The 69,043-nt window shown below is 45.6% G+C and overlaps 1 protein-coding gene across 1 annotated transcript; it reads left to right on the forward strand.

The window, feature by feature from the left end:
* Nucleotides 1-13,375: 13,375 nt before the first annotated feature.
* On the forward strand, nucleotides 13,376-51,302 carry LOC140736629 (myeloid cell surface antigen CD33-like). The gene is made up of 8 exons (XM_073062460.1): nucleotides 13,376-13,456; nucleotides 18,567-18,646; nucleotides 27,669-28,034; nucleotides 29,112-29,405; nucleotides 46,403-46,696; nucleotides 49,114-49,228; nucleotides 49,446-49,553; nucleotides 50,392-51,302. The coding sequence occupies exons 2-7, from the start codon at nucleotides 18,592-18,594 to the stop codon at nucleotides 49,546-49,548; spliced, it is 1,227 nt and encodes a 408-aa protein (XP_072918561.1). The 5' UTR covers nucleotides 13,376-13,456; nucleotides 18,567-18,591; the 3' UTR covers nucleotides 49,549-49,553; nucleotides 50,392-51,302.
* The last annotated feature ends 17,741 nt before the right edge of the window (nucleotides 51,303-69,043 follow it).

Here is a 69,043-nt window from a genome sequence, read left to right on the forward strand (position 1 = left end):
CTTCTCAAATTGCAGATAAAAGCTTATCATATTGTGATCACTACCTCCTAATGGCTCCTTTACTGCGAGATCGCTTATCAAATCCTGTTCATTACATAACACTAAATCCAGAATAGTCTTGTCCCTGGTCGGCTCTCATACAAGTTGTTCCAAGAATGCATCCCGTAGGCACTCTACAAACTCCCTATCCTGTGCTCCAGCACCAACCTGATTCTCCCAGTTCACCTGCATGTTGAAATCCCCCATAACTACTGCGACATTACCTTTGCCACATGCCAATGTTAACTCCCTATTCAACTTGCACCCAATATCCACGCTATTGTTTGGTGGCCTGTAGACAACACCCATTTGGGTCCTTTTGCCCTTACTGTTCCTCAGTTCTATCCAAACAGACTCTACTTCTCCTAACCCTATGTCCCCCCTTGCAAAGGACTGAATCTCATTCCTCACCAACAGGGCCACCCCACCCCCTCTGCCCACATTTCTGTCCCTAGGATAGCACGTATACCCTTGTACATTCATTTCCCAGGTCTGATCTCCCTGCAGCCATGTCTCCGTTATCCCAACAACATCATAGTTACCAATTCGCACCTGGGCTTCAAGCTCATCCGCCTTATTCCTGACACTTCGTGCATTCAGATATAGAATTTTTAACCCATTTCTCCTCTCTCTGTTTGAATCGCTGCCTATTGTGCTTAACCCAGCTCCCCAAACTCCCATCGGGCTATACGCCCCTAGAATTTTGTTGTCCTTCCTAAATTTACTTATTCTTTCAACACATTTAACTCCATGTTCTGTCAGACCATCCCTCTGTACACGAGTCCTCCTTACCACTTGTTACGCCCCACCTTCCTCTACTACACACTTAATATTCCAGAATCGTGTAGTCCCCACCTGTCCTTTATTCTTCCTCTCGCTATCCTCTCTCACATTCTGGATCCCCGCCCCCTGCAAATTTAGTTTAAACCCCCCCCCCCAAGAAGCTCTAGCAAACTTCCCTGCCAGAATGTTAGTACCGCTCCAGTTCAGGTGTAAACCGTCCCTTCGGAACAGATCCCACCTTTTATTTACAAACCCAATTATCTACAAACCTGAAGCCCTCCCTCCTGCACCATCCTCTCAGCCACATATTAATCTTTATAATCCTCCTGTTCCTTGCCTCACTCGTATGTGGCACAGGTAGCAATCCTGAGATTGTTACCCTGGAGGTCCTGCTCTTCAGCTTCGCACCTAACTACCTGAACTCCCTACGCAGGACCCCCTCACTCATCCTACCCACGTCATTTGTCCCTACATGGACCACAACATCTGGACTCTTGCCCTCCCTCTCGAGAATAACCTGCACCCAATCTGAGATGTCTCAGACCCCAGCACCAGGGAGGCAACATACCATCCGAGACTCCCGATTGTATTGTAGAACGAAATTTGTAATAAACATATTACACCAAAATAAACCCCTCCCCCCCAAAAAAAATACGCGGCAGCCTAACACGCAGCGCGGTCAGTTTTTCCACCTGGGAGTGGAGGCGGGTGCGGTGAGTGGCCATGTCCCCAGTGGACGTTTATTTACGGGGGTGTCCTTCCCATGTACACCAGGGACCTGGGGTACAGGGTGCTCTATAGAGCTGTGCTCTGCAACAAGTTCATCACTTTCTACACGGATCTCCCAGCCACCTGCTGATTCCACAGGCTGGAAGAGACCGTGTACCACATAAACAGGGGGTGTGCGAGGCTGCAGCCCCTATTCAAACATCTCTGGGGCTGTTTCTCACTTTCTGGACGCATTTTACCCCAACCTCGTTAGCTTTGGTCATCCAGTAAAGAGGGGAGAAGGGAGGGAAGACGATGTGCTCGTTATTCTAATCCTGAAGTTGGCTAAGATACCTATCCATGAGTCTTGGAGACGCACAGTGGAGGTTTTGACCGGGCTGACTGCCTGGTGGAGAGGGAAGAGAGGAAAAATAGACAGACTGGAGTTGGATCGGAAGGGGAGTGGGTTCAGCTGAAAAGGGAAAGTCTAATTACTCATTCAATTGGAGTAGGCGGAATCAGACGTGTAATTCTCAGCGTTTCCTTTGTACAGAATCTACATGCCACTTCCGCTAAAGTCTCACTTCCCATCATCAACCACTCTCTCACCACCTCCCTTCCAATCACTTATGGGGAGGGTGCAATTTCCACCGCGGAAAGTAATTTTTATGTTCTCCCCGTAACCGTGTGGGCTTCCTCCGTGTGCTCCAGTTTTGCTCCAACATTCCAGTGACTCACGAGTTCGGGTTTGTAAGTTGTGGGCATTCTATGCTGACGCGAGAAGCATAGTGACTCTTGCGGGCTGCCCCAGTACATCCTCGGACGGTGTTACTCATTGACGGGAATGACGCATTTCACTGCATGTTCCAATGTACATTTGACAAATAAAGCCAATCTTCTTAACCACCTCTAGACCCGACCACCCCATTCACCCTGAGTACTCTCTCTCCGTCCACTCTGAGTTCTGATACAGGGTCTGGACGTGAGACATTGACCATTCCTTCCCCACCACACATGTTGCTGGACTCGCTAAATTCTCCAGCAGATGGCGAGCGCTCCATATCCCAGCGTCTGCCGTCTCTGGTATCTGAATATTGTCTGATCTTGCTCTGTGTACGAATGGACTGTTCGGTTCACTGCGGAGTTGCAATTGGGATTGGACAGAGTGTGTGTGAGGGTGGGGGTAGTCGTTGGGAAAGTGGGAGAATAGAATGGGGTCCTCGTGTATTGGTATTGGTTTACTATTGTCACATGTGCCGAGATACAGGGAAAAGCTTGTTGAAAAAGATTAAATTCTTACACAGTGCATCGAGGCAAAACAAGGTAAAACAATAACAATTCAGAATAAGGTGTAACAGCTGAGGAACTATTTAATCTTATTACAAAGGTGAGATAGGATCTGCCTTTGAAGCTTTTGATACTGTACGTGTTTAAGGCTTTCATCTCTCCCACCCAATGGAAGGGGCTATAAAAGAGTATGTCCAAGGAGGGTGGGGTCCTTGATTACTGAGTCAGTGGGAAGTGTAGACAGAATCCATGGAGGGAAACGTAGTTTCGGAGATGTGCTGAGCTACTGTATGTCCACAACTCTTGGCAGTTTCTTGTGATCATGGGCCAAACCATTGCCAACCCAAGCCATTAGAATGGTTTATCTGGTGCACCACTAAATTTTGTAGGGTTTGACAGGGACCTGCTAACTTTCTTACCTTGTCCAAATATGAAACAAGGTGTCTAGCTATTGGAATTTTTCTACCGTGAAATCACAGAGTACAGAATACAATCTGTGAAATCACAATAAAGAATTCAGTCTGTGAGATTGCAGTAAAGAGTACATAGCAAGATAGAAAACCTACAGCACAATACAGGCCCTTTGGTCCACAAAGCTGTGCCGAACTTGTCCTTACCTTAGAACTACCTAGGCTTACCCATAGCCCTCTATTTTTCTAAGCTTCATGTGCCCATCCAGAGTCTCGTAAAAGACCCTAATGTTTCCGCCTCCACCACGGCCGCTGGCAGCTCATTCCCATGCACTCACCATTCTCTACTTAAAAAATTTAACCCTGACATCTTTTCTATACCTACTTCCAAGCACCTTAAAACTATGCCCTCTCGTGCTAGCCAATTCAGCCCTGGGTAAAAGCCTCTGACTATCCATACAATCAATGCCTCTCATTATCTTGTACACTCATATCAGGTCACCTCTCATCCACTGTCACTCCAAGGAGAAAGGGCCGAGTTCACTCAACCGATTCTCATAAGGCATGCTCCCCAATCAAGGCAAATCTCCTTGTAAATCTCCTCTGCACTCATCCTATGGTTTCCATGTCCTTTCCGTAGTGAGGCAACTAGAATTGAGCACAGTACTCCAAGTGGGGTCCGACCAGGGCCCTATATAGCTGCAACATTACCTCCCGGCTCCTGAACTCAATCCCACGATTGAAGACCAATGCTCCATATGCCTTCTTAATGACAGAGTCAACCTGCGCAGCAGCTTTGAGTGTCCTATGGACTTGGACCCCTATATCCCTCTGATTCTCCACATTGCCAAGAATCTTACCATTAATACTATATTCGGACATCATATTTGAAAATGAACTACATTTATTTGGCTTGAACTCTATCTGTCACATCTCAGCCCAGTTTTGCATCATACCAATGTGACGCTGTAACCTCTGACAGCTCTCCACACTGTCCACAACACCCCCAACCTTTGTGTCATCACGAAATTTACTAACCCATCCCTCTACTTCCTCATCCAGGTCATTTATGAAAATCACAAAGAATAGGGGTCCCAGAACAGATTCCTAAGGTACACCACTGGTCACCAGCCTCCATGCAGAATATGACCCATCTACAAACACACTTTGCCTTCTGTGGGCAAGCCAGTTCTGGATCCACAAAGCAATGTCTCCTTGGATCCAAGGCCTCCTTGCTTTCTCAATAAGCCTTGCATGGTGTACCTTATCAAATGCCTTACTAAAATCCATATATGTACACTACATCTATGGCACTACCTTCATCAATGTGTTTAGACAGATCCTCAAATAAATCAATCGGCACGACCTGCCTTTGACAAAGCCATGCTGACCATTCCTGATCATATTATGCCTCCCCAAATGTTCATAAATCTTGCCTCTCAGGATCATCTCCATCAACTTACCAACCACTGAAGTAAGACTCACTGGTCTATGATTTCCTGGGCTATGTCTGCTCCCTTTCCTGAATAAGGGAGCAACATCTGCAACCCTCCCATCCTCCAGAACCTCCCCCATCTTCATTGATGATGCAACGATCAATGCCAGATGCTCAGCAAACTCCTCCCTCGCTTCCCACAGTAGCCTGGGGTACATCCCATCCAGACCTGGTGACTTATCCAACTTGGTGCTTTCTAAAACCTCCAGTGCATCCTCTTCCTTAATATCTACATGTTCAAGCTTTTCAGTCTGCTGCAAGTCATCCCAACAATCACCAAGATACTTTTCCTTAGTGAATACTGAAGGAAAGTATTCATTAAGTATCTCTGCTATCTCCTCTGGTTCCATACACACTTTTCCACTGTCACACTTGATTGGTCCGATTCTCTCACATCTTATCCTCTTGCTCTTCACATACTTGTAGAACGTCTTGGGGTTTTCCTTAATCCTATCCGCCAAGGCCTTCCAATGGCCCTTCAGGCTCTCCAATTTTCATTCTTAAGTCTGTGAGACCACAGTAAAGAATACAGTCTGTGAGATCACAGTAAAGAATACTGTCTGTGAGATCACAGTAAAGAATACAGTCTGTGAGATCGCAGTAAAGAATACAGTCTGTGAGATCACAGTAAAGAATACAGTCCGTGAGATCACAGTAGAGAATACAGTCTCTGAGGTCACAGTAAAGAATACAGTCTGTGAGATCGCAGTAAAGAATACAGTCTGTGAGATCACAGTAAAGAATACTGTCTGTGAGATTGCAATAAAGAATACAGTCTGTGAGATCACAGTAAAGAATATAGTCTGTGAGATCACAGTAAAGGATACAGTCTGTGAGACCACAGTAAAGAATACAGACTGTGAGATCACAGTAAAGTATACAGTCTGTGAGATCGCAGTAAAGAATACAGTCTGTGAGATCGCAGTAAAGAATACAGTCCGTGAGATCGCAGTAAAGAATACAGTCCGTGAGATCGCAATAAAGAATACAGTCTGTGAGATCACAGTAAAGAATATAGACTGTGAGATCACAGCTTTCAAGTGTAAACAACACTTATGTAGGCAAGCATGAGGAAATCTGCAGATGCTGGAAATTCAACCAACACACACAAAATGCTGGCGAGACACAGCAGGCCAGGCAGCATCTATAAGGAGAAGCACTGTTGATGTTTCGGGCCGAGGTCCTGATGAAGTGTCTCAGCCCGAAACGTCGACAATGCTTCTCCTTATAGTTGCTGCCTGGCCTGCTGTGTTCCACCAGCATTTTGTGTGACTTATGTAGGCATCCGTTAGTCTCGAGATACTATGGATTTGCAACTTGGACAGTTTCCAAGCAGGGTTGTATGGGAAACCGGCAGCTGCCCATGCTGCAGATCTCCCTTCTCCATGCCACCGATGTTGTCCAAGGGAAGGGCAAGGGCCGATACAGCTTGTGATCGGGTTCATTGCAATGTGTGGTTCAATTCAAATGTGATCGAAGTGACTTTGACCGTGGAATGATTGTTGGTGCCAGATGGGGTGGTTTGAGTATCAGAATCTGCTGCTCTCTTGGGATATTGATATACAACAGACTCTCCAGTTTACAGAGAAGATGTGAAAAACAAAACAAAAAAATTCAGTGAGTGGCCGTTCTGTGGGTAAAATGTCTTCTTAATGAGAGAAATTACAACTGTGGCTTGGGGAAGAGCATCTCTGAATGCACGACATATAAAACCTTGTGTGTATGGGCTACAGCAGCAGAAGATGATGAACATACACTCAGTGGTCACTCTATTTGATACAGGAGGTACCCCGAGTGTATTTCTGACCAATCAGAGCACAGGGAAATAGAGGCCACTGAAATCAATTGGGTCCACAATCGCCGATGTGTTCTCTTCTTATTCGGTATGTGGGTTCTGACCTAACAGGAAGGTAGAGTTGTCCCACTACTTTGAACTGCTGTCGTTCATGTGGTGACTGAGGTGTGTGCACATTGGCTTCATTGGTTCCCAGTGACTAAACATCGAGCATTCGTCATTGGCTGTCAGGTTTTGGGGGCATCCCCAGGTAGTGGAAAGTGATGGAGAAGCGATTGCCTTCTTTGTATCCTCCTTTTCATACTTCCCATTCCACACCGACATGTCTGTCCATGGCTCGAGGACAAATTCAGGTTGCAGGAGCAACACCTCATATTCCAATCTGATGGCTTGAGCATAACTTTCTCAAAATGAAGATTATTTGTCACTTGTACATCAAAACATCAAAATATTCCATTGTGTCAATGACCAACACAGTCCAAGGATTGTGCTGGGGGCAGCCCGCGAGTGTCACCAACATCACATGCCCACAACTTACTCACCCTCACCTGAACGTCTTTGTGGGAGGAAACCAGAGCACTCAGAGGAAACCCATGAGGTCACAGAGTGGACGTACAGACTCCTTACAGACAGCAGCACGGACTGACCCCCAGGTACTGGTGCTGTAATATGCTATGCTGACACTATGATACCGTGTTGCCCTTCTCTAACTTCTGGTAACCATTCCCCTCTGTCACCCCCCACCTCTGCTTTTTAGTTGTATTCCTCATTACACATACTGGTGGCCCTCTAAGCCACTTCTCTTTCGCTGCCCCACCCACATGACCTGTCCAATACCTCGCTATCGTTCCCCACCACCTTTCCTTTCTTCCGTGGCCCACTCTGTTCTATTAGATTCCACCTTTTTCCCTTCATCTCTTCCACCTATCACGTCCCAGATTCTTTCTTCATTCACCCTTCCCCACTCACCCATCTACCCCCTCACTTGGACTTGCCTATCACCTGCCAGATTGTAAACCTCTCCCCCAGCTTCTCAACCCTTCCTTTACAGTCCTAATTAAGGGTCTTGCCTGAAATGTTTATTCATTTCCACAGATGCTGTCTGACCTGCTGAGTTCCCACAGTATTTTGTGTGAGTAGCTTAGATCTTCCTTGGTGTCTGATATCCCGTGTTCGAGAGCCACCCACCTCAGAGAGCCATATTAATCCATGGAGAATTACATTATGGAAGCTTGGCTACAATGACAATATTTTCAAATTGCAAGAAGCAGCAAATGATGGAATATTTGTGACCAGGCAAAGGTCACGGAATTGTCCATCACATTGGGCGGAGAGCTCTATAGTTCCCTGTTTTATCTCTCCCTCCTTAGAGAGTGAGATGATTTTTGCCTCATGACAATCCATGGGAAGAGTTGTGAAGGCAGAGGATAACTGGAGTTTTCACTTTCTTCTCAGCTCCCTCACACAGAGCTCTGAGATGTTGATGAACAGAAATACTTCAATAGGAGTTTGAGGAGAGTTGGAGTGTCACCAACCACTCGAGCAAGTTTCTACAGATGTACCGTGGAGAACATTCTGACTGGTTGCATCACCGTCTGGTATGCAGAAAGTTGTAAAAAGCTGCAGAGGGTTCTAGACTCAGCCAGCTCCATCACAGGCACAACCATCCCCACTATCGAGAACATCTTCAAAAGGTGATGCCTCAAGAGGGCAGCATCCATCATGAGGGAACCTCACCATTCAGGACATGCCCTCTTCTCATTGCTGCCTTTGAGGAGGAGGTACAGGAGACTGAATAGACCCACATTCAACGTTTTAGTCAGAGCCTCTTCTCCTTTGATGTCAGGTTTCTGAATAGTCCATGAACCCATGAACACTACCCCACCATATTTGTTAATTTTTACTATATTTCTTCTGTTTTACACAGTACTGTTGCACAAAACAACACATCTGGTGATATATGTCAGTGATAATAATCCTGATTCAGATTCAGATTTGAACTTGGATATTTACCCTTCACTCTCAGAGGAAAATGCTGCCCTTTACTCTTGTTATGGACCTTCTAAAAGCCTTCCACATACCAGTCAACCCCAGCTAGATCCTGCCTGATGCTCTCCTAGTCAAACCTACTCCAGTTTCAGATTTAAGCCTGTGGTCCTGCACTGTCTTTATCCATAACTATTTAAAAACTAACATTGGTACTGAAATCAGTGTATTATTGTCTCATATACCAACACACTGAAAAGTTTGTGTTGCATACTGTTTCTACAGATCAGATTATTACACAGTGCATTGAAGTAGAACAAGATAAAGCAATAACAGAATGCAGAATGCAGAATAAGCAAGCAGGTTGGACAAAGGAGAATCAGTTGATATTGTGCACTTAGATTTTCAGAAGGCCTTTAACAAGGAGCCACACATGAAGCTTCTTAAAAAGCTATGAATCCATGGTATTGCAGGAAAGATTGGAGATGGATAAAGCAGTGATTGATTGGCCGGAGGCAAAGACTAGGAATAAAGGAACCTTTCCTGGTTGGCTGCTGCTTCAAGTGGTCTTCCATTAGGGTTTGTGTTGGGACCGATGCTTTTTACATTATATGTCAAACATTTGAATGATGGATTTGATAGAGTTCTTGCAAAGTTTGCAGGTGATGTGATGATAGGTGGAGGATCAGGTAATTTTGAGGAAGTCGAGAGGCTACAGAAGGCATTAGACAGATTAGGAGAATTGGCAAGAAAGTTTCAAATGAAATACAATGTTGGAAAATGTATGGTCATGTACATTGGTAGTAGAAATGAATGTACAGTCTATTTTCTAAACTTGGACAAAATCCAAAACCTGAGATGCCAAGTAAATTGGGAATCCTTGTGTAGAATACCCACAGGTTTACTTGCAGGTAGAGTTGGTGGTGAGGAAGGCAAATGCAATGTTCACATTCATTTCAAGACGTCTCGAACATAAGAGCAGGGATGTGATGCTGAGGCTTTATAGGGCACCGGTGAGACCTCACCTTCAGTACTGTGAACAGTTTTGTGCTCCTGATCTGAGAAAAGATGTGCCAGCATTAGAGAGGGTTTGGAGGAGGTTCGCAAGTATGATTCTATGAATGAAAGGGTTATAGTACAAGGAACATTTGACAGCTCTGGGTCTGTACTCATTAAAATTTAGAAGGATGAAAGGGCATCACTTAGAAACCTTTTGAACTTTGAAAGGCCTAGGCAGAGTAGCTGCGGAAAGGATGTTTCCTATGGTGAGGTAGTCGAGGACAAGAAGGCACAGCACCAGGATAGAGGGAAGTCCATTTGAAACAGAGATGTGGAGAAATTTCTTTAGCCAGATGGTGGTGAATGATTAGACTTTGTTACCACAGGCAGCTGTGGAGACCTGGTTGACGGGTGTATTTCAGGCAGAGTTTAATAGGTTCTCGATTGGACACGACATCAGTGGTTACAGGGAGAGCATCAGGGAGTGGGGCTGAGGAGGGGAAAAAAGAATCAGCCATGATTGATTGGTGGAGCAGATTTGCTGGGCCAAAAGGCCTAATACTACTCCTGTAACTTATGGTCTGTGGTTTCATGGAATTCTGAGGATTACAAGCCACAAGTCTACACTCTGCATCAGTGACCAGGACACCTCACTCCCCGACAGGCTGAATATCTTTTACACCCAGGTTGATGCACAGAGGAAAGTGCAGGTGAGGAAGGCACCCTCCCACCAGTGGAACAGACACTCCATCTGGCAGAAGCTGAGGTGAGGAAGACCCTGGCCAAGTCAACTCACGCAAAGCTGCCGGGCCCCATAATAGACCAGGTCAGGTTCCAAATGACTGCACAGCCCAGATAACTGAGGTGCTGATGAATATATTCAACATCTCTCTGGAAATGTTTATTGTCCCCTCAGTTTTCAGGATGGCAACGTTCAGTCCAGTTCTAAAGAAGGTGACGGTAACCTGTCAAAGTGACCATTGTCCGGTGCCTTTAACATCAGCCATTATGAAATGCTTGGAGTGGCTGGTCATGAAACGCATTAAAGCCTTAATCCCGGCCACATTGGACCCTTTCCAGTTTGCCTTTCCCTTGAATTGATCCACTGATGATCAGTGACCTCTGCTCTCCACTCTGTGCTGCCCCGATTGGAAAATGGGGTCTCCTATGTCAGGCTGCTGTTATAGAATTCATTTTGGCATTTAACACCATCGTATCTCAGGAAATATCGGGGAAGCTATTTTCACCATGTCTTAACTCCTTCCTCAGTAACTGGATCCTGGACTTCTTAACAGAAAGGCCACATTCAGTCCATGTAGGTAGCAATGTCTCTGGGCCCATTACTCTGAGCTCGGGTACTCTCCAGGGCTGTGTGCCCAGTCCACTGGAATTCACAGTCCTGACCCGTGACTTAAACTGTGTCCTCTGGTTTGCAGATGAGACAACATTGGTTGGCATCATCAACAGCGATGATGATGTGGAGTACAGAGAGGCTTCTGAACTCCCTGCCGTATCGCATTCAATGTGTCACCGGCAAATCTGTCTGAGCCTTATAATATTTAATTTATAAAATTTACTTTGTTTATTTATACTTAATTCGTCTGTAGATTTTAACCTTTAAGTTATTGTGCATGTATGTTATGAGTACTACTGTGCTTTACACCTTGGTCCAGAGAAACATCGGATCGTTTGATGGTAAATATGTATATAATGAAATGACAATAAATTTGACTTGATGGGAGAGGGGAGAGGTGAGAGTGTCCGGGGTGTGTGGGGTTTTTGACAATGCTGGCTGCTTTACTCAGGCAGCAGGAAGTGTAGGCAGAGGCCATGGAGGGGAGGCTTGTTTCTGTGATGTGAAGTTTCTTGCAGTCACAGGCAGAGCGGTTATTGTACCAAGCCGTGATGCATCCGGTCAACATGCTTTCTATGATTCGAATAGAGAAGGAAGTTCATGATGAAACTGAACCCAAAGCTGTGAAGGTTAAAATTATTGCTTGTCCCTGTGGACGTGTAACCAGTGGTTTGATGTATGAGTGTGCTGGAGCGTGTGCAGTTATCCACTGAGGATAGTTGAGCCTTGTGTCTAGTTCTTTGCATTTTTTTCACTTCTCCACCCTCATCACGAGAGACCCTCAGAATCGTTCTCCACTCAACCCAAAGAACTGAGCTCCCTCAATCTGGAATAATTTCAGTTTATCTTGACCACACACACTGACATTTCCCCAAAATGTGATGACCAGACTAAACACTGGGGTCTGTGGACCCTTGGTTAATGGTCGGGGTCCATGGCATAAAAAGGTTTGCAACCCCTGTACTAGGTTTTCAGAATGTTTCACTGTGACCATAAGTCCATAAGACAGAGAAGCAGAAATAGACCATTCGGCCCATTGAGTCTGCTCCGCCATTCCATCCTGTCTGATTTATTATCTCTCTCAACCCCCATTCTCCTGCCTTCTTCCCGTAACCATTGACACCCTGACTAATCAAGATCCTAACAACCTCTGCTTTGAATATATTCTATGACTTCGACCCCATCTGGAGCAATGAATTGCTCAGATTCACCACCCTCTCATTAAAGCCATCTCTCATTTCTGCCACAATACAAAACATTTCTCTGACCACTTCTTCACCTGTCTTGCCCCCTGTGATGATGTACGCACATTTTCTCCGAATCTTTCCCCTTTCTAGCACGGCTTGCAGAATTGCATCCTCTTTTCTTTCTTCCTCCCTGCATTTAGCACTTCTCTTTTCTCAGTAAAAGCTTACACTTGTTCCTTCTCTGCTACCTCCCCATACTATAATTATCTCCTTGAATTCTCCCACAATCCTCCTCTCGATCCACCACTTCTCCAAGTTCGCTTCACCTGTCAGCTTGGAAACTCTGTCCAGTGCAAAATTTTCAGTCATTAACATATGTTCATAAAGAGAATGCACTTCAAAAGGGCAAAACTAAAATAAATTTATTATCAAAGTATATATGTGTCACCATATGCAACCCTGAGATTGAATTTCTTCAGGGCATACACAGTTAATCCAACAAGCACAATAGAATCAATGAAAGATCACACCCAAAAGGATGGACAGTCAACTCGTGTGCAAAGAGAACAAACTGTGCAAATAGAAAAGAGAAAAAAAACAATAAATATCGAGAACATGAGATGAAAAGTCCTTGAAAGTGAGTCTATAGGTTGTGGGAACAGTTCAGTGATCTGATCCACTCTGTACTTCCATTCATTCTGAAAGATAACATTTTCAGATTTAATTCTTTCCTGTTGCTCAACAAACTCTCAGTCCAGTCTGTTTACAGTTCCGTATCTCCTTAGGACGTTGGAGACATTTGGCCCATCGAGTCTAAATCTGACAGTTTACGGGGTGATCCCAACACCCACAATCTATTCGTAAATTCCTGTCAGTTCCTCTCAGACTGTACTGAATAGCTGTTCAGTTGGAATGGTTTAAAATGGCCAATTAACCTATCTGGGCTGCACCTTCAATCCTGATGTGGTCTCGCATCACTTGCCTTTTCAAAACTATCAGCTGGATTGTCCTCATCATCCCTATTTATTGATCAAGGCACTCTAAAATTTGGACGAGACAACTGGTCCAGAGGGGGTTGGGTTGCAGAGACAGGGAGGGGTGTGTGGTCCAGAGTGGGGTTACAGAGAGAGGGAGGGGTGTGTGGTCCAGAGTGGGGTTACAGAGAGAGGGAGGGCTCTGCCTGAGAGTCCTATCCCACAGTGCAGCAGACCCTAGGCTAAGCAAAAATAATGTCACTGTTGGATTGAATGGGTTAATCATTTGTGAATACTTCCTCATTTTGTTTCCCTTTCCTGATTAAAAGTGTTCTCTTCAACAATTTTATCCACACAGTGAAGCTGCTGCAGGAGAGGGCAGTGACCCCTGAAGTGTCTGTCTGATTAACTCTGGAGACGAGCAGTGGACTGATCCTGGGTATGTAATTCCATGCTTGTAGCCAACTCTGGCAAGAACTGGTGATGTGAGACATTGTACAGAGTCTGATCATTGGTGGACTTCGTGAGGTTCTACATTGTGTTTATTGGTGGACTTGGTTGTGGATCTCAATTCTCGGCTTTATCCGGGAATAGATCCACCACGCCACCACATTCCTGCCATCCCCTCTGCCCTTTTGCCCGCTTTATCCTTCTGTTCCTGCCCATTCTAGTGTCTGTTCAAATGCCTCTTAAACATACTGAATGTATCTGCCTGGAACCCCTTTGGCAATGCATTCAGTAATCAACAGGCAGAAAATAATTTCCCCTCAGACCCCCTTTAAAACCCCTCGTTGGCACCTGCACCCAGCATCCTCTTGTTGCTGACACCTCACCATGACAAAAATACATTCTAGTGATCAACCCTCTCTGTGCCTCTCCTAGCATTCTATTCCTATCAGGTAACCCCTTGTCCTCCTTCACCCCAGAGGGGGGGGGGAGAGGGGAGAGGGAGAGAGGGGATGGAGAGGTGTGAGATAGAGAGAGAGAGAGAGGAGGAGAGTGAGGGGGAGAAAAGAAAATGGATCCCCTCCAAACCAGGAGGAGGCATTTTGGTGAATCCCCACTGAGTTCTCTGCAGCACAATAACTTCCTCTGTATAGTGTGATGACTGTAACTGCACGCAGTTCTCCGAGTGCAGTCTGACCAGTGACTTGTAACATTGCAACATATCATCCCAACTCTGATATTGTGCACACTGACACATGAAGGGAAGTATACTGTAGCCTCTTTCACCATGTATGAGGAAGCTGAACAGAATGTACAAACTTCTTACAGAGAGCAGTGGGAATGGAACCCTGGTCACTGGTACTGTAAAGTGTTGTGCTAACCACGATGCCACCGTACCTCAGTGGACTGTGTCGCACATCAGACAAACCACCGCAGAGTCAGTGCTCAAAGAGTGTCACACTGTCGAACGATGGTCGAGTCAAACAGCACAGGAACAGGCCCTTCAGCCCATCCAATGCATGTCGACTAAGCCAGCCCATTTGTTAGCATTTTCCCATAAGTGCATTTTAAGTGTAATTGTACTGCCTCATGAAGTTTCACTGGTAGCTTGTTCCAGGGTCAGAACACCGACTGAGTGAAAAACTTGTCTCTTCAGGTTCCATTAAATCTCTGCCCTCTTACCTAAAACAGGAGCCTTCTGGTTCTTAATTTAGTGGACCTGGTAAAAGACTGGGCTTATTCATCCTATCTCTGCCCCTCATGAATTTATGTACCTCTAGAAAATATCCCGCATTTCCCTAGGCTCCAGTGAATATAACCCAAAATACACAACCTCTCTGCATAACTCAGTGCCTCGAGTCAGAACAACACACTCCTTAATCTACGCTGCACTCTGTCCATGTAAAGAGCTTTGTACTTCGAAAGACCAGTGAGAAGGAACAGGAAAAATCATTCAAGCGACAGCAAAGGGGCAGTGTCACACTGTCAGAGGGACAGTACTGAGGGAGTGTCACACTGTCAGAGGGACAGTACTGAGGGAGTGTCACACAGTCAGAGGGACAGTACTGAGGGAGTGTCACACTGTCAGAGGGACAGTACTGAGGGAATGTCACACTGTCAGAGGGACAGTACTGAGGGAGTGTCACACTGTCAGAGGGACAGTACTGAGGGAGTGTCACACTGTCAGAGGGATAATACTGAGGGAATGTCACACTGTCAGAGGGACAGTACTGAGGGAGTGTCACACTGTCAGAGGGACAGTACTGAGGGAGTGTCACACTGTCAGAGGGACAGTACTGAGGGAGTGTCACACTGTCAGAGGGACGGTACTGAGGGAGTGTCACACTGTCAGTGGGTCAGTACTGTGGGAGTGTCACACAGTCAGAGGGACAGTACTGAGGGAGTGTCACACTGTCAGAGGGATAGTACTGAGGGAATGTCACACTGTCAGAGGGACAGTACTGAGGGAGTGGCACACTGTCAGAGGGATAATACTGAGGGAATGTCACACTGTCAGAGGGACAGTACTGAGGGAGTGTCACACTGTCAGAGGGACAGTACTGAGGGAGTGTCACACTGTCAGAGGGATAATACTGAGGGAGTGTCACACTGTCAGAGGGAAAGAACTGAGGAAGTGTCACACTGTCAGAGGGACGGTACTGAGGGAGTGTCACACTGTCAGACGGATGGTACTGAGGGAGTGTCACACTGTCAGAGGAACAGCACTGAGAGAGTGTCACACTGTCACAGGGACGGTACTGAGGGAGGGTCACACTGTCACAGGGACAGTACTGAGGGAGTGTCACACTGTCAGAGGGATAATACTGAGGGAGTGTCACACTGTCAGAGCGACGGTACTGAGGGAGTGTCACACTGTCAGACGGATGGTACTGAGGGAGTGTCACACTGTCAGACGGATGGTACTGAGGGAGTGTCACACTGTCAGAGGAACAGCACTGAGAGAGTGTCACACTGTCACAGGGACAGTACTGAGGGAGTGTCACACTGTCAGAGGGATAATACTGAGGGAGTGACACACTGTCAGGGGGACAGTCATGAGGGAGTGTCACACTGTCAGAGGGAAAGAACTGAGGAAGTGTCACACTGTCAGAGGGACGGTACTGAGGGAGTGTCACACTGTCAGACGGATGGTACTGAGGGAGTGTCACACTGTCAGAGGAACAGCACTGAGAGAGTGTCACACTGTCACAGGGACGGTACTGAGGGATTGTCACACTGTCACAAGGACAGTATTGAGGGAATGTCATAGTGTCAGAGGGACAGTACTGAGGGAGTGCCGCACTGTCAGACGGACAGTACTGAAGGAGTATCACACTGTCAGAGGGACAGTACTGAGGGAGTGTCACACTGTCAGGGGGACAGTACTGAGGGAGTGTCACACTGTCAGAGGGACAGTACTGAGGGAGTGTCACACTGTCAGAGGGACGGTACTGAGGGAGTGTCACACTGTCAGTGGGTCAGTACTGTGGGAGTGTCACACAGTCAGAGGGACAGTACTGAGGGAGTGTCACACTGTCAGAGGGATAGTACTGAGGGAATGTCACACTGTCAGAGGGACAGTACTGAGGGAGTGGCACACTGTCAGAGGGATAATACTGAGGGAATGTCACACTGTCAGAGGGACAGTACTGAGGGAGTGTCACACTGTCAGAGGGACAGTACTGAGGGAGTGTCACACTGTCAGAGGGATAATACTGAGGGAGTGTCACACTGTCAGAGGGAAAGAACTGAGGAAGTGTCACACTGTCAGAGGGACGGTACTGAGGGAGTGTCACACTGTCAGACGGATGGTACTGAGGGAGTGTCACACTGTCAGAGGAACAGCACTGAGAGAGTGTCACACTGTCACAGGGACGGTACTGAGGGAGGGTCACACTGTCACAGGGACAGTACTGAGGGAGTGTCACACTGTCAGAGGGATAATACTGAGGGAGTGTCACACTGTCAGAGCGACGGTACTGAGGGAGTGTCACACTGTCAGACGGATGGTACTGAGGGAGTGTCACACTGTCAGACGGATGGTACTGAGGGAGTGTCACACTGTCAGAGGAACAGCACTGAGAGAGTGTCACACCGTCACAGGGACAGTACTGAGGGAGTGTCACACTGTCAGAGGGATAATACTGAGGGAGTGACACACTGTCAGGGGGACAGTCATGAGGGAGTGTCACACTGTCAGAGGGAAAGAACTGAGGAAGTGTCACACTGTCAGAGGGACGGTACTGAGGGAGTGTCACACTGTCAGACGGATGGTACTGAGGGAGTGTCACACTGTCAGAGGAACAGCACTGAGAGAGTGTCACACTGTCACAGGGACGGTACTGAGGGATTGTCACACTGTCACAAGGACAGTATTGAGGGAATGTCATAGTGTCAGAGGGACAGTACTGAGGGAGTGCCGCACTGTCAGACGGACAGTACTGAAGGAGTATCACACTGTCAGAGGGACAGTACTGAGGGAGTGTCACACTGTCAGGGGGACAGTACTGAGGGAGTGTCAGACTGTCAGAGGGACAGTACTGAGGAAGTGTCACACTGTCAGAGGGACAGTACTGAGGAAGTGTCACACTGTCAGGGGGACAGTACTGAGGAAGTGTCACACTGTCAGAGGGACAGTACTGAGGGAGTGTCACACTGTCAGAGGGACAGTACTGAGGGAGTGTCAGACTGTCAGAGGGACAGTACTGAGGGAGTGTCACACTGTCAGAAGGTCAGTACTGAGGAAGTGTCAGACTGTCAGAGGGACAGTATTGAGGGAGTGTCACACTTTCAGGTGGACAGTACTGTGAGAGTGTCACACTGTCAGAGGGACAGTACTGAGGGAGTGTCAGACTGTTGGAGGGACAGTACTGAGGGAGTGTCACTGTCAGAGGGACAGGCCTGAGGGAGTATCACACAGTCAGAGGGACAGTACTGAGGGAGTGTCACACTGTCAAAGGGACAGTACTGAGGGAGTGTCACACTGTCAGTTAGGCAGTTCATGAGTAGAATACCCCAGTGTTATGTCTGCATCCCTCTCAATTAAAGCTTGGACCAAGATCCTCAGCTGAGCCTGAAATCTTTCCCCTCATGGATTTTAATCATTAATAACCTCTCCCATTTTGGGGAAAACTGTCCCAGCCAGTCCAGTCTCTCCTTCTAACTCAAACACTCTAATGTTGGTAATGTCTTTCCTGCATTCCCTCCAGTTTAATGACATCCTTCCTGTAGCTTGGTGACCAGAACAGCACAAAATGCTCCAAGTGCAATCTACCAACACATCGAACAGTTTTAAGAAAACATTCTAACTTTAGTTCTCACTGTCCTGACCAATACATGCAATGTGTCAAACGCTCCCTTCACCACTTTTTGTCAGTTTCCTGTTCCCTTCTGGTTCACTGGAACCCAGTTCCTCTTACATGTGTCCTTGTTTTCAAAGCTCCCTTTAAAATGCTCAGTACAACATTAAAACTGAATGAATTAGTAGTGTGTGGGATTACTAATGGGAATAGTGTGGTACAGACTGGGAATCTTGTCCCTCACACTGATGTTGGAATCACAGCAGTTTGCTGGAGATTCATTGTAACTACTTTCTTTTTCAGTCTAAGGGTGGAAAACTGACAGAATATGCTGGATCTGAGAACAATCGGAAAGGTGTACTTCCTCCTGCCACTTCTTCAAGGTAAATCAGCAGCAGCTCGGGCAGCAAATCCCTGATTTTCCTCTAGTCTGGCTGGTGTGACACTAACCAGGGTACTCAGGGCTCAGTAGGGGGCTGGGCTGTGTGTCTGGCTGGTTAGCTGAAAGAGCCAGAGTCGTACAACTCATAAAGAGGCCCTGCAGCCCAAATTGTTCCTGCCGACAAAGATTCTCATCTAAATTATTCACAAATGGAAAAATTTTCTACAGGTGTAGGAAATTTTGAGCAACACACACAAAATGCTGAAGGAATACAGCAGGTCAGCAAGCATCTCTGGAGGGGAATAAACATTTTGGGTGGAGACCCTTCATCTCGACATTTGGCCACCTCTGCCCCATATCCTTCTAAACATCTCCACTCCAAGTTCCTGTCCATATGTTGTTAATCTACCTGCCTCAACAACTTCCTCTGGCAACTTGTTCCTCATAGAGTGGTGTTTCCTATCGTGGCAGAGTCTCAGACTAGACGCCACTATCTCTGAACAGAATCTTCCCTTTAGAACAGAGAAGAGGAGGATATTCTTCAGCCAGAGTGTGGTGAATCTGTAGAATGACTTGCCACAGACAACTGTGGAGGCCAATTCATTCGGTTTATTTAAAAGCAGAGGCTGATAGTTTCTTGATTAGAAAGGACCTCAAAGGTGACAAGGAGAAGGCAGGAGAATGGGGTTGAGAATTCCATTGTGTGAGTATGGTGGAACAACTCGATGAGCTGAATGGCCTAATTCTACTTCTGTGTGTTATAGTTTTATGGTCTTCTATATTGTTCACTTTCTGGGAGAAGAAATTGCTCCTCGATTCCCTATTAAATCTCTCCCCCATCACTTTAAACCTGTGCCTCTGTGGTCTTGATTTCCCAACGCTGGGAAAAAGACTTTGAACATTTACCCTGTCTCTGTCCGTTATGATTTTATACACCTCAATATGATCACCCTGTATGATACACTACGATGAAGAGTGTCCCAACCAGTTCAACCTCTCTCCGTTACTCAGTCTCTCATCAGGGTAGTGGAAGCAGCTTTAACAAGATTAACCGGTGGGAATTGGATCATTCGGGGATGGAACGTGTGGGGCAGTGGGGCGAGAGCCCGGCTGATTGGTGAACAGCTTCACAGAGACATCACTGGCTCGATAAGAATAGTCAGTGACAACTCAACAGTGTAAGTTCAGTCTTGCTGACGGTGGAAATGTGTGAAACCACGGGTGTGACGGTGGAGTTGATGTTGGTGCTTGTGAAGTTGGTTATTATTTCTAACACCCACCCCCAATATCCCTGGTACGACCCTCCTCCCCAGCTGCGCTCTCCTGGTGCGGTGAAATACAACCCCAGTGTGGTACAGGACACCTCTGCAGGGGTTTGATCACCTTTTCTCATTTCAGCGCCGCTTGCTGATGCAAATGGAACGGGGTGGGGATGCAGATGGGGGCTTTCAGGTGCAATTTGAGGGGCATTATTATAGTAACACGACGACGTGCCTGTAAAGACTTTGGACATACTCGAAGGGCCGCTAACCACTTCAGAGGCAGAGGACAGCACTGCGGAGCCTTCCCGAGCTGCCCCTACTCCTGCTGATCCCCCTCCAGTCAAACTCCCGCACCCACCCCCCACCCACCAGTGGTGGTGAAAGTCAGGGATGGGCGCGGCGTGGATGACACTGAGGGGTGGGTTCAGGTGACTGAAGGGAACGTGAAGAAAAAGAACAACCATCTCGGCCTCTCCCCCGGAGGAGAGGGGCAGGAGGTTCCTCCTGAACCCGACCCGAAGGGCCCTGTGGTGTCTGAGATTCAGCAAAGGCCTGGGGAGGCCGGGGTACGGAAAGTAGTGCCTGAGTCTGAGGGAGCCTCCGATACGGAGGGAGTCCGGACCCGGTGCATGAGGGGAACCGGAGTATTCCCAGATCACCATTCTGCTCAGTTATTCAGAAGGAGGGAGTCTCAACAGGCGAGGAGGGAGGGGCTCTGATAATGTTGTTACCGGGGAGGGTGACAAATGTGTAGAGATGAACATTTCCCGGACGGCTCCTGTTCTCTGATCAAACTCCAGGAGGATCAGTGGGGTGTCTGCTCTGAGATCGGATTATACGGTACTGGGTGGTGGCAGTGAGTGGGAGACTTGCCCTGTCCCGCCTCAGGACCTGTCTCGGGGAGGGATTCTGGATCCTGGGGTGGTGGCCTTTCCTCTGTCACTGATCATGAAGATAGGGTGGTACCCACGGTGCGAAGCTCACAGTCCCTTTTCGTGATGCACCCAGGCTGTTCTTGTAAGAGCGACATTTCACTTCCTTGCCTTCAATTGTGGATGAGACATGCCTTGGCGGTCTGTTTTTACCCCCCAGCGGGGTTGTTCAGGTTTTGTTTGCACTTCAGCCCTGTGCTCCTGATATACAGGCACCCAGTACGGAAGGGGCAGGTCCTTTCGGAGGATCCACTGGTGGGCTTGGCCAAGTTGGCCATTCCTATGTCCGGGCGGAAGACAGTCAAGGGGTCTGCTCGGCCCAGGCCGACTCTCTGCCCCTCCCTGTTACGGGGATATGTTCATGCCTGGCTGTCCTTGGAGAGAGAGCATGTGTTACTCTGGGTACACTCAGGGATTTCCGGGAACGGTTTCCCTCCCACCCCAGGGATTTGGCTGATTAACATATTTTAATTGGAACTTGTTCACCGTCTTGAACGTTTGTATTTGGTGTATTTTTGTGTGAATAAACTTGTAAAAGAAAAAGGGTGGTGCAGAAGGAACACTGCACTGTAGATATTGGAGTGTCACACATTCAGAGTCACGTGTGTTAAAGTGGAGTTTATCATCAGACGCTCAAGTCCATGTCTGCACGTGTAATGAAAAACTTCCTTGCAGCAGCATCACAGGTACATTAACACGAGATGCACAACATTCAGAGGAACAACAAATTATAACACAAGTTTACAAGAAAAAACACAACTGAAACAAAAGAAGCCCATTGTAATGTGAAGTGGTCATGGTGTTGCGATACTGAGGATGTGGTTGTGTTTGATCAAGATCAGGATGTTTGAAGGGAAGGAGCTGTTCCTGAACCTGGTGATGTGGGCCTTCAGGCTTCTGCCCCTCCTGCCCAATGGGAGCTGTGAGAACAGGACACAGTCCGGATAGTGGGAATGTTTGACGATGGGCGTTGCCTTCTTGAGGTGGCGCCTATTGTAGATAGTCCCAATAGTCGGGAGGAATGTATCGTGATGTGTAAAGGGGATTTCTTCTTTTTCTTTGTTACTGTGTATGTAATCAAAATGGCTTCTTTGTTTTGTTAAAAGTAGAAATGCTTCTTTGTTGCGAGAGAGTGCTGGAAGCTTGTTTGGGTTAAAATTTACTGATAACAAGAATTGTATTCCTTTGTAAACCAATTGGGATTAATGTTGTTCTTTCTTCTGAGTCTGTAAGCTATTGTTGGCGGGCTTTTGGGGAGATCGGCGTGAGGGGGTGAGAAAGAGAGGACGCGATACTGTAAACGGGGTGAGGAACGGACCCCAAGGGGGTGGTGTCCGAGGCCAGGAGGTACCCCGAGGAGAGGAGACGAAGATAGATGTGCTTGGTTGACCACTTCGGGTGGTCCTGAGCTGCGAGTCGAGGAGTTCGGAGGGGATCAAATGGTGGCCAGAAGACTTCAGTAATTGAGCTCCAACGGTTGCGCACGAAGTGGTTTGGATTTTGATAAGTTTGGCGCCTTTTCTTTATTTTTTTTCCTTCATATATACTGTATCATTATTAATCACTTAGTTATAGTAACCTTTATAAATTGTACTCATTTAATCGCATATGGTGTACTGTCTGTTTTTGGGCGAGGCGGGGACATCACACAGCATCCACACCAGCTGATTACCCAGTTTGGCGGGGCCGAAGGCTGCTCCCCCTAGACGAGAACGAGCTTATCGAGCCTGAGGCGACCCAGGGGGTTACATTGTGGGGTGCTCGTCCGGGATTGATTTCTGTGGAAGCTGTGTGATCGCCCTCTTTAAATTAGATAGATAGATAGATAGATAGATAGATAGATAGATAGATACTTTATTCATCCCCATGGGGAAATTCAACTTTTTTCCAATGTCCCATACACTTGTTGTAGCAAAACTAATTACATACAATACTTAACTCAGTAAAAAAATATGATATGCATCTAAATCACTATCTCAAAAAGCATTAATACTAGCTTTTAAAAAGTTCTTAAGTCCTGGCGGTAGAATTGTAAAGCCTAATGGCATTGGGGAGTATTGACCTCTTCATCCTGTCTGAGGAGCATTGCATCAATAGTAACCTGTCGCTGAAACTGCTCCTCTGTCTCTGGATGGTGCTATGTAGAGGATGTTCAGAGTTATCCATAATTGACCGTAGCCTACTCAGCGCCCTTCGCTCAGCTACCGATGTTAAACTCTCCAGTACTTTGCCCACGACAGAGCCCGCCTTCCTTACCAGCTTATTAAGACGTGAGGCGTCCCTCTTCTTAATGCTTCCTCCCCAACACGCCACCACAAAGAAGAGGGCGCTCTCCACAACTGACCTATAGAACATCTTCAGCATCTCACTACAGACATTGAATGACGCCAACCTTCTTAGGAAGTACAGTCGACTCTGTGCCTTCCTGCACAAGGCATCTGTGTTGGCAGTCCAGTCTAGCTTCTCGTCTAACTGTACTCCCAGATACTTGTAGGTCTTAACCTGCTCCACACATTCTCCATTAATGATCACTGGCTCCATATGAGGCCTAGATCTCCTAAAGTCCACCACCATCTCCTTGGTCTTGGTGATATTGAGACGCAGGTAGTTTGAGTTGCACCATATCACAAAGTCCTGTAACAGTTTCCTATACTCCTCCTCCTGTCCATTCCTGACACACCCCACTATGGCCGTGTCATCAGCGAACTTTTGCACATGGCAGGACTCCGAGTTATATTGGAAGGCGAAGAGCTGGTGTGCCTTTGTGGGTGTGCGATTGCTGGTTATCGCTGCACGTGTGTTGGGTGGGGTGGCTGCTGTTGGTAGCCCGGAGGGCGTTGTTCGAGTTCCGACCAACGCTGACGAAATGGTGGTGGGACCATGGGTTGTCCGTACTGTTCGGAGAGTGAGGAGAGACAGGTTGGGATGTTTCAGCAGTGGTGGGCTCCGCCCAGTTGTTGGCATAATGTCCAGCCCTAAAGGGCCGGAGACGTGGGCGGAGCGGACCTCTCAGTTGTTGGGTGAGTGGCAGTGCTTGGCTGAGGGAAAGCGACAGGAATTGGTTGGAAGTTTGAGTAGGCGGGCTGGTGGCGTTGTTAGAACTGTCGGGTACAATTACCTCGGGGTGACAGCTGTCAGTTATGTGAAAGTGTGGGAAAATGCGTGTGGTTTGACTGGAAGTCAAATGCCGCAGCTGGGGGGCTTATCATATCCGTGGCAGGAGATTGGTGGAAAGTTTTTAGGGTATCCCTTTTGGCTAGGGGGGCAGATAAATTGCTTGGGGTGCCAGGGGATCAGCTCCTCCCTCAGTTGTTCAGTTGATCCGACAGGTGTCGGGAAACATAGAGGAGGCCCTGTGGGAGAACGGCTTGGTGTCTCTGTGGGAGCACGTTCCCAGCAATGTACCAAGGAACTCCCGCAAGGAACAGACCCTATTCCTGAAGGCTTAGAGGGACCACGCAGTCAGGTGTTGTTACGGATGGATGGAAGTCAAGTTAAAGCCATCCTCAACACCAGGGCGCCGGTTAAGTTGCTGTACAATTTGTTTTATAACCGTTATTGGAAGCATTTACCCTTGACGACATTGAGGGCACTGGAGATTTGGGGTACAAGTGCCGGTGATTATCTAGACGACGGTTGTTGGTCAGTGAAAACGGAATTCTTAGAGGCAAATGTGGAGGTGACTGAGGTTCGTGAATCGTTAATGCTGATGTGTCCGGACCCTGTTGAGACGGGCAGCGTTTCGGTTCTGGAGAGAACCAATATCCTGCTGGTGCGCTTGGGGGCCTGCCCGGAGGAGGCGGGTGAGCGTTGTTTGGAGACATTGTCGATGCACCCAGAGTTTCGAGCTGCTTGTGCGGACGTGTGTAGCAGCATTGGGCCAGTACCGAATTGAAACAAGAGCCGGTGGTGGTACGGCCTGGGGGAAGTATCTGAGGGTGAGACCCTCTTAGTGGACGCTGCGAAATACCACGAGGGAGGGGAGTTGACCGCTGAAGACACCTCGGTGAGAGAGAGGTTGCGGCGACTGGCCCCTGAAGCCGTGGAAGACGTAGGCAGCGTGTGTGTGGATTATATTGCGCTGAAGAGCCGCACTGTCAGTGACCAGAATATGGCCCTAAGGGCCGAAGAGGCGATGGCCTGTCTGAGTGGTGCGAAGAGGTTTAAGGTGCTGGATCTGAGGAGTGGATGTTGCCAGATCCCGATGAGTGAGGCCGACAAGGAGAAGACGGCCGTTATAAGTTCCCTAGGATTCTTCCGGTCCGAAAAGATGCCACAGGGTATCTCCGGAGCCCTTGCAACCTTCCTGCAGGGCTTATGGAAGACCATGGGGGATGTGGAGATGTTTGGAGTTTTGGCAGATGTGGATGATCTCTTGGTATTTGGATTTGCCTCAGGAGAATATGAAGTGAAGAGATCGCAGGAGCAATGGAGGCCACGTGTTTCCGTTTGGAGAAGATCAAACAGCAGCTACCGATCGCAGAAATGAGGAAGAATACAGATTCGTTAGATAATGTGCTGGATGTGTGGTGCATGCTGCCTTTTGCTGACTTTCCCTCGATTGAGGAAGAGACCTTTGGCCCTTCTCCCACTGAGTCAGGTGTAGTGGGGAGAGTGTAAAGGGGGTTTCTTCTTTTTCTTTGTTACTGTGTATGTAATCAAAATGGCGTCTTTGTTTTGTTAAAAGTAGGAATGCTTCTTTGTTATGATAAGTGCTGGAAGTTTGTTTGGGTTAAAATTACTGATATCGTGAATTGTATTTGTTTGTTAACCAATTGGGATTAATGTTATTCTTTCTTGTGGGTCTGTAAACTGATTGTTGGCGGACATTTTGGGGAGTCGGCGCGAGGGAGTGAGAGAGAGAGGACGCGATGCTGGAAACTGGGCGACGGAACGGACCCCGAGCGGGGGTCCGAGGCCCAAGGTTTTCGGTGAGGAGAGGAGAGGAGACGAAGACAGATTTGTGTGGAGCATCTGGTCGACCACCGTGGTTGGTCCCAGGCGGCGGGTCGAGGAGTTCGGAGGGGATCGAATGGTGGCCAGAAGACTTCAGTAATTGAGCTCCAACGGTTGTGATCAAAGTGGTTTGAACTTTGATAAGTGTGGCGCCTTTTCTTTATTTTTTTCCCTTCATATTTACTATCGTTATTAATCACTTAGTTATAGTAAACTTTATAGATTGTACTCATTTAATCGCATATGGTGTACTGTCTGTTTTTTGGGCGAGGCGGGGACATCACACAGCATCCACACCAGCTGATTACCCAGTTTGGCGGGGCCGAAGGCTGCTCCCCCTAGACGAGAACGAGCTGAGCGAGCCTGAGGCAACCCAGGGAGTTACATTGAGCACCTCCAACAGATTCATATCCCCCACAGTTCTCTCCATAACTTCTTCGCTCAGCTCGTTCTCGTCTAGGGGGAGCCGCCTTCAGCCCGCCAAACTGGGTAATCAGCTGGTGTGGATGCTGTGTGATGTCCCCGCCTCGCCCAGAAACACACAGTACACCATATGCAACTAAATGAGTACAATTTATAAAGGTTACTATAACTAAGTGATTAATAATGATACAGTGTATATGAAGGGAAAAAAAATAAAGAAAAGGCGCCAAACGTATCAAAGTCCAAACCACTTCGTGCACAACCGTTGGAGCTCAATTACTGAAGTCTTCTGGCCACCATTCGATCCCCTCCGAACTCCTCGACTTGCAGCTCAGGACCACCTGAAGTGGTCAACCAAGCACATCTATCTTCGTCTCCTCTCCTCGGGGTACCTCCTGGCCTTGGACACCCCCCCCCCCCGTCCATTCCTCACCCCGTTTACAGCATCGCGTCCTCTCTCTCTCACCCCCTCGCGCCGATCTCCCCAAAAGCCCGCCAACAATAGCTTACAGACTCAGAAGAAAGAACAACATTAATCCCAATTGGTTTACAAAGGAATACAATTCTCGTTATCAGTAAATTTTAACCCGAACAAGCTTCCAGCACTCTCTCGCAACAAAGAAGCATTCCTACTTTTAAGAAAACAAAGAAGCCATTTTGATTACATACACAGTAACAAAGAAAAAGAAGAAATCCCCTTTACAGATGTATTTTGCTAAATCCATTACTCATGGCAGATTATGTTCCAGCAGATTCACATCGCCGCAGTGTGATGTACTGTGATGTTACACGTTGACTGGGTTGCAGTACGAGCAGGACAGTGTGAAGGATTGCTGCATTGTTGACTGGGACAGGTTGTGAGAAAGCTGCACTGTTAGTGTGGGAACTGTCAGAACAGGCCCCTACTGCAGTCTGTCTGTCACCAGCATCTGTGGTACTCAGTCACAGGCACGTCAGCATCCTTGTACCTGTGGGAGTCCCACAGGGATCCCTTACATAATAATGATCCACATTCATTCCTAGATCCATAAGATCTGATAGATCCAATGTAGTAGATGGATGGAAGGAGCAGAGACAGTGACACATTAAAGAGCAAACAGGAAGTGATTCCCAACAGAGGAACGCAGACCAGTTTTGGCCACTCCATTTCTTCCTGCACTGTTAGATGACACCTCTATCGTTGATTCTTCCTGACAGTGAGAGACCAACTTTTTTGTTCCTGAGCCAATGAGGCAAAACAAAATGAACCTGCACCACTCATCCTCCCCCCCTCCCCCCGACTAACAGGTCCCGTCCAACCATGAGGAGGCCTGGTGGGTTTCCTTGTGTCTCTCACACTTAGTACGCACCATGTCCACAGACACAGTGCAGGAGTGATACAGGGAATGGTTATCAAGTCCGATGTGCTCACAAGCCATCCATTACCAAAGATTGTTCATTCTCTCCTCAGGCACAGTGTCGAATGAGTGGACAGCTGACAGACCATTACATGTGACAGCACAGAGAGGTTTGTGTGCTCAGATTCCATGCCACTACCATTATCCATCAAATCTGCATGAGGAGCCGAGGACTGGTATCTGGTATAACAGTGAAAAAGCGGAATATCATCGTATAGCCTTTCACTCCAGAGATCACAGTCGGGAGATGCAGAAGTTTCAGCATCGGACCCGTCTGTCTGGAGACTTGAATGATGATGACTGTTCCCTGGTTATCGACAACATCACACAGGAAGATGAAGGGCCATACTTTTTCAGGATTGAGTTTACCGGAAGTGATCGTTACACCTATCACCCTGTCACGCAGCTCCGTGTTTCTGGTAGGTGTTCTGTGTGATCACTCAACAGCAGACATTCAGCAGTCAGTGGGGAATAATATAAACTTGTGCTGGGTCCATATTCACTTCGCCACAGCTCCCAGTTTTCAGGAAACTTCACATTCATTCCTGAAGCAACCTCTGTACCTTCAGCGTACCGACTGTTACTATGTCATGAAAGCCAGTTTATGTTCCCAAACATATTGAAGTACCACTGTCATGGACACAAGAGGTTCTCAGAGTTACATGCAGTTTCTTTCCAAACTAGGTACCTCTCATGTGGCAGAGTTTGGCTTCCCCGCGACCCTCCACTCCTTCTCCATCCCGACCATCTGCACTTCCTTCCATTCCTTCGTCCATTGTGTATTTATCCATCATCCAGGCCATGCCCTGATGTCACTACTAATATCGGGCAGGAGGTACAGAAACCTTGTGTCCCATACCACCCAGTTCCAGAACAGTTATTACCCTTTAAACACCAGTCTCCTGGAATGGTGTGAATAACTTCAAACACCTCTACTCTGAGCTGATTCTATGTCCTACAGGCTCACTTTCAGGGACTCTTTACAACTCACGTTTTCAGTACTGTATTTTTTTGAATTTGCAATTTGTCTTTTTATTGTCAGTCTTTTTCTGTTTGTGTAGATTTTTATATATTTGACTTGATTTCTTTTTTCCTGCAAATGCCTGCAAGAAAATGAATCTCACGGTATCACAGTACATTGTAACAACCTGTATATGTACTTTGCTAATAAATTTAATTTGAACTTTTTGAACATCTCCCCCATGACCAAGTCCACTTGGCCCATGTCTCACTGTTTGGGGAAGAACGTACCCCACTGAATGTATCAGTGACTGTGTGATATTGTGGCTCTCAGTGGAGGACTCTGTTTCCCATTTCCCCTCTCAACAGCTTTCAGAACAGTAATGAACCCCACACTGTTCAACTTTCCCTCACACTCTACCCTCATTGTTCAGGGATCATCCTGTAAACACCTTTCCTGTTGTGGGGCTGGGATTTCTATCTGAACTGATGCATCTGGTGATATTGAACTAAAATGATTCATTTCTCTCTGTTAGACTTCACAGATAAACCCATGATATTCGCTGCTGAACTTGTTGAAGGAAAGTTTGTGGACATAACCTGCATCTTCAACACCACATGTAATGGAACTTCACCCACCTTAACCTGGGTCACCCCCACGGATGTACCACCATCCGTCTCAAGCAGTGTAACTCGGTGGCACAACACTCTGACATATACTTCTGTCCTGACCATGACCCCAGCGCTCAAACACCACGGGCAAAATCTCACCTGCAGAGTCAGATACCCATCTGTTTCATCGGAGCAGACCCTCACACTAACTGTGCAGTGTAAGTATGGGGATCAGTTATCATACAGGTATGGCAATACTCTGGAGAGTACACAGAAATAGTCTGCAAATTTCAGCAGGAGGATAACTAAATCATTTATTTAGTAACAAGTGTTGCCCTGAATATCCATGAGAAGATGATAAAACATAGGAGCAGAATTAGGCCAATTGGTCCATCAAATCTGCTTAAACATTCAGTTATGGCTGATCCATTTCCCCCCTCCTCAGCCCCACACCCCGGCCTCTTCCCCATAAACTTTGATGCCATGGCCACTCAAGAACCTATCAATGTCTGCCTTAAATACACCCAATGACCTGGCTTCCACAGTTGTCCGTAACAAATTCCAGAAATTCACCAACATCTGGCTGAAGAAATTTCTCCACATTTTTGTATGAAATGGATGTTCCTCTGAGGCCCTGTTCGCCTGTCCTAGACTCCCCCACCATGGGAAACATCCTTTCCACATCTACTCTGTCCAGGCCTTTCAACATTCAAAAGATTTCAATGAGATCCCCCCCTCCTCATCCTTCTAAATTCCAGCAATCACAGGCCCAGAGCCATCAAACATTCCTCTTATGATAAACCTTTCATTCCCAGAATCATCCTGTGAACCTCATCTGAACCCTCTCCAATGCCAGCACATCTTTTCTTAGACAAGGAGCCCAAAACTGTTCACAATGCTCAAGGTGAGGCCTCACCAGTGCCTTATAAAGCCTCAAGATTACATCCCTGCTCTTATATTCTGGCCTCTTTGAAATTAATGCAAACATGACATTTGCCTTCCTCACCACCAACTCAACCTGCAAGTTAACTTTCAGGGTGTTCTGCACAAGGATTCCCAAGTTCCTCTGCATCTCATTTTCTCCCCATTTAGAAAATAATCCACACATTTATTTCTACTACTAAAGTGCATGACCATGCATTTTCCAACATTGCATTTCATTTGCCATTTTCTTGCCCATTCTCCTAGTCTGTCCAAGTCCTTCTGCATCCTACACACACAAAATGCTGGTGAAACACAGCAGGCCAGGCAGCATCTATAGGGAGAAGCGCTGTCGACGTTTCGGGCCGAGACCCTTCGTCAGGACTAACCGAAAGGAGAGATACTAAGAGATTTGATAGTGGGGGGAGGGGGAAGTGCAAAATGATAGGAGAAGACCGGAGGGGGTGGGATGAAGCTAAGAGCTGGAAAGGTGATTGGTGAAAGTGATACAGAGCTGGAGAAGGGAAAGGATCATGGGACGGGAGGCCTCGGGAGAAAGAAAGGGGGAGGGGGGAGCACCAGAGGGAGATGGAGAACAGGCAGGGTGATGGGCAGAGAGAGAGAGAGAAAAAAAACAACTAAATATGTCAGGGATGGGGTAAGAAGGGGAGGAGGGGCATTAACGGAAGTTAGAGAAGTCAATGTTCATGCCATTAGCATGGTGGCTACCCAGCCGGTATATAAGGTGTTGTTCCTCCAACCTGAGTGTAGATTCATCTTGACAGTAGAGGAGGCCATGGACATTCTGATATGTCTATCCATGGCCTCCTCTACTCTCAAGATGTTTAACAGGAACTGCCCGCCCCTTCGCAGTGGTAGAAGCCTCGGTGTGTTTCTAGTTTCTCTTTGCCTTCCTACCTCAACCCACTCCTTCACCCGTGCCGCGCCCATCACCGACCTCCGTCGCCACAGGCACGGGGAAAGGGGGAGGTGTGTGCCGACGGGAGGAACAGAAAGAGGGAGCAGCGGGGGGAGGCCCAGCGACGTCGGCTTCAAAGCGTCATTCCTACTGACTCAAGTTGGTTCTGTACGTTGTACAGCATCTTTCAGAGCCATTAATTTGAAAGGGTGACTCACTTCGCGGGATGTAATTCCAGAGCCCGCAGTCTCCGCATACGACTGCGATGCCGACATGTTGGAGATGCACTCTGTCATGGCAGTCACTACTCAGTCCGAAATCCGACAACTACAGAACGCTAAACACAGCGAGACCCCAGCAAATAATCTCTCAAAAGGAAACAGTTCAGAGAGGGGAGGGAGATGGGAGTTATCCGTGGATAGGCTGGATGTCCGTCTGGTTGAAAAACCTCAGCGCCATCCGTGCTGCTGCAAAAACGAAGGTGTCTCCCAGGTCAGTCCGCTCTTCCTCCGGCCGCTCCGAAGTCTTCCCAATCGCCCTGGGCTCGGCAATCTAAACGGGAGGGGTTTCCGCTGTTTCAAAACGGATTTAATCCGTTCCCGCTCCCGACAAAGTTAAAGACTCGAACTTTGGCAATCCGTCAGCTGCAGCCACTGCTCAGCGCTCGAGAAACACGGACCGAAAACTTCAAAAACCGGGTCCTTGCAGGAAAGAAACCGCTCTAGTCCACTGTCAATATGACACCCCACACTCCCAAAACCTTCTGGAGGTCTCTAAACCCGTTCTTTTAGAATTTGGCCGCTATTTTCAACTTTAGGAGAGAGATCTCACACTGTATCACCCCTCCCACAGTTTGACTCTTCCTCAGAATTACCCCTCCCACACTGTCACTCACGATCGCCCCCCCCCCACAGTGCGGCGCTCCCTCAGTGTGACAACAATATTCATTGATGATGCTCAGCATTGTCTCTGCGATATCACACTGTCCCTCGTTTATGCCCTTCAGACTGGACAACACCTTCTCCGTAAGAGTGCCGGGCTGTCCTTGGTAGTGAGCTTGCGGCGACTGTGGCGGCTGCAATTACCGGCCGCACCACCAAGCGGGCATATCAAGTGTCCTGTAGCCGCCCATCCTCCTGATAATCTGGCAAACGGCTGAGCTTCTGCTTCTTCTTATTTTGTTGTATGACGGTTGCCAAACCAGCTTTAAGGTGCATTACCGCCACCTGCTAGACTGGAGTGTGGATCGTTTGATAAACAGGAGGAATGAAAAGAAATGCATTCCCTAAATTCTATACAATAAAACAGAGTCTTTCAGATACTCCATGATATAGGTCCGTATTTCTCTTGAACTCCCAAAATGTCTTCTATACCCACAGCAGTTTTATTTTTGTTCATCTTAAGCGCTCCTATCATCTTCACCCTTTCTCTTTCATACTTCTTACATTTAATCAATACATGTTCAACTGTTTCTGGTTGATTGCAGTTTTCACACAACCCAGTTGGACATTTCCCTATTTTATATAATGTGTAATTAAGACTTGTGTGTCCAATTCTTGAACGACTGATGATCACTTCTGTCTTTCTATGCCCACCTGATATTCTTTGGTATCTGACTTGTCCTTGTATTTTGTACAGTTGTCTCCCTGTTTCACTCTCATCCCAATGCTTCTGCCATGTCTCCTCAATATGTGTTTTTATAATGCTTTTGACTTCCGCTTTGCTTAGAGGGATCTGGACCTGTATTATAGATGATTTGAGAGATTGTTTAGCTATAATGTCAACTTTTTCATTACCCTCCACACACAATGAGCAGGAACCCAAAGGAAGCTTACTTCTACCCCATTTTGGTCAGTGTATATAACTTGCATAGAACCTCCAATAAAATATCCTGTCTACTTTCTGATTTTCTTGATTTGATAGAGGTTAATGCAGACAAACTGTCTGAACAGATTACAGCCTTTCTGACATTATTTTCTTCTAACTAAGATAATTCACTCAATATTGCCATTAATTCTGTTGTATACACTGATAAATGGTTTGATGTTCTTTTCCTGATACTAGTTTTGCACAGAGGAATGTAGACTGCAATACCTGTGTGGCCAGAGCTAGGGTCTTTGGAGCCATCCGTAAATATTACTAATTTGTTTCTAAAATGCAGGTCTATATATTCTTGTACTATCAATTTGATTCCACAGTTAGACTACTTTTTTAAAAAGTTGTTGCAGGTTTGTATCCACTGTATGTATTGTAAAGAGCCATGGAGGAACATCGGGTAATGGAACTGTAGGGCTATATTCCATTTTGTGCAGACCATATTTTTGTGCTGCTGCATCCCCGATCCATCCAAAGCTATTATAATTTGGATTATTATGTTCCCAGCAGTCTTTTAATATAGCTTTAGCTGGATGTGAGTAGTTATGCCCCATGATGTTAACCCAGTAATGTAGCATTAACTTTATTCTTCTAAGTCTTAAAGGCATTTCCCCTGTTTTGACTTGAAGGGCTGATACAGCTGATGCACCACTACATATCCTGAGGGCCTGAGCTCGCTCAACATCCAGCATTTTTAAATTACTTTCAGCAGCTGACATGTATACTGCACATCCATAATCCAATGTAGCCCTTATTAGAGCTTGATAAATATTTAATAACGATATCCTGCTTGTACTCCAATCCTGTCCAGCAAGACACCTCAATAAGTTGTTTATTTTGTTACATTTGTTCGTAATTTTCTCAATTTGCTTTTTCCATGTAAGGTTCTCATCAAATAACAAACCGAGGAATGGAATTATCTTTATCTGCTCTAATTTTTGTTCATTTGATTTCACGCAAACTGGTTCGTGATTTCTTGAGAAACATATCACTTGCGACTTACTTAGAGACAATTTGAAACCCCATTTATTTGCCCACTCCTCCACTTTATTAATTGCGTCTTACATTTTCCTTTGTATATGAATTAAATTTCTTCCCCTCACCCATAAAGCCCCAGCATCTGCACATAGGGATTTCCCCACACTATGTTCAACTTGCGCAAATATGTCATTTATCATTATGGTAAATAGTAATGGAGTGCAGGCACTACCTTGTGGTGTTCCATTTTCAACTGAATATGTCCTGGAGTACTCTTCTTCCACCTTGACTTGAATTGTTTGATCAAAAAGTAAGTCTAGAACCCAGTTATATAATTTTCCTTCCACCCCTAATTCTTTCAATTTAATTAACACTCCCTCTTTCTAGAGCATATCATATGCCTTTTCTCTGTTGAAGAATACTGCCAGGACCATTTCTTTAATTGTTTGAGCCTTTCTAATTTCAGATTCCAAGCTAAGTATTGAATCTACAGTAGTTCTTCCTTTGTGAAAACTGCTTTGGTAGGGAGAAATAAAAATTCTTTTTTCTAGAAAGTATGTAAGCCTATCAATTATTATTCATTCCGTAAGTTTACCTAGCTGTGAAGTTAATGCAATTGGTCTATAGTTTGTTGGGTCTGATGAATCTTTACCAGGTTTTAATATTGGAACAATAGCAGAATGTTTCCATGCAGATGGTATTTTACCTCTTCCCCGTATATCATTAAACAGTCTCTGCAGAACTAGAAGTGCACTTCCTGATAAGTGCTACAGCATTATATTCCAGACTTGGTCCTTCCCAGGAGAAGTTGGCCGCGTATTCATAATAGCCCTTTCTATTTCTGTTTTGCTAATAGGTGTCTACAGCACTTCTTCTGATGTTGCTGTTTTGTCCGTAATTCCTGAATTTTGCTTAAGCCTCTCCTCCCTTTGCTGTCTAGCCACAACTGTCAAATTTTCCAAGCTATGTATGCTAACAAAAGTTTTCGCCAATATTTCTGCTTTTTCTACATTGTTAATTGCAATTTTGTCCTTGCTTTCTAGCACAGGAATCTCTTTGCTACTTCTTATACCATTCATTTTCCTTATCATGCCCCGTATTTCAGACGGTTGAGTTTCTTTTCCAATTTTGTTACAATATTGTCTCCAGTGTGCTCGCTTTGCTTGTCTGATTATTTTCCAAACTTCTGCTTGTGCTCTCTTTTATATTGTATTAATGTTTCTACCAAATGTTGTCTTTTTAACACTTTAACTGCTTTTTTTCTTACTTTTATACTTCTACTACATTCACAATTCCACCATGGAACACTTTAACTCTTTCCTCTACCTTTAAGTTTTGGAATTGTTTCTTCTGCTGAATTTTTAACTGCTGCTGTGACTAATTTATCATTCATTTCTTCTATATCCAATATATTTTCATCTAAAATCTTTATTCATCTTACTTCACTTCTTCTTTGAAATATCTCCCAATCTGCCTTATTTAGTTTCCACCTTGACACTCTAGGTCCTTTATTTTGTTCTATTTTAATCTGAATCTTTGTGAGTATGGGATAGTGATCACTTCCTAATGTAGTTTGTTTTAATACATTCCAAGTACTGATCCCTGTTAATTCTCTACTTACAAATGTTAAGTCTATTGTGGATTCTGTGTTTTGGGAAATGTTAAATCTCATACTTTGTCCATTATTTATACATGCCAATTTTTCATCATCTATAAATTCTTGTATCACTAATCCGTTTTCATCAATATTTTTACATCCCCATAATTTACTGTGTCCATTGAAATCCCCACACCATATTATTTTCCCTTTCATCCCACTACCCACTGTGTTTACTGCATCTTTGCTTAATCTTCTACATGGATTATAATAATTTATTATTACCAAACTTTCTCTGCCTATCCAAATTTTGATTGTTATTGATACATATTTCTGCCCTATGTTGATTATATTATACCTCATCCCACTGGTTATAAATATTGCTACTCCTCCAACATTGTCATTACTTCTATCCTTCCTAATAGCTGTAAAACAAAATCTAATTGTGGTTTCAACCATGTTTCTTGTATACATAAAATCTGAGGTTTTTTCCTTAAGCTCTGATACATATTTCTTAAATTCTTGACTATTTGTGATAAGACTCCTTGCATTCTGTTGTAAAATATATATACTGCCATTAAGATCCCGCCTCCCCTGCCTTCGAACTGTTTGATCCTCCATTCAACGTTTCTTTAGCTACTTCCCACCCAAGCCCTGTAATACCAAGATATTTTTCTGCAGACTTGACTATAATTTTAGCTTTCTCGGTTCTCTTGTCCGTTAACACTAAACAGTTAATTACATCTACCATGAACAGTACGAAATCCTTTCTACTCATTATTAGTGTATCCTTATTTATCACATTACAGCCCTCACAGTTCACTGGTTTATTATTCCCTATCTTTGTTCACTTGATAGCCTTCTCTTTTTCAGCAATTCCTTTCACTGCCTCTGTATAGCTAATCTCTTGTTACTTTAACATATTGTATCTCAGCTGTCTTCTTGCTATTAATGCCCCCTCGATAAGCTGCACCGTGTTCCCCGCCATAATTGCAGCATTTCAGCCTAGCTTCCGCCTCGCATTTCCCATATTCATGTTCTCCAGCGCATCTCCCACATTTTTGTTTCCCTCTGCAGACCGCCGCGATATGCCCGAATTTCTGACATTTAAAGCATTTTAAAGGCGGTGGTATATGTATTCTGACCTCATAACACATATACCCGAAATAAAATTTTGTCGGCAATTTTTCTTCATCGAAATTAATCATATCTGATAAACTATCACAATTGTTTCTTTTTCTTGTAACTTTCAAACGTTTGGCCTCAATTTTTGCTCCTTTTATGTTCTGTTTAATCTCAACCATAGTAACCTCTGTTGGTATTCCTGAAATAACTCCTCTAGTCCACTTTCTATTGTTGGGTATTGAACATTGTACTTTTCTGCTGTCTATTCTATTTAATCTTATCACTTTGCCTTGCTGAGCACTATCCCGACAAATCACTAACTTCGATCCATTTCGTAATACCTTTGCTCTTTTGACCTCGCCAGTAAGTTTGTTGATCATCTTCATCAAATGAATCAGGTTCCATTCACCAAAAGGCTCAGTTTTATAACTGCTTTAATCTCATCTTCTTTCCATTGTTTTGCTATCCTACAGCATTAGGAGGTAGTGACCAGAATATGATAACTTTTAATCTACAATTTGAGAGGGAGAAGGGAAAATCGGAAGTGTCAGTATTCCAGTTGAACAAAGGGGACTATGGAGCCATGAGGGAGGAACTGGCCAAAGTTGACAGGAAGGATACCCTAGCAGGGATGACAGTGGAACAACAATGGCAGGTATTTCTGGGAATAATACAGAAGGTACATGATCAGTTCTTCCCAAAGATGAAGAAAGATTCTAAGGGGAGTAGGGAGTGACCGTGGCTAACAAGGGAAGTCAAGGACAGTTTAAAAATAAAAGAGAAATATAACATAGCAAAAATGAACGGGAAGCCAGAGGATTGGGAATCCTTTAAAGAGCAACAGAAGATAACTAAAAAGGCAATATGGGGAGAAAAATGAACTACGAAGGTAAGCTAGCCAAGAATATAAAGGAGGATAGTAAAAGCTTCTTTATGTATGTGAAGAGGAAAAAATTAGTTAAGACCAAAGTTGGGCCCTTGAAGGCAGAAATGGGTGAATTTATTATGGGGAACAAGGACATGGCAGACGAGTTGAACAGGTACTTTGGATCTGTCTTCACTACGGAAGACACAAACAATCTCCCAGATGTAATACTGGCCAGAGGACCTAGGGTAATGGAGGAACTGAAGGAAGTTCACATTAGGCAGAAAATGGTGTTGGGTAGACTGATGGGACTGAAGGCTGATAAATCCCCAGCGCCTGATGGTCTGCATCCCATGGTACTTAAGGAGGTGGCTCTGGAAATCGTGGATGCACTGGTAATCATTTTCCAATGCTGTATAGATCCAGGATCAGTTCCTGAAGATTGGAGGGTAGCTAATGTTATCCCAATTTTTAAGAAAGGAGGGAGAAAGAAAACAGGGAATTATAGACCAGTTAGCCTGACATCAGTAGTGGGAAAGATGCTGGAGTCAAATATAAAAGATGAAATAGCGGCACATTTGGATAGCAGTAACAGGACCAGTCCAAGTCAGCATGGATTTACAAAGGGGAAATCATGCTTGACTAATCTTCTGGAATTTTTTGAGGATGTAACTATGAAAATTGACAAGGGAGAGCCTGTGGATGTTGTGTACCTGGCCCTTCAGAAAGCCTTTGATAAGGTCCCATGTAGGAGATTAGTGGGCAAAATTAGAGCACATGGTATTGGGGGTAGGGTACTAAAACGGATAGAAAATTGGTTGGCAGAGAGGAAACAAAGAGTATGGATTAACGGGTCCTTTTCAGAATGGCAGGCAGTGACTAGTGGGGTACCACAAGGCTCGGTGCTGGGACCACAGCTATTTACAATATACATTAATGATTTAGATGAAGGGATTAAAAGTAAAATTAGCAAATTTGCAGATGACACAAAGCTGGGTAGTAGAGTGAAATATGAGGAGGATGTTAGGAGAATGCAGGGTGACTCGGACAGGTTGGGTGAATGGGCAGATGCAGTATAATGTAGATAAATGTGAGCTTATCCACTTTGGTGGCAAAACAGGAAGGCAGATTACTATCTGAATGGTGTCAAGTTAGGAAAAGGGGAAGTACAATGTGTTCTTGTACATCAGTCACTGAAAATCAGCATGCAGGTATGGCAGGCATTGAAGAAAGCTAATGGCATGTTGGCCTTCATAACAAGGGGAGTTGAGTATAGCAGCAAAGAGGTCCTTCTGCAGTTGTACGGGGCCCTGGTGAGACCACACCTGCAGTATTGTGTTCAGTTTTGGTCTCCAAATTTGAGGAGGAATATTCTTGCTATTGAGGGAGCGCAGCATAGGTTTACGAGGTTGATTCCTGGGATGGCGGGACTGTCATATGTTGAAAGATGGCAGCGACTGGGCTTGTATACACTGGAATTTAGAAGGATGAGAGGGGATCTGATTGAAACATATAAGATTATTAAGGGATTGGACACGCTAGAGGCAGGAAACATGTTCCTGATGTTGGGGAAGTCCAGAACCAGAGACCACAGTTTAAGAATAAGGGGTAGGCCATTTAGAACAGAGTTCAGGAAAAACTTTTTCACCCAGAGAGTTGTGGATCTATGGAATCCCCTGCCTCAGAAGGCAGTGGAGGCCAATTCTCTGGATGCTTTCAAGAAAGAGTTAGATAGAGCTCTTAAAGATAGTGGAGTCAAGGGATACGGGGAGAAGGCAGGAACAGGATACTGATTGTGGATGATCAGACATGATCACATTAAATGGCGGTGCTGGCTCGAAGGGCTGAATGGCCTACTCCTGCACCTATTGTCTATTGTCTGCTTCAGTCATCCCCTGACTCCTCAGACATTGACATCTCATACCTCTGTTTTCTTTTCTTGCTTTTTCCACTCCATTCCTCTTTCCCGCCAACCTCCATCTCTAACTCACTTCCCAAATCATCAGTTCCCCCGCCATCCTCCGTCCATTCACAATCTAGTTGTTTAGTCAACTGCCGTCCTTCCTCCACTCCCAACCACCCGATTCACCGAGTTGTCAGCAGTTCAACCTTCCAGATCAAACGACTGAGCTGTTGCATTACACCGGCTGAAGTAGGGAGGACTGGATAATTGAATTGTGCCATTCTGCTACAGCCAGAGGGTTCTCTGGAGCTGCTTCATTTATGTTTTCTCACCCCTGCTATTTACTATGCACTGGCCAGCATTGAACATAAACCCACAGTCAGGAGATGATGGTGTCACTTGGTCTGAGGAGTATTTATTATGTTGTAACCAAGTTCTGTTCTGTTTAGCTGATTCAAGATTGGCACCTAGAACAGTTCTGTTGAGTTTGTAAATATTTTGGGTAAATAAAACCTATTTTTTTCACCTTTACCTACTCTGCCAGTTTTATGCTTACCCTGGTCCTTCACAGATGTGGGGTCAGCAGTAGGAGGTGCAGGAAAGGTGTTTTGAATTTTTTTTTCAATCGAGCCAATCGAGAGCAGCAGCTGGAGTTGGGGGAGCAGTCTGAAGCTGAAGTGGAGGTAGGGCCTTCCGGGGCATTCTGGGGCCTCAGAAATAGAGAAACCCCGGGAGCCCACTATTATCGACCTGGCCAATATTCTTCACACGTATATGGGGCAGCAGCAGGTACGAGATGCCCAGTTGGTGAGGCCAAGAGCAGCGATTTAAAGCACTGCAGCCCCAGTTCAATCTGCTCCAGTCAGAGGTGCTGGCCCACACCCCTCCAACATTTGATCAACCTTCTGGTAAGACAGATACTGTGGGGGCAGATGTTGTGGGTTCAGACACAGGCCCCCCTCCTGCCCAGGTAAACTTTGGGGTCTCCCATGAGGATGGCTCTACAGCAGTACACTTGAGATCTACTCAGGAGCCAAAGCTTCAGCAGCTGACTGCTACTGATGATATTGAACATTTTCTTGTCACTTTTGAGAGAATAGCAACAGCATGCAGATGGCCAATTGGAGATTGGGCCTTTAGGCTCATTCCATTATTGACAGGCAAAGCTAGGAATGCCTATGTTCATATGGACATTGATGATGCTGCAGACTATGAGGAAGTTAGAAGGGCTATTACAAAAAAATGATATAGATCCAGAAACCTACAGACAGAGATATCGCAGCCTTGAGATTGAACCAGATGAAGGCCCAAAAGAACTATATGTCAGGTGAAAGGTGTTTTATGGGAAGTGGGTTCACCTGAAGAGGAAGACAGTGAATGAAATTGGAGAAGTTACTGTCCTGGAACAATATCTGAGAATGCTTTCCCCTGAGTTACAGGTCTGGATTAAGGAGCACAACCCTGCAACGGCCGTAGAAGCAGCTGGCCGAGCTGATGTGTTTGTTGCTGCCCGACGGAAGAAGCAGCCGTGGAGCTTCACTGCCTGGAAGTTAACTAAGGATCACAAATGGCCAGGTGTCTCCCGGTCAGTACAAAGGGTGGATTCAGTGGGGGGTAAGGCTCCTGTAAAGGTGAAATCTACAGAGGTTAACTCATTTTCTAGATCTTCCAAGAGACTTATTGGTTACATGTGTGGTGTAGAGGGGCACACTAAATTTGTCTGCCCCAATAATTCTCTGAAACCAATCCAGGTGTGCTACGTGCCCAGAGGTGATCTGAAGTCAAAGAGGGAGCCACGACAATCGCAGAGAGAGATCATGGTGGAGGTGAATGGCTGTGACTTAAAGGCACTTATTGACAGTGGCAGTGACCAGACCCTTGTTCATAGACAGTTCATTCCTCCTCATAGTGCGTGTATGACTGAGACTGTGCCCATCTGTTGTGTACACGGAGATGACAAGCTTTATCCCACAGCAGGTGTTCATATCAAAGTGCAAGGCCAGAATTATCTCCTGAACGTAGGGGTTGCTGATCATCTCCCCTTTCCGGTGGTGCTGGGTCAGGATTTGCCTGTTCGTCTTGATCTTTTACGTCCAGGTCAGGTCTGTAAAGTTGCACTTACCTGGGCAAAAGCCAAGGACATCAAACAATCTACCCAACCTCTCAGTGAACTTCCTTTTTATAATGTTGAAATTGAAACTAAACCTGGAAGGGATGGTAAACGTCTTCACCACACATGTAACCAATAAGTCTCTTGAAAGATCTAGAAAATGAGTTAACCTTTGTAGATTTCTCCTTTACAGGAGCCTTACCCCCGGCTGAATCCACTCTTTGTACTGACCGGGAGACACCTGGCCATTTGTGATCCTTAGTTAACTTCCAGGCAGTGAAGCTCCACGGCTGCTTCTTCCGTCTGGCAGCAACAAACACATCAGCTCGGCCAGCTGCTTCTACGCCGTTGCAGGGTTGTGCTCCTTAATCCAGACCTGTAGCTCAGGGGAAAGCATTCTCAGATATTGTTCCAGGGCAGTAACTTCTCCAATTTCATTCACTGTCTTCCCCTTCAGGTCAACCCGCTTCCTATAAAGCTTCTTTAACCTGACATATAGTTCTTTTGGGCCTTCATCTGGTTCAACCTCAAGGCTGAAAATCTCCGTCTGTAGGTTTCTGGATCTATATCATTTTTTTGTAATAGCCCTTCTAACTTCCTCATAGTCTGCAGCATCATCAATGTCCATATGAACATAGGCATTCCTAGCTTTGCCTGTCAATAATGGAATGAGCCTAAAGGCCCAATCTCCAATTGGCCATCTGCATGCTGTTGCTATTCTCTCAAAAGTGACAAGAAAATGTTCAATATCATCAGTAGCAGTCAGCTGCTGAAGCTTTGGCTCCTGAGTAGATCTCAAGTGTACTGCTGTAGAGCCATCCTCATTGGAGACCCCAAAGTTTACCTGGGCAGGAGGGGGGCCTGTGTCTGAACCCACAACATCTGCCCCCACAGTATCTGTCTTACCAGAAGGTTGATCAAATGTTGGAGGGGTGTGGGCTTGCACCTCTGACTGGAGCAGATTGAACTGGGGCTGCAGTGCTTTAAATCGCTGCTCTTGGCCTCACCAACTGGGCATCTCGTACCTGCTGCTGCCCCATATACGTGTGAAGAATATTGGCCAGGTCGATAATAGTGGGCTCCCGGGGTTTCTCTATTTCTGAGGACCTGGCCCCACCTTCTGCTTCAGCTTCAGACTGCTCCCCAACTCCAGCTGCTGCTCTCGATCGGTCGGTGTTTTCCCTCCTCCTACTGCTTTCTTCATGTTGGAAAAAAAATTCAAAACACCTTTCCTGCACCTCCTACTGCTGACCCCACCTCTGCCACATCTGTGAAGGACCAGGGTAAGCATAAAACTGGCAGAGTAGGTAAAGGTGAAAAAAAAGGGGTTTTATTTACCCAAAATATCTACAAACTCAACAGAACAGTCCCAGAGTCCAAACATGAATCAGCTGAACAGAACAGAACTTGGTTACAACATAATAAATACTCCTCAAACCAAGTGACACCATCATCTCCTGACTGCGGGTTTATATTCGATGCTGGCCAGTCCATAGTAAATTGCTGAGGAGGGAAAACATTCCTCTCCTTAAAAAGATACGGCATAAATGACGCAGCTCCAGAGAACCCTCTGGCTGTAGCAGAATGGCACAATCCAGTTATCCAGCCCCCTCTACTCAGGCTGGTGAAATGTAACAGCTCAGGCATTTGCCAGATTATCAGGAGGATGGGCGGCTACAGGACACTTAATATGTTATACTTAACACTCGGCCCATCGACACTGCTACACAAATTCCATCATGGCTGATTTGTTATCCCCCTCAAACCCAGTCTCTGGTCTTCTCCATAATATTTGACACCCTAAGCAAGAAGCTATTAAATATACCCAATGACACCCTCCACAACCGTCTGTGGTAATGAATTACACAGATTCACCACCCTCTGGCTAAAGAAATGCCTCCTCGTCTTCATTCTACATGGACATCCGTCTGTTCAGAGGCTGTTCCCTCTGGCCCTCGACATACACACTATAGGAAACATCATCTCCACATCGTCCCAGTAAAGGCTTTCAAAGTTCGATATGTTTCAATGAGATTCCACCTCATGCTTGTAAATTCCAGTGAGTTGGCCCAGAGCATCAAACACTCCTCATATGCGCAAATCCGCATGGAACTATTTCCAACTCACTCTGTGATCTCTTGCTCCGCAGACATGTCCCAACAGGCCCAGCTCACTTTCAAAACTGATTTATGATCTTCTATTGCCTCAAAACTGTTCCACTGTTAACCATTGGTTTGTCCTTAGATGCCCCACAGAATTTCTCAGTCACTTCTACCAACAGCGTGAACAATTCCTGGGTGAACATGAAGGAAGGGATTCCTACATCGATCCTCTGATCCGTCTAGAGTTTCCCAGCACTGAACCTGAGGTGGAGACATCTCGGGGTCACACTGAACACAACAAGTTCCAGCAACAAGCTGTGGCTGGTGTTTGGAGAGGGAAATAGCCCTCACCGTGGAATGTGAGTGGGTGGTCTTAGGCCAAGAGTTCCCTCTAAATCTATCTATTTGTTTATTGAGATACAGTACTGAAAAGCCCCCTCCAGGTCTTCGAGCCACACCGCCCCGCAATTCCCCAGTTTAATCCTAGCCTAATCACAGGGAAATTTACAATGAGCATTAACCTACTGAGCGGGACGTCGCTGTAGGGGCATCAACAACTAGTCCCGAGTGTGAATCCGGCCAGCTCCTTGCATGCTTTCCATCCGTCCATGTTGGTTTGAGCAAACATATGCTACGGAAATGGAAAATTGTGCTGCCTGATGCGCCTCAAGGCAAGAACTGACCTTGATATCCCACAAATCCAACCTCCCTCACCCACCTATATCTCCGGTGCTCACATCGCCATGCTGAGTTTATGGTGAGTTGTTGTTCTGAAGCTTTGGAGAAGTTGTGAGAATGGAGAAAGTTCCTTCTTCTTGTGGGCATCCTGGCTTGTGGGTCCGTTTAATTTACCATTTCCTAAACTGGTGTTGTTGTGGACAGTGAATAATGTTGCCAAAAGATTAGGCGGGATAGAGATCAGTTGCAGATGGGGCAGAGAAGTGGCAGATGGAGATTAATTGAAGTAAGTGTGAGGTGTTGCAGTTTGGAAAATCAGGTGTAAAGTGACAGGAACAGTCAATGGCAGAACGCTGAACAATGCTGATGATCAGAGGAATCTGGGGATCTGAGTGCATAGCTCCCAACAGTTTGATAGGCTGGGAAAGAAGGTGTAAGGCATGTTTGCCTTTATAAGTTCTGGAGTTGAGAAGTTATGTTAAAGGTGAATAAAGTTTCAGTTAGACCCCATGTGAACTATTGCATTCAGTTCTGTTCACCGCATTATGGGAAGGGTGGAGTGGCTTTGGAGAGGGTGAAGAAGAGGATGCTGTCTGGATGACAGAGCAGGTGTGATATGGAAAGGTTGGACATACAGATTGTTTTCTCCAGACACTGAGAGAGATTTCAGAGCAAATATAGACAGTCGGTATCTTTTACCCGGGGTTGTAATGTTCAACATTGGAGTCCATGCATGAAGGCGAGAAGGCGTAAATGTAAAAAGGATTCGCGGGACGAGTTTGCTTTTTATACAGCGAGCTGAGGAAGCCTGTAATGATCTGTCAAGTGTGGAGGTGAAGGTAGAGGTGTTTCAAAGGCACTAAGGTTGGCATATGAATGTGTAAGGAATGGAGGGATATGGACATGTTGTAGGCAGAATAGGTTATCTTAGTTTTAGATTTGGTTTCTAGAATAATTCTCTCACCATAACATCATGAGTCACAGGGGCTGTTCCTGAGCTGTACTTTTCCACATTCTGTGTACATTGGAACACATTGCAAAGGTGGAATGGAATTGACTGCAGAAATCTTTCAGGTGGTTGACACGTGGAATCTTGTTCTACCCCATGTGTTCTCATGTTTACCTCTTTATTTGTCTTTATTAGATGCCCCACAGAATCTCTCAATCACTTCTCCCAACAATGTGAACAATTCCTGGGTGAATATGAAAGATGCATTGCTACATCTCTAAGTACAAATGCAAAGTCAATGGACTATTTATCCTTCGATACACAATACACACTCAGTGGCCACACTATTAAGTACCTGTACACCTCCTCGTTTATGCAAATATTTAATCAACAAATCATGTGGCAGCAACTCAATGCATAAAAGCATGCAGACATGGTTAAGAGATTCTGTTGTTGATCAGACCAAACACTGGAATGGGGAGGGAATATGATCTATGTGACTTTAACCATGGAGTGATCATTGGTGCCAGACAGGGTGGTTTGAGTATAAAGTTCAAAGTAAATTTTATTATCAGAGTACATACACGTCACCACATACAACCCTAAGATTCTTTCTCTGCAGGCAGACTTAGGAAATCTGTAGAACAGTAATTGTAAATTGTAAAGATCAGGAACTGTTAACTGTAAATAAACTGTGGAAATGCAGATATTAAACAATCTTCATAAATAACGAGCATGAAATAGCGATATACAGAGTACTTAAATGGGTGTAACTATCCGCTTCTGTTCAAGAGCCTGATGATTACAGAAACTGCTGATCGTGTGGAGTTTTCACGCACAATAGACTTTAGAGTTTACAGAGAATGGTATGAAAAACAAACACAATAAAACCCAGTGAGTGGCAGTTCTGTGGGCAAAGCACTTTGTTAATGGGAAAGGTCAGAGGAGAAAAGCCAGACTGGTTCAATCTGACAGGAAGGCGACAGTAACTCAAACAATCACACGTTACAGCAGTGATATGCAGAAGAGCATCTCTGAATGTGGAGGAGGGGGATCCAACGCATCAAAATGGAGACAGCCTCAGTTTACAGAGAATGGAAAGGGGTTAACAGAGGACAGCTGATGCTTCAGAATAACACTGGACCATTACAATATATCAGTGCTACCAACATCTCCTGCCTGTTTCTTCCCAGATAAGCCTGAGATTTCTCGGGACTCAGGATGCACTCGGACTCCCGAGGTCATCACATGTGTGTGTGCGGCCAGATCAAACCCACCCGGAGAGCTCACCTGGCATCTCCCCCTCGCCAACCTCAGCGGGAACCAGACACACGGTCGTTTCCAGACGTGGCAGTTGGCAGACGGGCAACTGGTGACTGGCTGGTTGACCTTGGGTGTGGGCGAGGAAGAGGAGGATGTGACTGCTTTCTGTATAGTCCAAAACCAACATGGAGAGGTCATGTTCGCAGTTTTCCTGTGGATGACAGGTGAGGATATCTCTGAGAAATATTCTCCATTCTGTGAAGTGCAGCCCTTCCTCAACAATTCCCTCCATCCCCCACTTAGCTCCATGTGAGCAAAGTCCACCTTCACTTCCGGCGGGAGGGGGAAGATCGCACAGACAGAGGGGAATTTACGCCAGCATCCCAAGCCCACTAATGGTCATCATCACATTGCTAGTCATGGGATCTTGCTGTGTACAGACTGCTACCCTGCTTCCCTTGGGATCAGATCCCAAGCTGAGGAACACATTGGGATGGTGAAATGGGAATCACACTGTTCACTCTCCTTTAAGACCCCACTGCCTTTATCCAAGAATTTAGGTTTTTCTCTCAATGTGCTGAGGACAAAGCCCAAGTAAAATTGGGAAGGAACACATGGATCTCTGTCTCCTACAAAATGTTGGCAATGAAAAGCCGAATGTCCTGGATATTACATTAGAATCAGAATCAGAATCAGGTCCAGCATCACCGGCATATGCCATGAAATATGTTGTTTTGTGGCAGATCTGAATGGCAATATACAATACAATATCTATAAATTACAATAAGAAATATATATACAGTGCCTGTAAACAGTATTCAGCCCTCCTGGAAGTTTTCATATTTTATTGTTTTACAACATTGAATCACAGTGGATTTAATTTCACTTGTTGGACACTGATCAACAAAAAAGGTTCTTTCGTGTCAAAGTGAAAATGGATCTCTACAAAGTGATCTAAATTAATTACAAATATTAAACACAAAATAATTGATTGCATAAGTATTCACCCTCTTCGTCAGTATTTAGTAGATGCACCTTTGGCAGCAATTACAGCCTTGAGTCTGTGTGAAAAGGTTTCTTTCAGCTTTACACGACTGGACACTGCGATTCTTTGCTATTCTACTTTACAAAACTTCTCAAGCTCTCTCAGATTTCATGGGGTGGTGACTGAACATCCCTTTTCTTGTCCAGCCAAAAACTCTCAAGTGGCTTGAGGTCTGGACTCTGACTTGGCAACTCCTGGACATTACATTTGTTGTTTTTAAGCCATTGTGTAGCTTCGGCTTTATGCTTGGGGTCATTGTCTTGCTGGAAAACAAATTTTCTTCCAAGTGTTAGTTCACCTCCCGCTTCCCTTTCTTCCATGGTCTATTTCAGATTTCCCCTTCTCCAGCCCTTTATCTCTTTCACCAATCAACTTCACAGCTCTCTCCCACCTCTTCCCCCTCTCCAGGTTTCACCTTTCACCTTGTACTTCTTCCTCCCCTCCTCCCCCCACCTTCTTATCCCGACTTCTGCCATTTCTTTCCCGTCCGGATGAAGGCCTGAAACATCAACTGTTTACTCTTTTCCATTGATGCTGATTAGACCGCACCTGAGTGTTGTGTTCAGTTCTGTGCACCTCATGATAGGAAAGATGTGCAAGCTTCCGAGAGCATGCAGAGAAGATTTACCAGGATGCTGCCTAGATTAAAGAGCGTGTTTTATGAAGGTAGGTTGAGCAAGCTGGGGCTTTTTTCACTTTGGAGTGAAGAGAGGAGAGGTGACTTGACAGAGGTATATAAGATGACAAGAGGTATAGATTTCAGAGGCAGCCAGTTCCTTTTTCCCAGTACAGAAATGGTTACTATGAGGGAACCTAAATTGAAGTTGTTTGGAGGAATATTTAGGGCAGATGTCAGAGGTAGGTTGAGTGGGAATGGTGGGTATGTGAGACACACTATCAGGGGTGGAGGTCGAGACAGATACATCAGAGACATTTAAGAAACTCTTCAATAAGCAAATGGAGAAAGAAAAAACAGAGGGTTCTGTAGGGGAGAAAAGTTAGATTGATCCTGGAATGAGTTAATGGGCCAGCACAACACAATACAGGGTTTTCAATCTGTGATGTTGTGCTGGCCCTTTATATTCTTCACTGACCCTTTCATCTTGAGCTTCTGCTTTATCGCTAACCCCTTCATAGCCCAGTGCATCCCCATCACTGAACGTTCCACAGTGCACCATTTCCCCTCAAACATGGGGCTCCCTCAGTATTTGCTCTCCCACAATGGGCCATTCCTTCAGTTCTGCCCCAAAATATGCCCCACAACCGATGCAGACCTCCCTCAGATCTGTTGATGCCCACCTTGCAGTGAAGATGGATTTGAACTAATTAGTGGTTGAGGGATAATTGTTAACTCCATCTGTCTCAGGGGCAAACATCCAACATCCTGCTTTACAAACACATTCTGTGGGATATCTGAGATGGCTTGGTGGAATCGAGCCTTTCACAATCCTTCCTCACCCCATCAAAGTTCCTGTAGCCATCAGTGACCATCACAGTAATCACGTCCTGGTTGCCACTCAGTACCTGAGGAATGAGTACTGACGACAGCGTGCCTGAGATTGATAACAATAATTCTCTTTGTTCTTTGTATCCCAGCTGAGGGAGAGTCATGCAAGATTCCAATCATCTCATTGGCTGTGAGAGGGGTTCTCGTTCTTCTTGCATCAGTGGCTGTGATTTGGTTAGTTAAATCCTACTGGAAAACTGACAAGTGAGTATTGGGAAACCTCCCAAAAATTTCTGAAACCTCCTTTCTCTGTAACGCCCTCTGGTCCCAACACACCTCTCCCATCTCTGTTATCCTCTCCAGCTCCTGCACTCCTCCCCGTCTAAGTCATCCCCTCCACAACTACACCCTCTCACCTGGACCCCAGCCTCTCTCATTGCACCATGTCCCAGTTAAATGTTGTCCTCAAATCTGTCCCTAGTCCAACAGACAATGCAGAACGGCCTGGCCAAAGGATTTGTATGAAATGGTCTCGTACAGCAGCAGGAAATGAGATGAAAGAACCAGTGCAAACTCCACAATAATCCAGGTAAGAACTGTCTCCTTAAAAACAGACAGCTGCTCCAGATGATCAGTATTCCCTCAGCACTGACGGTGTGGCACTCCCTCTGTGCTGCCCTCTGAACAGTGCGGCCCCTCTGATAGAGCAGTGCACTGTCAGTCCTGCCCTGGCCAATCTAAATACATTTTCTGCACAAGGGTACGGGTGAGTGTGAATCCAGAAAGCCGGCTCTGAGCGAGGGAAGCAAACACCCCACTGAGTCCCACATCGACCACACACAATTCAGCCCCACACCTGATCAATAACCAGTGGCCTCAGGTGCAGAGGGAATACTCTATGTGGCAGTGCTTGGCCTGCTGGGCTCAGTGTGCTCCCACCAGTGATGGTGTCCCTTCACTCAATGCCGGACTGAGCGATGAGGGGGTCCGAGTGAGGAGAGAAAGGGGAAGTGATTCAAGGAGGAGTGATTTGGGGTCTAAAGGGGTCTGTCGACATGTGTTGGGGAGAGGGTAGTGATCCAAGTGGGGAGGGGATGTCAGAGGAGGGAAGAGGTGTCAGAGTGGATATGGAGTGTCGGAGTATGATGGGAGAGGGAAGGAGAGGTAGGGATGTAAGAGTGGGGAGAAGGGAAGGGAATGGTGGTGGAAGAAGGGGTTCCAAGCAGAGAGGGAGGTTTGAAGAGAGAGTGAAGGGTCTTTTTGTGTGGGGAGTGGTCTGTTGCTGAGGGAGTGGGAGGAAGTAACACAGTAGGAAGTAGAGGGGGGATTTGGGGAGTGGAGAGGGTGTAAGGGGAAGTGAGGAGTGTGTAGTGGTGCAAAGATTTCTTTGAACTCTGAGAGGTGGTCGTATGTCTCCCATTTCACAGTGTGGCCCTCTCCGTGATGTCAGAACAACAATCTTACAGCCTCAGCAAGTCCAAGGAACTGACTGTGAACTTCAGGAAGGGGAAGTCGGGAGAACACACTCCAGTCCTCATCCTGGGGTCAGCTGTGGAAAGGCTGAGCAGCTTCAAGTTCCTGGGCATCAACATCTCAGAGGATCTATTCTATTTGCCTTCTCCCTTCCCCTAATGGTTCCCATTATCACCTTTATTACTGATCAGATTCCAGCACCAGTGGAGAGAGTCTTGAACGTTGTAGCTACTCTCATGTAGTCTTGCAGAGAGTATTCAATTGCCCTCCTGTGTCCGGTTGACAGTGGCTTTGGGATCAGGAAGTGAGCAACTCACCACAGGGTAACAGTCCCAGACCAACCCCACCATATGTGGATGGTCGAGATGAGTGTCTGGTGATCACCCCCAGAATGTTCAGGGTACGGTAAGCGATGATGACCTCACCTTGAACATCCTGAGGGGCGTTGAATGTGGGGCCATCACTGAGGTAAGGGGTAGCAGGTCAGACTCTCTCTGGTTGTAGGTGGTTATTTCCTGGCATCACTTTGGACAAATGCCACTTGTCACCTGACAGTTTTGGGGAACACTCGGGTGCCTTCCCTGTCCCGAATGGGGTTCAGCATCTAGGATGCTTGGAGCTCAACTCATCTCTCTATAGACTGATGGGGTGAGTTCTAATCCACCTTCAGATTCTCCTGAATGGGCCTTTTGTACAAAGAACTCTTGATCTCCGAATGTTCCTCGCCATGGCCCTTCACTTTATTGTCTGCTTGCACTGCACTTTCTCAGCAGCTGTAGCATTTATTCTGCATTCTGTAATTGTTTTTTCTTTAATACTACCTTGATGTTCTGATGTATGGAATGATGTGAATGGCTGGCATGTAAACAAAGTTTTTCACTGTATCCTTGTACAATAATAAACCAGATACCAATTACAATCACAGTGCCATCGTGAAATTAGTAACCAGAATTTCAGTGCTCTCCTTCACGTCACTGACATAAACTGTAAAAAAATAACATTTATTATTCACTCAGAGGAAGTGAGCTTCACAGGCCGAAATGGAATTTAATCCTCCAGTCCTACTTGTCATTGAGAATGTGGTTGTCAGCTGCCTTCCCCCCACCCCAGGGGATTGACGGTAGAGGATTCCATGACAGAAATTCTTCCTCCTCGTCATTGTTCAAAAGGACGTCCTTCTATTCCGAGGCTGAGCCCTCTGATCCTAGACTCTCCCACTATTGCAAACATCATCTGCATGTCCACTCTCTCTCCCTTGGCCTTGTATGATTCTGAGCAGTGGAGGACTCCAGTGTAACCAGGGCCCCTAATACCACACTTGATCAAATGTGGTTGTGATGATGAGGATAGAGAATGCCACCTCACCCTGGGAGTTTGGTTCTCTTGTCTGTGTTTGGATCCCAGCTGTGGTGAAGTCTGGGGAGGAAGTGGCTTTAGTGGAACAACTTCTATGATCAGATTGTTGCCAAACAACTGGCCGGGTTAGATGTGTGTCCTGTTCAATGTGGATAGGATCTACTCAGGCAGTTTGTTGTATGGTTCCCAGTGATGTAGCTGCACTGGAACAGTCTGGCTAAGGAGGTGGCAGGCTCTGGATCACAGGGCATCAGTACCATTGCCAGAATGTCATCAGGAACTATAGTCTTTCCTGTACCCAATGCCAAATTATATTGCTATTGTGGAATCAACCAAACTGACAGAAGACTGGTATCTATTGGGCTGGGGACCACTGCTGAAGGATGAAGAGGTTGTCTGCTCAGGTCTGCTGTGTACAGACATGGTCACTTGCTCAGCCGCTCTGGCTGAAGTTTGCTGCAAATGTTTTAGTTTCTGCTTTGGCTCTGATGTGAAAATCCGAGGCTGCAGCACTGCCCTTTGTGGCACACCATTCATCACATCCTCCTCACCAGATTATTTAGTCCTTCCCTTTCTCCCCATCAGCCAGCCCACCTTGACTTTCTGAGTTATCTTCTGCACCTCTTTATCTCCTGCAATAACCTTTGATGCCTCATCACAGGAAATCAAAGCTGTGTTGGGACATTTGTGGCAAAATTTGAGACAGGGTAGCTGTCGAACTCTGCCCAGAGATAATAACACTGAGCAAAGTGATGCAGAAAGGAACAGGTGCTCAAGATCCACTCCCTTGGAAGTGATCTACCTGGCTTCTGAACCCACAGCCAGATCAATGCAACTCACCCATTTTTCCTCACCAATACAGCCACACCCACTCCCCTTGAATGGGACTGGACAGGGTGCACCAGGTAAGCCAAGGTGCCCCTGGGCAACCTCAGACATTACCCATATGCCTTGTGACATTTCTGAACACACAAGAGTGGTCTGTCCATCAATAAGCAATTGCAAACTCTCAGCAAGAGGCAACATCTCTCAATGCCGTGATTAATCACACACCAATAGGCACGTTTACATGGAGTGCTGCCAAAAGAAACCAACATTCATAATCAAAGACACCCTGCCATCCAGGATACATAAAAATATTGACTTTGACTTTGGCATTAAGGGCATCACACTGTGCCCAAAACGCCACATAAATTGGCCCGGCTGTGGCTGAGAGAGAAAATGCATAGTCGTTGGACTGAAGCATGTGTTCTGCTTCACTGAGCACATTTCAACAGAAGTTGTCCCAGGTGGGAGTGTGCTCAGGCAGTGTGACATGTTGACATTAGAAACATGGACACAGGGAGTGAATCGTCAAGGAGAGGAAGGAAATCCAATAGAAGCAAACAGTTCAGAGATGTAAAACTGATAGACCTTTAATCCCACTCTTAATAAATGTAACATTAGACAAATCCTCTGTGGAACATGCACTCAGTGATTACTTTATTAGGGAGATCCAATCATCTGACAGCAACTTCATGCTTAAAAGCATCCAGACATGGCCAAGAGGTTCATACCAAACATCAGAGTGGTGAAGAAATGTGATCTAAGTGACTGACTGTGGAATAATTGTTGGTGCCAGACAGGGTGGTTTGAGTATCTCAGACCCTGCTGATCTCCTGGGATTTTCATGTACAACGGTCTCTCGAGTTTACAGCGTGTGGTGTGAAAACAAACAAACAAAAAATAAAAACTGGTGAGCTGCAATTTTGTGGGGAAATGCCTTGTTAATGAGAGACTCAGAGAAGAATGGGCAGACTGATTCAGCTGACAGGAAGGCGACAGTAGCTCAAATAACCACAAGTTACAACAGTGGTGTGCAGGAAAACATCTCTGAGAGGACAATAGGCCGAACCTTGAAATGGGTGAACTACAGCAGCAGAAAACCACATAACCCATAATATCAGGACAAGACCGTCTCTGTTCCACTATTCAATGAATATGACTGATTATTGACCTGATCGTCACTTCCCTCCCCTAACCCCATGCCCACCGATTCCATTAATATCCAACAAATCAGTACTATCACTGAACACAGGCAGTGTCTGAGCCCCCACCACCCCGTGAGTAGACTCCCCTTCACACGGAGCCCAGAGCTGGCTGCGATATTCCAACCATCCAGGCACCTTATGTGCAAGGAGAAACAGGTCAATGTTTGAGGAGCACGTATGATTTTGGCAAGATATCTCTGCCCTTGAACTTGGATCCCCATACAATTAGTGCCAATGCAGTGTTTCCCTTCACATGCCCAGCGTACCTGCGTTGTAACCATCAGCAACCCGTGCACAGTGAACTATGACAACTTCCATCGAGTCACAAGGTCGGAAACCGGCCCTTCCCCCCACCTGGTCCATGCCAACAAAGAGTACCATCCAAGCAACCTTTAGCCCATATCCCTCTATCCATGCACCTCTCCAGGCATCTTTGCTTCAATCACTTCCTCCAGTAGCTTGTTTCATATATGAATCAGCTTCAAGGTGAAAGAGATGCCCCCCTGAGTTCCCATTCAATCTCTCACCTTTCATCTTAAACTGTGCATTCACCCTACCTGTGCCCTTCATACTTTTACACAACTCCATAAGGTCACTCCTCATTCTCCTACACTCCAAATCTCAACCTGTTCATCCTCTCTCCATATCTCAGTCCCTCGAGTCATGACAATGTCCTTGCAAACCTCATCTTCATTCTTCCCTACAGCAAGGCGACAAAAACTGAACATTCATTCCCTAAAGCTAGGTAAAAGAATGTCTGTATTCAAAATGCCTCTTTATTTAAAGAAAAAAATCTTTGTCTTCCTGTTGTTTGCTGACAAACTGGAAGACAATTGTCCCAAATGATGTTGGAGTTGCAGACTTTGGGCCCACTCTCTCTCACTGTCTCTGTACGTTGCACTCACTCCCCACCCTCACATGGTCTCTGTCCTCCTATCATTCACAGTAGCTTGACAGATTGTGTTTTACAAGTGCCCATTTTTCCTTGTTTGGTTACAAGTGCAATAGCTCGTTCCTTTTCCATATCCCTCAAAGGCAACAACACTGTCTTCGCCACTATAGCTTATTCAATTGGAAAATAGTCAAGCCGGAAGTTAAGTTGCCTTTTCAGTGTAAGGGATCTCACTGAGGATGTCAAACCTTTGCTATTTGTCGATGTTATACTGCCAAATATCATTGATCTTGGTCAGAAGGAGATCTTCCAGATTTTGATTCCAACATGATAAAGGTGACAAAGCTCGACTCCTGAGGAAATGCCACACCTTCTTCCCACGTTTGTGCCTTGTTCGAAAATATTGAGCTCCCCTGGAAGTGGACCTCCCCTTCCTGAGCACAACACTGCCCCACCCACAGCGTAGCTCTCCCTCCACACCACACGCCCACAGCGCTCTCTCCTCACTGCCCACCTACACCTCACCACTCCCTTCTTACTGCCCGACCCACAGTATGGTGCTCCCTCCACACCGCCTCTCCCACAGTGGGGTGCTCCCTCTGCACTGACACCCCATAGCGTGGCACTCCTTCCACACTGCCCCTTCCATATTGCGGCTCTCCCTCCTACCGCCCCTCCTACAGTGCAATGCTCTCTCTTCACTGCCCCTCACACAACGTGGAACTCCCTCCTCACAGTCCCTCTCACAGCACAATGTACCCTCATCACCGCCCCTCCCACAACGCAGTGCTCCCTCGTTCCCATACTTTCCACAACGTGCCGCATCCTCTTCACCACCTCTCCCACTGCACACCCCCCAACCCCGAGCAGCAGTCCCTGAGCCATGTTGTCTCCTCACTGTGCACCAGGTGCCCCACCGCCCCAAATAGAAGCAATGCGATTTTATTTGTCTGAGTCATAGTAAAACTACAGCACAATACAGGCTCTTCAGCCCACAATGCTGTGCTGAACATGGCCCTGCCTTAGAAATTAACCATAGTTCTCCATTTTTCTAAGCTCCAGGAGTCTCTTAAAAGACCCTATTGTATCTGCCTCCACCACTGTCGCTGGCAGCCCATTCCATGCACTCACCACTCTACATAAATAACTTACACCTGACATCTTCTCTGTACCAACTTTCAAGCACCTTAGAATGGTGCCCTCTTTTGCTAGCCATTTCAGACCTGGCAAAAAGCCTCTGACTATCCACACGATCAATACCTCTCATTATCTTGTACACCTCTATCAGGTCACCTATCATCCTCTGTCGTTCCAAGGAGAAAAAGCTGATTCTCAGCCTATTCTCATAGCATGTTCCCCAATCCGGGCAACATCCCTGTAAATCTCCTCTGCACCCTTTCTATGGTTTCCACATCCTTCCTGTAGTGAGGCGACCAGAACTGAGTACAGTATTCTAAGTGGGGTCTGAACAGGGACCTCTATAGCTGCAAAATTTCCTCCCTGCTCCTAAACTCAATCCCAAAATTGATGAATGGCCAATGCTGTCTATGCCTTCTTAACCTCAGAGTCGACTTATGGAGCAGCTTTGAGTGTCCTATGGACTCATACCCCAAGATCCCTCTGAGCCTCCGCACTTCCAAGAGTCTTACCATTAATACTATATTCCACCATCAAACTTGACCTACCAAAATAAACCACTTCACATTTATTTGGGTTAAATTCCATCTGCCACTTCTCAGTCCAGTTTTGCATCCTATTGATGTCCCGCTGTAACCTCTGACAGCCCTCCACACTATCCACAACACCCCCAACCTTTGCGTCATCAGCAAATTTATTAACCCATCCCTTCACTTCCTCATCTAAGTCACTTATAACAATCACAAACTGTAGGGGTCCCAGAACAGATCCCTGAGACACACCACTGGTCACTGGCCTCCATGCAGAATATGACCCATCTACAACCATTCTTTGCCTTCTGTGGGCAAACCAGTTCTGGATCCACAAAGCAATGTCCCCTTGGATCTCATGCCTCCTTACTTTCTCAATAAGCCTTGCATAAGGTACCTTATCAAGTGCCTTGCTAAAATCCATATACGCTACATATACGGCTCTATCTTCATCAATAAGTTTAGTCACATCCTCAAAAAATTCAATCAGACTCGTAAGGCATGACCTGCCTTTGACAAAGCCATGCTGACTATTTCTTATCATATTATACCTCTCCAAACATTCATAAATCCTGCCTCTCAGGATCTTCTCCATCAACTCACCAACCACTGAAGTAAGACTCACTGGTCTATAACTTCCTGGGCAATATCTACTCCCTTTCTTGAATTTCGGAACAGCCATAAGCCTCCAATCCTCCAGAGCCTCACCCGTCCCCACTGATGATGCAAAGATCATCACCAGAGGCTCAGTAACCTCCTCCCTCATCTGTCACAGTAGCCTGGAATATGTCTCATCTTCTCCTGGTGACTTATTGAACTTGATACTTTCCAAAAGCTCCAGCACACCCTCTTTCTTAATATCTACATACTTAAACTTTTCAGTCCGCTTTAAGTCATCCCTACAATCCCCTTTTTCTGTAGGAATACTGAAGCAAATTACTCATTGAGTACCTCTGCTATCTCCTCCGGTTCCATACTCACTTTTGCACTGTCACACTTGATTGGTCCTATTCTCTCACATCTTATAATCTTGCTCTTGAGATACTGTACTTATAGAATGTCTCAGGGTTTTCCTTAATCCTGCCCGCCAAGGCCTTCTCATGGTCCCTTCTGGCTCTCCTAATTTCATTCTAATGCTCCTTCCTGCCAGCCTGATAATCCTCTAGATCTCTATCATTACCTCATTCTTGCATCCTTTCATAAGCTCTTCTGTTCCTCTTGACTGGATTTACTACAGCCTTTGTACACCACGGTTCCTGTACCCTACCATCCTTTCCCTGTCTCACTGGAATGTACCTATGCAGAACTCCACACAAATAAACCCTGAACATTGCCACATTACTTCTGTACATTTCCTGAGAAAATCTGTTCCCAATTTATGCTTCCAAGTTTCTGCATGATAGCCTTATATTTTGCTTTACTCCAATTAAATGCTTTCCTAACTTGTCTGTTCCTATCTCTCTCCAATGCTATGTAAAGGAAATAGAATTGTGATCACTATCTCCAAAATGCACTCCCACTGAGAGACCTGACACCTGACCAGGTTCATTTCCCAATACCAGATCAAGTACAGCCTCTCCTCTTGTAGGCTCATCTACATATTGTGTCAAGAAACCTTCCTGAACACACCTAACAAACTCCACCCCATCGAAACCACTTGCTCTAGGAAGATTCCAAACAATCCTTGGGAAATTAAAATCTCCCACCATGACAACATCTTTCCAGAATCCGCCTCCCTATCTGCTCCTCGATCTCCCTGTTACTATTGCATGTCTACAAAAAACACCCACTAGGTTGTTAACCCCTTCCTGTCCCTAACTTCCACCCACAGAGACTCTGTAGACAACCCCACCATGACTTCCTCCTTTTCTGCAGCTGTGACTCTATCTCTGATTAGCAGTGCCACACCCCCACCTCTTTTTCCTCCTTCCCTGTCCTTTCTGAAACATCTAAAGCCTGATACTCTAAGTAGCCATTCCTGTCCCTGAGCCATCCAAGTCTCTGTAATGGCCACAACAACATAGCTCCAAATACGGGTACACGATCTAAGCTCATCCACTTTGTTCATTATATTCATTGTATTAAAATAGACGCATCTCAAACCGTCGGTCTGTGTGTGTCCTTTCTCTATCACCAGCCTATCTTCCTTCTCACACTGATTCCAAGCTTTCTCTATTTGTGCGCCAACTGCGTCTTCCTCAGTCTCTTCAGTATGGTTCCCAACCCTCAGCAATTCTAGTTTAAACTCTCCCCAGTAGCTTTTGCAAACTCCCTGCCAAGATATTGGTTCCCCTGGGATTCAAGTGCAACCCATCCTTTTTGTATAGGTCACACCTGCCCCAAAAGAGGTCCCAATGATCCAGAAATCTGAATCCCTGCACCAGCTCCGATTCTTCAGCTACGGATTTATCCTCCACCTCATTCTATTCCTGTACTCACTGTCACATGACACAGGCAGTAATCCTGAGATCACTACCTTTGTGGTCCTGCTTCTCAACTTCCTTCCTAACTCCCTGTAGTCTGTTTTCAGGACCTCATCCCTTTCCTACCTATGTCGTTGGTACCAATATATACCACGGCCTCTGGCTGTTCACCTTCACATGTTAGGATATCGTGGACATGATCAGAAACATCCCAGACCCTGGCACTGGGAGGCAAACTACCACCTGTGTTTCTTTCCTGCGTCCACAGAATTGCCTGTCTGACCCCTAACTACAGAGTCCCCTATCACTGCTGCCTTCTCCATTTCCCTACACTTCTGAGCCAAAGGGTCAGACTCTGTGCCAGAGGTGCGGCCACTGTTGCTTCCCCGAGGTAGTCCGTTCCCCCCACCAGTGCTCAAACAGGAGTACTTATTCTTAAGGGGGACAGCCACAAGGGTACTGTCTAGTATCTGACTCTTGCCCTTCCCTCTCCTGACTGTTACCCACTTATCTGTCTCCTGAGGCCCCAGTATGACTACCTGTCATAGCTCCTCTCTATCACCTCCTCACTCTCCCTGAGGAGACAAAGATTAGTAAATAGTTGGTAACCTGGGTCTGTGGGACCCAGTGCTCTGTGGGATCTTACTATGTAGTTGGCTGCAATGCTCCCTGCATCATTGACCATCTCCCAGAAAACCATAAGGCGCTCTCCCCCCCCCCCCCCACCCACCCAGAAGCGCTGTGACCCCTCAGGCTGGCCCGATTGATTGGAAGTGCAGCTCTGACTATGTGATCATCTCCCCCCTGTGAACAGGATCCCCACCGCCGGGCAGTTCCTGCAGGCTGGCATACACCGGGCTACACTCCTTCCCCTCTACAACGGGCATTACTGGTGAAACTTCCTGTAGGATCTGTCTCGTCCTCTGCCTGTCCGTGTCCTGGGGCAGAAATAAAAGCAAATCTCAATTCTTCATCAAACACCTTTGAACTGCTCACTCCCCATCACAAAACTAATTCCACAACCTCTGGATTTACTTCCAAGGACTTTACAGCTCAGGTTCTCAATATTTATTACTTATTTGTTTATTGTTACTTTTTATTTTGTATTTGCAGATTGTTATCTTTTGCTCATTATCTGTTTGCGTGAATGATGTGTGGAGTTTTAATTGATTCTATTGTGTTTCTTAGTTTTTATCGTGAATACCCACAGGAAAATGACTCTCTGGATAGAATGTGGTGACATATATGCACTTTGATAATAAATTTCCTGATAAATCCTGATTTTGCAAGAGATCTGAGACTTGGGAGAAGATATGTTTTCCAGGAAGACAATGACCCCAAACATAAAGCCAAAGCTACACAGGAATGGCTTAAAAACTGAAAATGTAATGTATGTCCTGGGATGGCCAAGTCAGAGTCCAGCCATCAGTCCACTTGAGAGTTTGTGGCTGGACTAGAAGAAGATGTTCACTCAAGCTCCCCATGCAATCTGACAGAACTTGAGCAGTTTTTTTAAAAGAAGAATGTGGAAACATTGCAGATTCCAGATGTGCAAAGATGAAAGAAACCTCGCCTCAAGGCTGTAATTGCTGTCAAAGGTGCATCGGCTAAATATTGACTTGAAGAGGGTGAATACTTATGCAATCACTTATTTTGTGTTTTACATTTGTAATTAAATTAGATCACTTAGTAGAGGTCTGTTTTCACTTTGACACATTAAGAGTCGGTTTCTATTGATCAGTGTCAAATAAAGCCAGATTAAATCTACTGTGAATCAATGTTGTAAAACAATAAAACATGAAATTTCCAAGGAGGGGTGAATACTTTTTATAGGTATACATTACCGCTGGTTATGAACTTATCTGTGCAGAGAGAAGGAAAGGTGTGAGGTAAAGAACATTTAAATAACATCTGGAGGACATGGATCATGAATGTCCACAGACAACTGGTCTTTCTTTCAGACTCTGGCCGAAGATCATCGGCCTGCACTGTGAACTCTCTGAGTATCTCCAGCATTCTGGTACTTCAGAAAGCTCTGGTGTTCTGCTCTCAGCTGGCAGCACGGACTGGCGACATCTTGTCTGTTGTAACACTTATACCAACAGCTTGGTGGAGGGAGCTTCACTCTGTGTCTGACCCCGGGAGTGTGTGATGGGACAGTGTGGAGGGAGCTTCACTTTGTGTCTGACCCCGGGAGTGTGTGATGGGATGGTGTTGAGGGAGCTTCACTCTGTATCTGACCCTGGGTGTGTATAATGTAACAATGAACTTGAATGTTTGTTGGTTGATAGTCAGTCGGGGAGACAGAGACAGGAACAGATGCAGACCTGATCAAAGCAATCACCCACAGGCAGACCGCAGAGGGTAGGATTTGAACAGAAGCTGAACATCCCTCACCTACAATTTCACCTAGCAACACAACACCATCTCTTTAGTCAAGAAAGCACAGCAAAATCTCCATTTCCTAAAGAGACTGAGGCATGAGAGGCTACCTCCTCCCTCTATACCAATCAATTATTAACAGGAGCACCATCGAGAGTATCCGGACCAGCTGCATCACCGTCTGATCGGCAATTGAAAAGCATCTGACCACAAGACCCAACAAAGGATGACAAGGGCTGCTGAGATGATAGTCGCGGTATTTCTTCCACCCATCCAAGATGTTAACCAGAACCCTTAAGTTTGTCGAGGATCCCTCCCATCTGGCTCACAATCTCTTTGACCATCTTTGTCCCCTCCAAACCGCAACATCAGGCAGGAGGAACCGTAGCATTATGAGAAGGACTGTTAGGATGGGACAGCTTCTTCCCCATTACTGAACTCTCTGACAACATGCAGGTCTCATCACTGATGAAGATGAAATGGTGTAATACCATTTGTCTCGTCAGTGCAGCTTATGATAGACGTCAATCTTATGGAATATATTTTGTAATTTGTTAATTTTTTTGTGGTAATGCTGCTTTATGTGCTGTGTGTGTTGTATGCACTGTGTTTTGTACCTGTGTCCAGGGAACGTTGTTTTGTTTCGTGGTATAAATGTATACAATTGAAATGACAATAAAACTGAACTTGAATGTTCATCTGGACTTACTTCTGGATGTACTTGTAGATGAAGAATCCAGCCAGTAGCATACTGAGAATGACATTGCTCATGAGTAACACTGTGATCCAAACAGCAGAGACCCCACCTGTAACATCAAGCAACAGGACAGCTTGAGAATAGTCCACTGTACAAGTCAAACCCTTTCTCATTATGGACAGACTACTGCACAGAATCCAAAAAAAGCTGCAAGATGTTGCAAACTCAGCAGCTTCATAGTCAGCTGCCTCTTTAGTATCCAAATCATCTTCAAAAGTTGAAGCCTCAAAAAGGCATCATTATAGACCGCACCACCCAGGATATGCCTTCTTCGCATGGCTACCATCAAGAAGGATGTACATCCTGAAGACATGCACTCATATGTGAGGAACAGATTTATCCTCACTTATAACCATATAGCCATATAACAATTACAGCAAGGAAACAGGCCAACTCGGCCCTTCTAGTCTGTGCCAAACGCTTACTCTCACCTAGTCCCACTGACCTGCACTCAGCCAATAACCCTCCATTCCTTTCCTGTCCATATACCTATTCAATTTTACTTTAAGTGACAATACTGAACCTGCCTCTCCCACTTCTACTGGAAGCTCATTCCACACAGCTACCATTCTCTGAGTAAAGAAATTCCCCCTCATGTTACCCTTAAACCTTTGCCCCCTAACTCTCAACTCATGTCCTCTTGTTTGAATCTCCCCTACTCTCAATGGAAAAAGCCTATCCACGTCAACTCTATCAATCCCCCTCATAATTTTAAATACCTCTGTCAAGTCCCCCCTCAACCTTCTACACTCCAAAGAATAAAAACCTAACTTGTTCAACCTTTCCCTGTAACTTAGGTGCTGAAACCCAGGTAACATTCTAGTAAATCTTCTCTGTACTCTCTCTATTTTGTTGACATCTTTCCTATAATTCGGTGACCAGAACTGTACACAATACTCCAAATTCGGCCTTAACAATGCCTTGTACAATTTTAACATTACATCCCAACTCCTATACTCAATGCTCTGATTTATAAAGGCCAACATACCAAAAGCTTTCTTTACCACCCTATCCACATGAGATTCCACTTTTAGGGAACTATGCACCATTATTGCTAGATCACTCTGTTCTACTGCATTCTTCAATGCCCTACCATTTACCATGTATGTCCTATTTGGATTATTCCTACCAAAAAGTAGCACCTCACATTTATCAGCATTAAACTCTATCTGCCATCGTTCAGCCCAATCTTCTAACTGGCCTAAATCTCTCTGCAAACTTTGAAAACCTACTTCATTATCCACAACACCACTTATCTTAGTATCATCTGCATACTTACTAATCCAATTTAGCACCCCATCATCCAGATTATTAATGTATATGACAAATAACATTGGACCCAGTACAGATCCCTGAGGCACACTACTAGTCACCGGCCTCCAACCTGACAAACAGTTATCCACCACTACTCTCTGGAATCTCCCATCCAGCCACTGTTGAATCCATTTTACTACTTCAATATTGATACCTAACGATTGAACCTTCCTAACTAACCTTCCATGCGGAACCTTGTCAAAGGCCTTACTGAAGTCCATATAGACAAAATCCACTGCTTTACCCTCGTCAACTTTCCTTGTAACCTCTTCAAAGAACTCAATAAGATTTGTCACACATGACCTTCCACACACAAATCCATGTTGACTATTCCTAATCAGACCCTGTCATCCAGATAATTATATATGCCATCTCTAAGAATACTTTCCATTAATTTACCCATCACTGACGTCAAACTGACAGGCCTATAATTGCTAGGTTTACTCTTCGAAACCTTTTTAAACAATGGAACCACATGAGCAATCCTCCGGCACCATCCCTGTTTCTAATGACATTTGAAATATTTCTGTCAGAGCCCCTGCTATTTCTACACTAACCTCCCTCAAGGTCCTAGGGAATATCCTGTCAGGATCCGGAGATTTATCCACTTTTATATTCCTTAAAATTGCCAGTAATTCCTCCTCTTTAATCGTCATAGTTTCCATAACTTCCTTACTTGTTTCCCTTACCTTACACAATTCAATATCCTTCTCCTTAGTGAATACCGAAGAAAAGAAATTGTTCAAAATCTCCCCCATCTCTTTCAGCTCCACACATAGCTGTCCACTCTGATTCTCTAAGGGACCAATTTTATCCCTCACTATCCTTTTGCTATTAATATATCTGTAGAAACCCTTCGGATTTATTTTCACCATACTTGCCAAAGCAACCTCATATCTTCTTTTAGCTTTTCTAATTTCTTTCTTAAGGTTCTTCTTACATTCTTTATATTCCTTGAGCACCTCATTTACTCCATGCTGCCTATATTTATTGTAGATATCTCTCCTTTTCTTAACCAAGTTTCCAATATCCCTTGAAAACCATGGCTCTCTCAAACTTTTAACCTTTCCTTTCAACCTAACAGGAACATAAAGATTCTGTACCCCCAAAATTTCACCTTTAAATGACTGCCATTTCTCTATTACATCCTTCCCATAAAGCAAATTGTCCCAATCCACTCCTTCTAAATCCTTTCACATCTCCTCAAAGTTAGCCTTTCTCCAATCAAAAATCTCAACCCTGGGTCCAGTCCTATCCTTCTCCATAATTATATTGAAACTAATGGCATTGTGATCACTGGATCCAAAGTGCTCCCCAACACATACCTCCGTCACCTGACCTATCTCATTCCCTAACAGAAGATCCAACACTGCCCCTTCTCTAGTTGGTACCTCTATGTATTGCTGCAAAAAAACTACCCTGCACACATTTTACAAACTCCAAACCATCCATCCCTATTACAGTATGGGCTTTTACAGATGGCCGCTACAACGAGGCACTTCCACTGCCTCACGATTCTTTTCATGTTTTTGCTCTCTTTTTGTGCAACTTATTTAATTTAATTTTATTTTTGTAACGTATGTATAGTGCCTATAAAAATATCCATGTTTTATTGCTTTACAACCGAATCACTGTGGAGTTAATTTGGCTTTTTTGACACTGATCAACAGAAGAAGTCTATTTTGTGTCAAAGTGAAAACAGATCTCAATAAAGTGATCTAAATTAATTGCAAATTCAAAACACAAAATAATTGATTGCATAAACATTCACTCCTCTTTAACATGGCACAGCAAATCATCACTGGTGCAGCCAATTGGTTTTAGAAGTCACATAATTAGTTAAATGGAGATTTGTCTTTGGAGACCTGTGGACGGTCAAGGGGAGAGAGAGATCCATGTGTTCCTTCCCGATTTTACTCGGGTTTGTTCTCAGCACGTTGAGGGAAATGGCTAAATCCTTGGATCAAGGCAGTGGGGTCTTGAAGGAGAGTGGAGAGTGCGATTCACATCTCACCGGCACATTTCATCGTCCCAATGTGTTCCTCAGCTTGTGATGATGGTTGTCATCCGGTCCCAAGGGAATCAGGGCAGCCAGTCTGTACACAGCAAGATCCCACAACCAGCACATGAAATGTGGCCGTTATTGCCACCAGGACTCTGGAATGAAATCCCCTCTGGCGATGGGATCTTCCCCATTCTGTTGAGAGGGAAGGTGGACTTTGCTCAGATGAAGCTTGACTTGAGGATGGAGGGAATTGCTGAGGTTAGGGCTGCACTCTGCTGAGTGGAGAATACTCCTCAGAGATATCCTCACCTTTCATCCACAGGGACACTGCAAACATGGCCTCTCCATGCTGGTTTCAGACTGTACAGAAGGTGATCACATCCTCCTCTCCCTCACCCACACCTAAGGTCAGCAAGCCTGCAGAGAATGGCTAAAGTCACTTAGATCATATTTCCTCCCCATTCCAATAGTTGCTCTGAATAACAACAGAATCTCTTAACCATGTCTGTATGCTTTTATGCATTGAGTTGCTGACACATGATTCGCTGATTAGATATTTGCATTAACGAGCAGGTGTACAGGTACTTAATAAAGTGGCCACTGAGTGTGTATTGTGTATCGAAGGATAAATAATTCACTGACTTTGCATTTGCACTTGGAGATGTAGCAATGCATCCACTTACACTCCACACTGAGGATGATGGCCCTCTCCGCTGTCCCGTGTTCATTCTCCGCCACACACTGATAGACTCCAGCCTGCTGGGGGGTCACCTGAGGAAACTCCAGCCACAGTTCATTGCTGGAACTTGTGTTCAGTGTGACACCGAGATGTCTCCACATTAGATTAGACACTGGGAAACTCTGGACGGAGCAGAGGATCGATGTAGGAATCCCTTCCTTCATATTCACCCAGGAATTGTTCACGTTGTTGGGAGAAGTGATTGAGAGGTTCTGTGGGGCATCTAATAAAGACAGATAAAAAGTTAAGCATGAGAACACAAGATTTCATGTGTTAATCACCGGAATGACTTCTGCAATTAATCCTGTTTCTGCCTTTGCAATGTGTTCCAATGTACATAGTGTTACGTACCCTTGTCACGTGACTGGGGTTGAAGTTATACTGGACTTGAGGTAATGGTCTTGTGATGGTGGAGTGACGTCATTTTCCCGCCAGTAGAGATCATGTGACAGGTTTTTTTTTACAGGTTATAAAAGGAAGACCCACCCTGTGGGGAGGGGCAGTTCGTGGCTGGATTTGCCAAGTTGACTTCATGCCACTGCGTGATTTAATGTGATGACGCAGTTTAGTTAGAAAATGAAGTCTTATCTATTGCCTAAAGTTTAAAAGGTCATAGCCAGCAGTTTCTTTACTGTGGAGAGTGAAGATAAAAGTTCGGAAGTTAAAGATCGAGGAGAATGGATTTTCGACGGTGGATTGGGTTCGACCTTGTGTGATCCTCATTCGGAAGGATTTCGTTGACTGTTCTCGTGTTAATCTCTGCGGGATAGCAGGAGATTGAGAATAGTGTGGAAGAAGAGGTCAGTGCCTTTAAACCGTTACGTTTCATAAAATTCTACGTGGGAAGAGTTCGACGCCGGGGATCGAAGGGCAACGACGTGGAAGAGAATTTTAAATCGCCTTAAAAAGTCTCTCCTTTTAAATGGACTGTGAGCATTTTGAACTTTCGGCATACCGCTTTAAAGAACTGTTTTTTTCAACATCGCTTTAAGAACTGTTTTTGCTGCATCGCTTTAAGAACTGTGAAGCTGCTGCACAGCAGCTGTTTTCCGGTTACGTTAGTGTTTGTTTACTTTTGGGGGGTTTGTTTTCAGTGTTTAATAAATGTGTTATTTGTTATAAAAACCCTTGCCTAACTCATATATATTTATTGTTGCCTGAATACGTAACACAGTAAAGGATACAGTCTTACTTGAAAGCATCCAGCGAATTGACCTCTACTGCCTTCTGAGGCAGAGCATTCCATAGATCCACAACTCTCTGGGTGAAAAAAGATTTTCCTGAACTCTGTTCTAAATGGCCTACCCCTTATTCTTAAACTGTGGCCTCTGGTTCTGAACTCCCCCAACATCGGGAACATGTTTCCTGCCTCTAACATGTCTAATCCCTTAATAAACTTATGTTTCAATCAGATCCCCTTTCATCCTTCTAAATTCCAGTGTATACAAGCCCAGTCGCTCCAATATTTCAACATATGACAGTCCCGCCATCCCGGGAATCAATCTCGTGAACCTACGCGGCACTCCCTCAATAGCAAGAATGTCCTTCCTCAAATTTGGAGACCAAAACTGAACACAATACTCCAGGTGTGGTCTCGCCAGGGCCCTGCACAACTGCAGAAGGACCTCTTTACTCCTATACTCAATTCCTCTTGTTATAAAAGCCAGCATGCCATTAGCTTTCTTCACTGCCTGCTGTACCTGCATGCTTGCTTTCATTGACTGATGTACAGGAACACCTAGATCTCGTTGTACTTCCCCTTTTCGTAACTTGACACCATTCAGATAGTAATCTGCCTTCCTGTTCTTGCCACCAAAATGGATAACCTCACATTTATTCACATTAAACTGCAAATGCAGCTGAGTGGCAGTGTGAGATATGAGGAGGATGTTAGGAGAATGCAGGGTGAGTTGGACAGGTTGCGTGAGTGGGCAGATGTAGGAATCTGAAACGAAGGGTGGGGTTGTATAGCGGTGTTAAAAGAGAGATAGGATTGGACAGGGTCAGCGAGGAGTCACATCGATACAGCCCGGCTACAGGACCTTCGCTCCCACCAATACATGCCGACCACAGTGCCCAGCAGCTAATCACGATTTCCTCCATTCGGCGCATATTCCCCAACCCCTGCCCCTCTACATATCGATCCAAGCGCGTTGAAAATGATACTAATGTTCCTGCCTCAACCACTTCCTCTGGCAGCTCGTTCCAGTTACTCACCATTCTCTGTGTGAAGCATTTGTCCCGTAGTTCCCCTTTAAATGTTTCCTCTCTTACCCTAAACCCGTGCCCTTTAGCTTTCGATCGTCCTACCCAGTTACCGCCCACCTTATCGATGCCTATCATCACTTCTATAAATTCGCCCTCCATCTCCTCCGTTCCAAGGAATGAAAACCCAGCCTGTCCAACCTCCCCCTGTAACTCAGCCGCTCCAGTCCCGGCAATGTCTCGATAAATCTTCTCTGTACTCATTCCAGTTTAACCACGGTACAATTTCACGTAGCCATTGTGCCGTCCCAATAGTGATCATCTTTAGCGCGGGCTGTTTATAATGTTTACGGTATTGGCGCTCACGTTACAGTAGCACTGAGATTGACCCGGTCAATATTTACGGCTTTTGTTGCCCCGTGTCCCTAATATTTACGGTAGCCACTCTAACTTGTGAACGGCACCATTTTCACAATGTTTATGGGACCCGGTTCATAATATTTATAGCGTTTGGTGTGACATCATCAGTGTTTCCGCTATTTACTGCTCCTCAATTATGATATTTACAACCAACAGGGCTCTGTGTCCACAATATTTGCAGAATTCAGTGTGAGAGGACACGGTGTGGCTCGTTGCAATATTCGTGGTGTATTACTGTGTGTTTAGAGTATTTACAGTATATTGTGAGGTTACTTCCCAGTCTTTATGGTACTTCATGCAGTGAGGTCGCAATATTTATGGTATTCGGTAAGCTGGCTCACCATTATGATATTTAGTATGACACCAGTACCATAATTATGGTATAAACACTCAGAGACCACTTTATTCGGTTCCTC

The sequence above is a fragment of the Hemitrygon akajei genome, chromosome 1 (assembly GCF_048418815.1).
Source record: "Hemitrygon akajei chromosome 1, sHemAka1.3, whole genome shotgun sequence".
Classification (NCBI taxonomy): Eukaryota; Metazoa; Chordata; class Chondrichthyes; order Myliobatiformes; family Dasyatidae; genus Hemitrygon; species Hemitrygon akajei.

Bases quoted from the DNA above. Each gene is read 5' to 3' on its own strand.
- LOC140736629 (XM_073062460.1), top strand. From the start codon at position 18,592: ATGCTGGATCTGAGAACAATCGGAAAGGTGTACTTCCTCCTGCCACTT. The intron at 29,406-46,402 runs GTAAGTATGGGG...GTTTCTTCCCAG, and splicing joins CCTCACACTAACTGTGCAGT to ATAAGCCTGAGATTTCTCGG. The intron at 49,229-49,445 runs GTGAGTATTGGG...ATCTGTCCCTAG, and splicing joins TCCTACTGGAAAACTGACAA to TCCAACAGACAATGCAGAAC.